This window comes from Echiichthys vipera (genome assembly GCF_963691815.1).
Source record: "Echiichthys vipera genome assembly, chromosome: 17".
Classification (NCBI taxonomy): domain Eukaryota; kingdom Metazoa; phylum Chordata; class Actinopteri; order Perciformes; family Trachinidae; genus Echiichthys; species Echiichthys vipera.
The window spans coordinates 26,096,873-26,168,961 of record NC_139842.1 but is presented as its reverse complement, the minus strand read 5'-3'; the positions used below and the strand labels follow the sequence as shown (position 1 = coordinate 26,168,961).

Genomic DNA, 72,089 nt, shown 5'->3' with positions numbered 1-72,089 from the left:
TATAGTTTATAAAATTATTATTTTTGATTTTAAGTCAGTTCATAAGATTATAATGTGTTTTTAAGTCAGTTTATAAGATTATCATGTGTGTTTTTAAGTCAGTTTATGAGACTATCATGTGTGTTATTGAGTCAGTTTATAAGATAATTATGTGTGTTATTGAGTCAGTTTATAAGATAATTATGTGTTTTTAAGTCAGTTTATAAGATTATCATGTGTTTTTAAATCAGTTTATAAAATTATTATTTTTGATTTTAAGTCAGTTCATAAGATAATAATCTGTTTCTAAGTCAGTTTATGAGATGTTTACATGTGTTTTTAAGTCAGTTTATAAAATTATCATATGTGTTTTTAAGTCAGTTTATAAGATTATTGTGTGTGTTTTTAAGTCATTTTATGAGATTATCATATGTGTTTTAAGTCGGTTCATAAGATTATCATGTATTTTCAAGTCAGTTTATAAAATTATCATATGTGTTTTTTAGTCAGTTTATAAGATGATCATATGTGTTTTTAATTAAGTTTATAAGATTATAATGTGTTTTTAAATAAAGTTTATAAAATAATTTTTTTTGATTTTAAGTCAGTTTATAAGATTGTAATGTTTTTTTAAGTCAGTTTATACGATTATCATGTGTTTTTCATTCAGTTTATAAGATTATCATAAATGATTTAAAGTACATTTATCAGATTATCAGGTGTTTTTAAGTCAGTTTATAAGATTATCATATGAGTTTTAAGTCAGTTTATAAAATTATCATTTGTGTTTTAATCAGTTTATAAAATTAACATATGTTTTTTTAAATTAGTTTATAAGATTAGCAAGTGTTTTAAGTCAGTTTATATGATTATCATGTGTGTTTTAAGTCAGTTTATAAGATTATCATGTGTTTTTAAGTCAGTTCATAAGATTATCACATTTGTTTTTAAATCAGTTTATAAGATTATCATATGTGTTTTTAAGTCAGTTTATAAGATAAACATGTTTTTTTAAGTCAGTTTATAAGATCATCATGTGTTTTAAAAGATAGTTTATAAAACTATTATTTTTGATTTTAAGTCAGTTCATAAGATTATAATGTGTTTTTAAGTCAGTTTATAAGATTATCATGTGTTTTTAAGTCAGTTTATGAGACTATCATGTGTGTTATTGAGTCAGTTTATAAGATAATTATGTGTTTTTATGTCAGTTTATAAGATTATCATGTGTTTTTAAATCAGTTTATAAAATTATTATTTTTGATTTTAAGTCAGTTCATAAGATTATAATGTGTTTTTAAGTCAGTTTATAAGATTATCGTGTCTGTTTTTAAGTCAGTTTATGAGATGTTTACATGTGTTTTTAAGTCAGTTTATAAAATTATTATATGTGTTTAAGTCAGTTTATAAGATTATTGTGTGTGTTTTTAAGTCAGTTTATGAGATTATTACATGTGTTTTAAGTCAGTTTATGAAATTATCATATGTGTTTTTAAATCAGTTGATAAGATTGTCATATGTGTTTTAAGTCGGTTCATAAGATTATCATGTGTTTTTAAATAAAGTTTATAAAATAATTTTTTTTGATTTTAAGTCAGTTTATAAGATTGTAACGTTTTTTTAAGTCAGTTTATACGATTATCATGTGTTTTTCATTCAGTTTATAAGATTATCATAAATGATTTAAAGTACATTTATCAGATTATCAGGTGTTTTTAAGTCAGTTTATAAGATTATCATATGAGTTTTAAGTCAGTTTATAAAATTATCATTTGTGTTTTAATCAGTTTATAAAATTAACATATGTTTTTTTAAATTAGTTTATAAGATTAGCAAGTGTTTTTAAGTCAGTTTATATGATTATCAAGTGTGTTTTAAGTCAGTTTATAAGATTATCATGTGTTTTTAAGTCAGTTCATAAGATTATCACATTTGTTTTTAAATCAGTTTATAAGATTATCATATGTGTTTTTAAGTCAGTTTATAAGATAAACATGTTTTTTTAAGTCAGTTTATAAGATCATCATGTGTTTTAAAATATAGTTTATAAAACTATTATTTTTGATTTTAAGTCAGTTCATAAGATTATAATGTGTTTTTAAGTCAGTTTATAAGATTATCATGTGTTTTTAAGTCAGTTTATGAGACTATCATGTGTGTTATTGAGTCAGTTTATAAGATAATTATGTGTTTTTATGTCAGTTTATAAGATTATCATGTGTTTTTAAATCAGTTTATAAAATTATTATTTTTGATTTTAAGTCAGTTCATAAGATTATAATGTGTTTTTAAGTCAGTTTATAAGATTATCGTGTCTGTTTTTAAGTCAGTTTATGAGATGTTTACATGTGTTTTTAAGTCAGTTTATAAAATTATTATATGTGTTTAAGTCAGTTTATAAGATTATTGTGTGTGTTTTTAAGTCAGTTCATGAGATTATTACATGTGTTTTAAGTCAGTTTATGAAATTATCATATGTGTTTAAAATCAGTTGATAAGATTGTCATATGTGTTTTAAGTCGGTTCATAAGATTATCATGTATTTTCAAGTCAGTTTATAAAATTATCATATCTGTTTTTTAGTCAGTTTATAAGATTGTCATGTGTTTTTAGTCAGTTTATAAGATTATCATGTGTTTTGAAGTCAGTTTATAAGTTTATCATATGAGTTTTAAGTCAGTTTATAAAATTATCATTTGTGTTTTAAGTCAGTTTATGAAATTATCATATGTTTTTTTTAAATTAGTTTATAAAACTAGCATGTGTTTTTAAGTCAGTTCATATGATTATCATGTGTTTTTAGTCAGTTTATGAGATTATCATATGTGTTTTTAAGTCAGTTTATAAGATTATCTTGTTTTTTATGTCAGTTTATAAGATTATCATGTGTTTTCAGTCAGCTCATGAGATTATAATGTGTTTTTTTGTCAGTTAATAAGATTATCATGTGTTTTTTAAGTCAGTTTATAAGATTATCATGTGTTTTTAACTCAATTTATAAGATTATCATGTGTTTTTAAGTCAGTATGAGATTATCATATGTGTTTTAAGGACAGTTTATAAGACTATCATGTGTTTTAAAGTCAGTTTATGAGATTATCATATGTTTTTAAGTCAGTTTATAAGATTATCATATGGGCTTTAAGTCAGTTCATAAGATTATCATGTGCTTTTAAGTCAGTTTATAAGATTATCGTGTGTGTTTTTAAATCAGTTTATTAGATTATTACATGTATTTTTAAGTCAGTTTATAAAATTATCATATGTGTTTTTAAATCAGTTGATTAGATTATCATTTGTGTTTTAAGTCGGTTCATAAGATTATCATGTATCTTCAAGTCAGTTTATAAAATTATCATGTGTTTTGAAGTCAGTTCATAAGTTTATCATATGAGTTTTAAATCAGTTTATAAAATTATCATTTGTATTTTAAGTGAGTTCATGAAATTATCATATATTTTTTTAAATTAGTTTATAAGACTAGCATGTGTTTTTAAGTCAGTTCATATGATTATCATGTGTTTTTTAGTCAGTTTATGAGATTATTAAATGTGTTTTTAAGTCAGTTTATAAGATTATCTTGTGTTTTAAGTCAGTTTATAAGATTATCATGTGTTTTTCAGTCAGTTCATGAGATTATAATGTGTTTTTTTGTCAGTTAATAAGATTATCATGTGTTTTTTAAGTCAGTTTATAAGATTATGATGTGTTTTTAACTCAATTGATAATATTATCATGTGTTTTTAAGTCAGTATGAGATTATCATATGTGTTTTAAGGTCAGTTTATAAGATTATCATGTGTTTTTAAAACAGTTAATGAGATTATCATGTGTTTTAAGTATGTTTATAAAATCATCAAATGTGTTTTTAAGTCAGTTTATAAGATTATCATGTGTTTTTAAGTCAGTTTATAAGATCATCATGTGTTTTTAAATATAGTTTATAAAATTATTATTTTTGATTTTAAGTCAGTTCATAAGATTATAATGTGTTTTTAAGTCAGTTTATAAGATTATCATGTGTGTTTTTATTCAGTTTATGAGATTATTATAATGTATTTTCAAGTCAGTTTATAAGATTACCATATGTGTTTTTTAGTCAGTTTGTAAGATTATCATGTGTTTTTAAGTCAGTTTATGAGACTATCATGTGTGTTATTGAGTCAGTTTATAAGATAATCATGTGTTTTTAAGTCAGTTTATAAGATTATCATGTGTTTTTAAATCAGTTTATAAAATTATTATTTTTGATTTTAAGTCAGTTTATAAGATTATAATGTGTTTTTAAGTCAGTTTATAAGATTATCTTGTGTGTTTTTACGTCAGTTTATGAGATGTTTACATGTGTTTTTAAGTCAGTTTATAAAATTATCATATGTGTTTTTAAGTCAGTTTATAAGATTATCGTGTGTGTTTTTAAGTCAGTTTATGAGATTATTACATGTATTTTTAAGTCAGTTTATAAAATTATCATATGTGTTTTTAAATCAGTTGATTAGATTATCATATGTGTTTTAAGTCGGTTCATAAGATTATCATGTATCTTCAAGTCAGTTTATAAAATTATCATATGTGTTTTTAAATCAGTTTATGAGATTATTATATGTGTTTTTAAGTCAGTTTATAAGATTATAATGTGTTTTTCAGTCAGTTCATGAGATTATAATGTGTTTTTTTGTCAGTTAATAAGATTATCATGTGTTTTTTAAGTCAGTTTATAAGATTATGATGTGTTTTTAACTCAATTTATAATATTATCATGTGTTTTTAAGTCAGTATGAGATTATCATATGAGTTTTAAGGACAGTTTATAAGATTATCATGTGTTTTTAAGTCAGTTTATGAGATTATCATATGTTTTTAAGTCAGTTTATAAGATTATCATATGTGCTTTAAGTCAGTTTATAAAATTATTATTTGTGTTTTAAGTCAGTTTATGAAATTATCGTATTTTTTTTAATAAGTTTATAAGACTAGCATGTGTTTTTAAGTCAGTTCATATATTTATCATGTGTTTTTAGTCAGTTTATAAGATTATCATATGTGTTTTTAAGTCAGTTTATAAGATTATCTTGTGTTTTAAGTCAGTTTATAAGATTATCATGTGTTTTTCAGTCAGTTCATGAGATTATAATGTGTTTTTTTGTCGGTTAATAAGATTATCATGTGTTTTTTAAGTCAGTTTATAAGATTATGATGTGTTTTTAACTCAATTTATAAGATTATCATGTGTTTTTAAGTCAGTATGAGATTATCATATGTGTTTTAAGGACAGTTTATAAGATTATCATGTGTTTTTAAGTCAGTTTATGAGATTATCATATGTGCTTAAGTCAGTTTATAAGATTATCATATGTGCTTTAAGTCAGTTTATAAGATTATCATATGTGTTTTTAAGTCAGTTTATAAGATTATCTTGTGTTTTAAGTCAGTTTATAAGATTATCATGTGTTTTTCAGTCAGTTCATGAGATTATAATGTGTTTTTTTGTCAGTTAATAAGATTATCATGTGTTTTTTAAGTCAGTTTATAAGATTATGATGTGTTTTTAACTCAATTTATAAGATTATCATGTGTTTTTAAGTCAGTATGAGATTATCATATGTGTTTTAAGGACAGTTTATAAGATTATCATGTGTTTTTAAGTCAGTTTATGAGATTATCATATGTGCTTAAGTCAGTTTATAAGATTATCATATGTGCTTTAAGTCAGTTTATAAGATTATAATGTTTTTTTTAATCAGTTTATAAGATTATCATGTGTTTTTAAGTCAGTTAATGAGATTATCATGTGTTTTAAGTATGTTTATAAAATCATCAAATGTGTTTTTAAGTCAGTTTATAAGATTATCATGTGTTTTTAAGTCAGTTCATAAGATTATCATGTGTTTTTAGTCAGTTTATGAGATTATCATATGTGTTTTAAGTCTGTTTATAAGATTATAATGTGTTTTTAGTCAGTTAATAAGATTATCATATGTGTTTTTATGTCAGTTCATAAGATTATCATATGTTTTTTAGTCAGTTTATAAGATTATCATGTGTTTTTAAGTCAGTTTATAAGATTATCATGTGTTTTTAAGTCAGTTCATAAGATTATCACATGTGTTTTTAAATCAGTTTATAAGATTATCATATGTGTTTTTAAGTTAGTTTATAAGATAAACATGTGTTTTTAAGTCAGTTTATAAGATCATCATGTGTTTTTAAATATAGTTTATAAAATTATTATTTTCGATTTTAAGTCAGTTCATAAGATTATAATGTGTTTTTAAGTCAGTTTATAAGGTTATCATGTGTGTTTTTAATTCAGTTAATGAGATTATTATAATGTATTTTCAAGTTAGTTTATAAGATTACCATATGTGTTTTTTAGTCAGTTTATAAGATTATCATGTGTTTTTAAGTCAGTTTATAAGATTATCATGTGTTTTTAAGTCAGTTTATAAGATTACCATATTAGTTTTAAGTCAGTTTATGAAATTATCATTTGTGTTTTAAGTCAGTTCATAATATTATCATTTGTTTTTTTAAATTAGTTTATAAGATTAGCATGTGTTTTTAAGTTAGTTTAAATGATTATCATGTGTGTTTTAAGTCAGTTCATAAGATTATCATGTATTTTTAAGTAAATTTATGAGATTATCATATGTGTTTTTAAATCAGTTTATATGATTATCATGTGTTTTTTAGTCAGTTTATGAGAGTATCATATGTGTTTTTAAGTCACTTTATAAGATTTTCATGTGTTTTTAAGTCAGTTTATAAGATTATCTTGTGTTTTTAAGTCAGTTTATAAGATTATCATGTGTTTTTCAGTCAGTTTATAAGATTATCATATGTGATTTAAGGTACATTTATCAGATTATCAGGTGTTTTTAAGTCAGTTTGTAAGATTATCATGTGTGTTTAAGTCAGTTTGTAAGATTATCATGTTTTTTTAAGTCAGTTTATAAGATTACCATATGAGTTTTAAGTCAGTTTATGAAATTATCATTTGTGTTTTAAGTCGGTTCATAAAATTATCATTTGTTTTTTTAAATTAGTTTATAAGATTAGCATGTGTTTTTAAGTCAGTTTAAAGGATTATCTTGTGTGTTTTAAGTCAGTTCATAAGATTATCATGTATTTTTAGTCAGTTAATGAGATTATCATATGTTTTTTAGTCAGTTTATAAGATTATCATGTGTTTTTAAGTCAGTTTATGAGATTATCATGTGTTTTTAAGACAGTTTATAAGATTATCATATGCGCTTTAAGTCAGTTTATAAGATTATCATGTGTTTGTAAGTCAGTTTATGAGATTATCATGTGTTTTTAATTCAGTATATAAAATTATCATATTTGTTTTTAAGTCAGTTCATAAGATTATCATGTGTTTTTAAGTCAGTTCATAAGATTATCATGTTTTTTTAAATCAGTTTATAAGATCATCATATGTGTTTTAAAATTAGTTCATAAGATTATAATGTGTTTTTAAGTCCGTTCATAAAATGATCATGTGTTTTTAAGTCAGTTTATGAGATTATCATATGTGTTTTAAGTCAGTTTATAACATTATCATGTGTTTTTAGTCAGTTAATAAGATTATCATATGTGTTTTCATGTCAATTCATAAGATTATCATGTTTTTTAAATCAGTTCATAAGATTATCATATGTTTTTAAGTCAGTTTATAAGATTATAATGTTTTTTTTAATCAGTTTATAAGATTATCATGTGTTTTTAAGTCAGTTAATGAGATTATCATGTGTTTTAAGTATGTTTATAAAATCATCAAATGTGTTTTTAAGTCAGTTTATAAGATTATCATGTGTTTTTAAGTCAGTTCATAAGATTATCATGTGTTTTTAGTCAGTTTATGAGATTATCATATGTGTTTTAAGTCTGTTTATGAGATTATAATGTGTTTTTAGTCAGTTAATAAGATTATCATATGTGTTTTAGTCAGTTTATAAGATTATCATGTGTTTTTAAGTCAGTTTATAAGATTATCATGTGTTTTTAAGTCAGTTCATAAGATTATCACATGTGTTTTTAAATCAGTTTATAAGATTATCATATGTGTTTTTAAGTCAGTTTATAAGATAAACATGTGTTTTTAAGTCAGTTTATAAGATCATCATGTGTTTTTAAATATAGTTAATAAAATTATTATTTTCGATTTTAAGTCAGTTCATAAGATTATAATGTGTTTTTAAGTCAGTTTATAAGGTTATCATGTGTGTTTTTAATTCAGTTAATGAGATTATTATAATGTATTTTCAAGTCAGTTTATAAGATTACCATATGTGTTTTTAGTCAGTTTATAAGATTATCATGTGTTTTTAAGTCAGTTTATAAGATTATCATGTGTTTTTAAGTCAGTTTATAAGATTACCATATTAGTTTTAAGTCAGTTTATGAAATTATCATTTGTGTTTTAAGTCAGTTCATAAAATTATCATTTGTTTTTTTAAATTAGTTTATAAGATTAGCATGTGTTTTTAAGTCAGTTTAAATGATTATCATGTGTGTTTTAAGTCAGTTCATAAGATTATCATGTATTTTTAAGTAAATTTATGAGATTATCATATGTTTTTAAATCAGTTTATATGATTATCATGTGTTTTTTAGTCAGTTTATGAGAGTATCATATGTGTTTTTAAGTCACTTTATAAGATTTTCATGTGTTTTTAAGTCAGTTTATAAGATTATCTTGTGTTTTTAAGTCAGTTTATAAGATTATCATGTGTTTTTCAGTCAGTTTATAAGATTATCATATGTGATTTAAGGTACATTTATCAGATTATCAGGTGTTTTTAAGTCAGTTTGTAAGATTATCATGTGTGTTTAAGTCAGTTTATAAGATTATCATGTTTTTTTAAGTCAATTTATAAGATTACCATATGAGTTTTAAGTCAGTTTATGAAATTATCATTTGTGTTTTAAGTCAGTTCATAAAATTATCATTTGTTTTTTTAAATTAGTTTATAAGATTAGCATGTGTTTTTAAGTCAGTTTAAAGGATTATCTTGTGTGTTTTAAGTCAGTTCATAAGATTATCATGTATTTTTAGTCAGTTAATGAGATTATCATATGTTTTTTAGTCAGTTTATAAGATTATCATGTGTTTTTAAGTCAGTTTATGAGATTATCATGTGTTTTTAAGACAGTTTATAAGATTATCATATGCGCTTTAAGTCAGTTTATAAGATTATCATGTGTTTGTAAGTCAGTTTATGAGATTATCATGTGTTTTTAATTCAGTATATAAAATTATCATATTTGTTTTTAAGTCAGTTCATAAGATTATCATGTGTTTTTAAGTCAGTTCATAAGGTTATCATGTTTTTTTAAATCAATTTATAAGATCATCATATGTGTTTTAAAATTAGTTCATAAGATTATAATGTGTTTTTAAGTCCGTTCATAAAATGATCATGTGTTTTTAAGTCAGTTTATGAGATTATCATATGTGTTTTAAGTCAGTTTATAACATTATAATGTGTTTTTAGTCAGTTAATAAGATTATCATATGTGTTTTCATGTCAATTCATAAGATTATCATGTTTTTTAAATCAGTTCATAAGATTATCATATGTTTTTAAGTCAGTTTATAAGATTATCATATGTGTTTTATGTCAGTTTATAAGATTATAATGTGTTTTTAAGTCAGTTTATGATATTATCATATGTGTTTTTAAGTCACTTTATAAGATTATCATGTGTTTTTAAGTCAGTTTATAAGATTATCTTGTGTTTTTAAGTCAGTTCATAAGATTATCATGTGTTTTTCAGTCAGTTTATAAGATTATCATATGTGATTTAAGGTACATTTATCTGATTATCAGGTGTTTTTAAGTCAGTTCGTAAGATTATCATGTGTGTTTAAGTCAGTTTATAAGATTATCATGTGTGTTTAAGTCAGTTTATAAGATTATCATGTTTTTTTTAAGTCAGTTTATAAGATTACCATATGAGTTTTAAGTCAGTTTATGAAATTATCATTTGTGTTTTAAGTCAGTTCATAAAATTATCATTTGTTTTTTTTAAATTAGTTTATAAGATTAGCATGTGTTTTTAAGTCAGTTTAAAGGATTATCTTGTGTGTTTTATGTCAGTTCATAAGATTATCATGTATTTTTAAGTAAATTTATGAGATTATCATATGTGTTTTAAGTATGTTTATAAAATCATCAAATGTGTTTTTAAGTCAGTTTATAAGATTATCATGTGTTTTTAAGTCAGTTCATAAGATTATCATGTGTTTTTAGTCAGTTAATGAGATTATCATATGTTTTTTAGTCAGTTTATAAGATTATCATGTGTTTTTAAGTCAGTTTATAAGATTATCATGTGTTTTTAAGTCAGTTCATAAGATTATCACCTGTGTTTTTAAATCAGTTTATAAGATTATCATATGTGTTTTTAAGTCAGTTCATAAGATAAACATCTGTTTTAAGTCAGTTTATAAGATCATCATGTGTTTTTAAATATAGTTTATGAAATTATTATTTTTGATTTTAAGTCAGTTCATAAGATTATAATGTGTTTTTAAGTCAGTTTATAAGATTATCATGTGTGTTTTTAATTCAGTTAATGAGATTATTATAATGTATTTTCAAGTCAGTTTATAAGATTACCATATGTGTTTTTTAGTCAGTTTATAAGATTATCATGTGTTTTTAAATTAGTTTATAAGATTATCTTTTGTTTTTAAGTCAGTTTATAAGATTATCATGTGTTTTTCAGTTAGTTTATAAGATTATCATATGTGATTTAAGGTACATTTATCAGATTATCAGGTGTTTTTAAGTCAGTTTGTAAGATTATCATGTGGGTTTTTAAGTCAGTGTATAAGATTATCATGATTTTTTAAATCAGTTCACAAGATTATCATGTGTTTTTAAGTCAGTTTATAAGATTATCATGTCTTTTTAAATCAGTTCATGAGATTATAATGTGTTTTTTTGTCAGTTTATAAGATTATCATATGTTTTTTAAGTCAGTTTATAAAATTAATATGTGTTTTTAACTCAATTTATAAGATTATCATGTGTTTTAAGTCAGTTTATGAGATTATCATATGTGTTTTAAGACAGTTAATGAGATTATCATATGTGTTTTTAAGTCAGTTTATGAGATTATCATGTATTTTTAAGACAGTTTATAAGATTATCATATGCGCTTTAAGTCAGTTTATAAGATTATCGTGTGTTTGTAAGTCAGTTTATGAGATTATCATGTGTTTTTAAGTCAGTATATAAAATTATCATATTTGTTTTTAAGTCAGTTCATAAGATTATCATGTGTTTTTAAGTCAGTTCATAAGATTATCATGTTTTTTTAAATCAGTTTATAAGATCATCATATGTGTTTTAAAATTAGTTCATAAGATTATAATGTGTTTTTAAGTCCGTTCATAAAATGATCATGTGTTTTTAAGTCAGTTTATGAGATTATCATATGTGTTTTAAGTCAGTTTATAAGATTATAATGTGTTTTTAGTCAGCTAATAAGATTATCATATGTGTTTTCATGTCAATTCATAAGATTATCATGTTTTTTTAAATCAGTTCATAAGATTATCATATGTTTTTAAGTCAGTTTATAGGATTATCATATGTGTTTTATGTCAGTTTATAAGATTATAATTTTTTTTAAGTCAGTTTATGATATTATCATATGTGTTTTTAAGTCACTTTATAAGATTATCATGTGTTTTTAAGTCACTTTATAAGATTATCATGTATTTTTCAGTCAGTTTATAAGATTATCATATGTGATTTAAGGTACATTTATCAGATTATCAGGTGTTTTTAAGTCAGTTTGTAAGATTATCATGTGTGTTTAAGTCAGTTTATAAGATTATCATGTGTTTTTAAGTCAGTTTATAAGATTACCATGTGAGTTTTAAGTCAGTTTATGAAATTATCATTTGTGTTTTAAGTCAGTTCATAAAATTATCATTTGTTTTTTTAAATTAGTTTATAAGATTAGCATGTGTTTTTTAAGTCAGTTTATAAGATTATCATGTGTTTTTAAGTCAGTTCATAAGATTATCATGTGTTTTTAGTCAGTTAATGAGATTATCATATGTTTTTTAGTCAGTTTATAAGATTATCATGTGTTTCTAAGTCAGTTTATAAGATTATCATGTGTTTTTAAGTCAGTTTATAAGATTATCATGTGTTTTTAAGTCAGTTCATAAGATTATCACCTGTGTTTTTAAATCAGTTCATAAGATTATCATATGTGTTTTTAAGTCAGTTCATAAGATAAACATCTGTTTTAAGTCAGTTTATAAGATCATCATGTGTTTTTAAATACAGTTTATAAAATTATTATTTTTGATTTTAAGTCAGTTCATAAGATTATAATGTGTTTTTAAGTCAGTTTATAAGATTATCATGTGTGTTTTTAATTCAGTTAATGAGATTATTATAATGTATTTTCAAGTCAGTTAATAAGATTACCAAATGTTTTTTTTAGTTAGTTTATAAGATTATCATGTGTTTTTAAATCAGTTTATAAGATTATCTTGTGTTTTTAAGTCAGTTTATAAGATTATCATGTGTTTTTCAGTCAGTTTATAAGATTATCATATGTGATTTAAGGTACATTTATCAGATTATCAGGTGTTTTTAAGTCAGTTTGTAAGATTATCATGTGGGTTTTTAAGTCAGTGTATAAGATTATCATGATTTTTTAAATCAGTTCACAAGATTATCATGTGTTTTTTTGTCAGTTTATAAGGTTATCATGTGTTTTTTAAGTCAGTTTATGAAATTATTATGTGTTTTTAACTCAATTTATAAGATTATCATGTGTTTTAAGTCAGTTTATGAGATTATCATATGTGTTTTAAGACAGTTAATGAGATTATCATATGTGTTTTGAAGTCAGTTTATGAGATTATCATGTGTTTTTAAGACAGTTTATAAGATTATCATATGCGCTTTAAGTCAGTTTATAAGATTATCGTGTGTTTGTAAGTCAGTTTATGAGATTATCATGTGTTTTTAAGTCAGTATATAAAATTATCATATTTGTTTTTAAGTCAGTTCATAAGATTATCATGTGTTTTTAAGTCAGTTCATGAGATTATAATGTATTTTTTTGTCAGTTCATAAAATTATCTTGTGTTTTAAATCAGTGGTTAAGATTATCATGATTTTTTAAATCAGTTCACAAGATTATCATGTGTTTTTAAGTCAGTTTATAAGATTATCATGTCTTTTTAAGTCAGTTCATGAGATTATAATGTGTTTTTCAGTCAGTTTATAAGATTATCATATGTGATTTAAGGTACATTCATCAGATTATCAGGTGTTTTTAAGTCAGTTTGTAAGATTATCATGTGTGTTTAAGTCAGTTTATAAGATTATCATGTGTTTTTAAGTCAGTTTATAAGATTACCATATGAGTTTTAAGTCAGTTTATGAAATTATCATTTGTGTTTTAAGTCAGTTCATAAAATTATCATTTGTTTTTTTAAATTAGTTTATAAGATTAGCATGTGTTTTTAAGTCAGTTTAAAGGATTATCATGTGTGTTTTAAGTCAGTTCATAAGATTATCATGTATTTTTAAGTAAATTTATGAGATTATCATATGTGTTTTTAAATCAGTTTATATGATTATCATGTGTTTTTTAGTTAGTTTATGAGATTATCATATGTGTTTTTAAGTCACTTTATAAGATTATCATGTGTGTTTTTAAATCAGTGTATAAGATAATCATGATTTTTTAAATCAGTTCACAAGATTATCATGTGTTTTTAAGTCAGTTTATAAGATTATCATGTGTTTTTAAATCAGTTCATGAGATTATAATGTGTTTTTTTGTCAGTTTATAAGATTATCATGTGTTTTTAAGTCAGTTTATGAGATTATCATGTGTTTTTAAGTCAGTATATAAGATTATCATATGTGATTTAAGGTACATTTATCAGATTATCAGGTGTTTTTAAGTCAGTTTGTAAGATTATCATGTGTGTTTTAAGTCAGTTTATAAGATTATCATGTGTTTTTAAGTCAGTTCATAAGATTATCACATTTGTTTTTAAATCAGTTTATAAGATTATCATATGTGTTTTTAAGTCAGTTTATAAGATAAACATGTTTTTTTAAGTCAGTTTATAAGATCATCATGTGTTTTAAAATATAGTTTATACAATTATTATTTTTGATTTTAAGTCAGTTCATAAGATTATAATGTTTTTTTAATTCAGTTTATAAGATTATCATGTGTGTTTTTAAGTCAGTTTATGAGACTATCATGTGTGTTATTGAGTCAGTTTATAAGATAATTATGTGTTTTTAAGTCAGTTTATAAGATTATCATGTGTTTTTAAATCAGTTTATAAAATTATTATTTTTGATTTTAAGTCAGTTCATAAGATTATAATGTGTTTTTAAATCAGTTTATAAGATTATCGTGTCTGTTTTTAAGTCAGTTTATGAGATGTTTACATGTGTTTTTAAGTCAGTTTATAAAATTATCATATGTGTTTTTAAGTCAGTTTATAAGATTATTGTGTGTGTTTTTAAGTCAGTTTATGAGATTATTACATGTGTTTTAAGTCAGTTTATAAAATTATCATATGTGTTTTTTAGTCAGTTCATAAGATTATAATGTGTTTTTAAATCAGTTTATAAGATCATCATATGTGTTTTAAAATTAGTTCATAAGATTATAATGTGTTTTTAAGTCCGTTTATAAGATAACCATGTGTGTATTTAAGTCAGTTTATAAGATTATCATGTGTTTTTCAGTCAGTTCATGAGATTATAATGTATTTTTTTGTCAGTTCATAAAATTATCTTGTGTTTTAAATCAGTGGTTAAGATTATCATGATTTTTTAAATCAGTTCACAAGATTATCATGTGTTTTTAAGTCAGTTTATAAGATTATCATGTCTTTTTGAGTCAGTTCATGAGATTATAATGTGTTTTTTTGTCAGTTTATAAGATTATCATGTGTTTTTTAAGTCAGTTTATAAAATTATTATGTGTTTTTAACTCAATTTATAAGATTATCATGTGTTTTAAGTCAGTTTATGAGATTATCATATGTGTTTTAAGACAGTTAATGAGATTATCATATGTGTTTTTAACTCAGTTTATGATATTATCATGTGTTTTTAAGACAGTTTATAAGATTATCATATGCGCTTTAAGTCAGTTCATAAGATTATCATGTGTTTTTAAGTCAGTTCATAAGATTATCATGTTTTTTCAAATCAGTTTATAAGATCATCATATGTGTTTTAAAATTAGTTCATAAGATTATAATGTGTTTTTAAGTCCGTTCATAAGATGATCATGTGTTTTTAAGTCAGTTTATGAGATTATCATATGTGTTTTAAGTCAGTTTATAAGATTATAATGTGTTTTTAGTCAGTTAATAAGATTATCATATGTGTTTTCATGTCAATTCATAAGATTATCATGTTTTTTTAAATCAGTTCATAAGATTATCATATGTTTTTAAGTCATTTTATAAGATTATCATATGTGTTTTAAGACAGTTAATGAGATTATCATATGTGTTTTTAAGTCAGTTTATGAGATTATCATGTGTTTTTAAGACAGTTTATAAGATTATCATATTTGTTTTTAAGTCAGTTCATAAGATTATCATGTGTTTTTAAGTCAGTTCATAAGATGATCATGTTTTTTTAAATCAGTTTATAAGATCATCATATGTGTTTTAAAATTAGTTCATAAGATTATAATGTGTTTTTACGTCCGTTCATAAGATGATCATGTGTTTTTAAGTCAGTTTATGAGATTATCATATGTGTTTTAAGTCAGTTTATAAAATTATAATGTGTTTTTAGTCAGTTAATAAGATTATCATATGTGTTTTCATGTCAATTCATAAGATTATCATGTTTTTTTAAATCAGTTCATAAGATTATCATATGTTTTTAAGTCAGTTTATAAGATTATCATATGTGATTTAGGGTACATTTATCAGATAATCAGGTGTTTTTAAGTCAGTTTGTAAGATTATCATGTGTGTTTAAGTCAGTTTCTAAGATTATCATGTGTTTTTAAGTCAGTTTATAAGATTACCATATGAGTTTTAAGTCAGTTTATGAAATTATCATTTTTGTTTTCAGTCAGTTCATAAAATTATCATTTGTTTTTTTAAATTAGTTTATAAGATTAGCATGTGTTTTTAAGTCAGTTTAAAGGATTATCATGTGTGTTTTAAGTCAGTTCATAAGATTATCATGTATTTTTAAGTAAATTTATGAGATTATCATATGTGTTTTTAAATCAGTTTATATGATTATCGTGTGTTTTTTAGTTAGTTTATGAGATTATCATATGTGTTTTTAAGTCACTTTATAAGATTATCATGTGTGTTTTTAATTCAGTGTATAAGATAATCATGATTTTTTAAATCAGTTCACAAGATTATCATGTGTTTTTAAGTCAGTTTATAAGATTATCATGTGTTTTTAAATCAGTTCATGAGATTATAATGTGTTTTTTTGTCAGTTTATAAGATTATCGTGTGTTTTTAAGTCAGTTTATGAGGTTATCATGTGTTTTTAAAACAGTTAATAAGATTATCATATACGCTTTAAGTCATTTTATAAGATTATCATGTGTTTTTAAGTCAGTTCATAAAATTATCATGTGTTTTTAAGTCAGTTCATGAGATTATCATATGTTTTTAAATCAGTTTATATGATTATCATGTGTTTTTTAGTTAGTTTATGAGATTATCATACGTGTTTTTAAGTCACTTTATAAGATTATTTTGATGTTTTTTTAAGTCAGTGTATGAGATAATCATGATTTTTTAAATCAGTTCACAAGATTATCATGTGTTTTTAAGTCAGTTTGTAAGATTATCATGTGTTTTTAAATCAGTTCATGAGATTATAATGTGTTTCTTTGTCAGTTTATAAGATTATCATGTGTTTTTAAGTCAGTTTATGAGATTATCATGTGTTTTTAAGTCAGTTAATAAGATTATCATATGCGCTTTAAGTCAGTTTATAAGATTATCATGTGTTTTTAAGTCAATTTATAAGATTATCATGTGTTTTTAAGGCAGTTCATAAGATTATCATGTGTTTTTTAAGTCAGTTTATAAAATTAACATATGTTTTTTTAAATTAGTTTATAAGATTAGCAAGTGTTTTTAAGTCAGTTTATATGATTATCATGTGTTTTTAAGTCAGTTTATAAGACTATCATGTGTTTTTAAGTCAGTTCATAAGATTATCACATTTGTTTTTAAATCAGTTTATAAGATTATCATATGTGTTTTTGAGTCAGTTTATAAGATAAACATGTTTTTAAGTCAGTTTATAAGATCATCATGCGTTTTAAAATATAGTTTATAAAATTATTTTTTTTATTTTAAGTCAGTTCATAAGATTATAATGTGTTTTTAAGTCAGTTTATAAGATTATCATGTGTGTTTTTAAGTCAGTTTATGAGACTATCATGTGTGTTATTGAGTCAATTTATAAGATAATTATGTGTTTTTAAGTCAGTTTATAAGATTATCATGTGTTTTTAAATCAGTTTTTAAAATTATTATTTTTGATTTTAATTCAGTTCATAAGATTATAATGTGTTTTTAAGTCAGTTTATAAGATTATCGTGTCTGTTTTTAAGTCAGTTTATGAGATGTTTACATGTGTTTTTAAGTCAGTTTATAAAATTATCATATGTGTTTTTAAGTCAGTTTATAAGATTATCGTGTGTGTTTTTAAGTCAGTTTATGAGATTATTACATGTGTTTTAAGTCAGTTCATAAAATTATCATATGTGTTTTTAAATCAGTTGATAAGATTATCATATGTGTTTTTAGTCAGTTCATAAGATTATCATGTATTTTCAAGTCAGTTTATAAAATGATAATATGTGTTTTTTAGTCAGTTCATAAGATTATAATGTGTTTTTAAATCAGTTTATAAGATCATCATATGTGTTTTAAAATTAGTTCATAAGATTATTATGTGTTTTTAAGTCCGTTTATAAGATAATCATGTGTGTATTTAAGTCAGTTTATAAGATTATCATGTGTTTTTCAGTCAGTTCATGACATTATAATGTATTTTTTTGTCAGTTCATGAAATTATCTTGTGTTTTAAATCAGTGGTTAAGATTATCATGATTTTTTAAATCAGTTCACAAGATTATCATGTGTTTTTAAGTCAGTTTATAAGATTATCATGTCTTTTTAAATCAGTTCATGAGATTATAATGTGTTTTTTTGTCAGTTTATAAGATTATCATGTGTTTTTAAGTCAGTTTATGAGATTATCATATGTGTTTTAAGACAGTTAATGAGATTATCATATGTGTTTTTAAGTCAGTTTATGAGATTATAATGTGTTTTTAAGACAGTTTATAAGATTATCATATGCGCTTTAAGTCAGTTCATAAGATTATCATGTGTTTTTAAGTCAGTTCATAAGATTATCATGTTTTTTTAAATCAGTTTATAAGATCATCATATGTGTTTTAAAATTAGTTCATAAGATTATAATGTGTTTTTAAGTCCGTTCATAAGATGATCATGTGTTTTTAAGTCAGTTTATGAGATTATCATATGTGTTTTAAGTCAGTTTATAAGATTATAATGTGTTTTTAGTCAGTTAATAAGATTATCATATGTGTTTTCATGTCAATTCATAAGATTATAATGTTTTTTTAAATCAGTTCATAAGATTATCATATGTTTTTAAGTCATTTTATAAGATTATCATATGTGTTTTAAGACAGTTAATGAGATTATCATATGTGTTTTTAAGTCAGTTTATGAGATTATAATGTGTTTTTAAGACAGTTTATAAGATTATCATATGCGCTTTAAGTCAGTTCATAAGATTATCATGTGTTTTTAAGTCAGTTCATAAGATTATCATGTTTTTTTAAATCAGTTTATAAGATCATCATATGTGTTTTAAAATTAGTTCATAAGATTATAATGTGTTTTTAAGTCCGTTCATAAGATGATCATGTGTTTTTAAGTCAGTTTATGAGATTATCATATGTGTTTTAAGTCAGTTTATAAGATTATAATGTGTTTTTAGTCAGTTAATAAGATTATCATATGTGTTTTCATGTCAATTCATAAGAATATCATGTTTTTTTAAATCAGTTCATAAGATTATCATATGTTTTTAAGTCAGTTTATAAGATTATCATGTGTGTTTTATGTCAGTTTATAAGATTATAATGTGTTTTTAAGTCAGTTTATGAGATTATCATATGTGTTTTTAAGTCACTTTATAAGATTATCATGTGTTTTTAAGTCAGTTTATAAGATTAACTTGTGTTTTTAAGTCAGTTTATAAGATTATCATGTGTTTTTCAGTCAGTTTATAAGATTATCATATGTGATTTAAGGTACATTTATCAGATTATCAGGTGTTTTTAAATCAGTTTGTAAGATTATCATGTGTGTTTAAGTCAGTTTATAAGATTATCATGTGTTTTTAAGTCAGTTTATAAGATTACCATATGAGTTTTAACTCAGTTTATGAAATTATCATTTGTGTTTTAAGTCAGTTCATAAAATTATCATTTGTTTTTTTAAATTAGTTTATAAGATTAGCATGTGTTTTTAAGTCAGTTTAAAGGATTATCATGTGTGTTTTAAGTCAGTTCATAAGATTATCATGTATTTTTAAGTAAATTTATGAGATTATCATATGTGTTTTTAAATCAGTTTATATGATTAGCTTGTGTTTTTTAGTTAGTTTATGAGATTATCATATGTGTTTTTAAGTCACTTTATAAGATTATCATGTGTGTTTTTAAGTCAGTGTATAAGATAATCATGATTTTTTAAATCAGTTTACAAGATTATCATGTGTTTTTAAGTCAGTTTATAACATTATCATGTGTTTTTAAATCAGTTCATGAGATTATAATGTGTTTTTTTGTCAGTTTATAAGATTATCATGTGTTTTTAAGTCAGTTTATGAGATTATCATGTGTTTTTAAGTCAGTTAATAAGATTATCATATGCGCTTTAAGTCAGTTTATAAGATTATCATGTGTTTTTAAGTCAGTTCATAAGATTATCATGTGTTTTTAAGTCAGTTTATAAGATTATCTTGTGTTTTTAAGTCAGTTTATAAGATTATCATGTGTTTTTCAGTCAGTTTATAAGATTATCATATGTGATTTAAGGTACATTTATCAGATAATCAGGTGTTTTTAAGTCAGTTTGTAAGATTATCATGTGTGTTTAAGTCAGTTTATAAGATTATCATGGGTTTTTAAGTCAGTTTATAAGATTACCATATGAGTTTTAAGTCAGTTTATGAAATTATCATTTGTGTTTTAAGTCAGTTCATAAAATTATCATTTGTTTTTTTTAAATTAGTTTATAAGATTAGCATGTGTTTTTAAGTCAGTTTAAAGGATTATCATGTGTGTTTTAAGTCAGTTCATAAGATTATCATGTATTTTTAAGTAAATTTATGAGATTATCATATGTGTTTTTAAATCAGTTTATATGATTATCATGTGTTTTTTAGTTAGTTTATGAGATTATCATATGTGTTTTTAAGTCACTTTATAAGATTATCATGTGTGTTTTTAAGTCAGTGTATAAGATAATCATGATTTTTTAAATCAGTTCACAAGATTATCATGTGTTTTTAAGTCAGTTTATAAGATTATCATGTGTTTTTAAATCAGTTCATGAGATTATAATGTGTTTTTTGTCAGTTTATAAGATTATCATGTGTTTTTAAGTCAGTTTATGAGATTATCATGTGTTTTTAAGTCAGTTAATAAGATTATCATATGCGCTTTAAGTCAGTTTATAAGATTATCATATGTGTTGTAAAATTAGTTCATAAGATTATAATGTGTTTTTAAGTCCGTTTATAAGATAATCATGTGTGTTTTTAAGTCAGTTCATAAGATTATCACATTTGTTTTTAAATCAGTTTATAAGATTATCATATGTGTTTTTAAGTCAGTTTATAAGATAAACATGTGTTTTTAAGTCAGTTCATAAGATCATGTGTTTTTAAATATAGTTCATAAAATTATTATTTTTGATTTTAAGTCAGTTCATAAGATTATAATGTGTTTTTAAGTCAGTTTATAAGATTATCATGTGTGTTTTTAATTCAGTTCATGAGATTATTATAATGTATTTTCAAGTCAGTTTATAAGACTACCATATGTGTTTTTTAGTCAGTTTATAAGATTATCGTGTGTTTTTAAGTCAATTTATAAGATTATCATGTGTTTTTAAATCAGTTTATAAGATTACCATATGAGTTTTAAGTCAGTTTATGAAATTATCATTTGTGTTTTAAGTCAGTTCATAAGATTATCATGTATTTTTAAGTAAATTTATGAGATTATCATATGTGTTTTTAAATCAGATTATATGATTATCATGTGTTTTTTAGTCAGTTTATGAGATTATCATATGTGTTTTTAAGTCACTTTATTAGATTATCATGTGTTTTTAAGTCAGTTTATAAGATTATCTTGTGTTTTTAAGTCAGTTTATAAGATTATCATGTGTTTTTCAGTCAGTTTATAAGATTATCATATGTGATTTAAGGTACATTTATCAGATTATCAGGTGTTTTTAAGTCAGTTTGTAAGATTATCATGTGTTTTTTTAAGTCAGTGTATAAAATTATCATGATTTTTTAAATCAGTTCACAAGATTATCATGTGTTTTTAAGTCAGTTTATAAGATTATCATGTCTTTTTAAATCAGTTCATGAGATTATATGTTTTAATGTCAGTTTATAAGATTATCATGTGTTTTTTAAGTCAGTTTATAAAATTATTATGTGTTTTTAACTCAATTTATAAGATTATCATGTGTTTTAAGTCAGTTTATGAGATTATCATGTATTTTTAAGTAAATTTATGAGATTATCATATGTGTTTTTAAATCAGTTTATATGATTATCATGTGTTTTTTAGTTAGTTTATGAGATTATCATATGTGTTTTTAAGTCACTTTATAAGATTATCATGTGTGTTTTTAAGTCAGTGTATAAGATAATCATGATTTTTTAAATCAGTTCACAAGATTATCATGTGTTTTTAAGTCAGTTTATAAGATTATCATGTGTTTTTAAATCAGTTCATGAGATTATAATGTGGGTTTTTTTCAGTTTATAAGATTATCATATGTGATTTAAGGTACATTTATCAGATTATCAGGTGTTTTAAAGTCAGTTTATAAGATTATCATATGCGCTTTAAGTCGGTTTATAAGTTTATCATGTGTTTTTAAGTAGTTTATAAGATTATCATGTGTTTTTAAGTCAGTTTATGAGTTTATCATGTGTTTTTAAATCAGTTTATAAAATCATCATATGTGTTTTAAAATTAGTTCATAAGATTAGAATTAGAATAGAATTTAAAATCCTTCTCCTTACGTACAAAGCTCTTATTGGTCAGGCTCCGTTGTATCTTAAAGAGCTCATAGTACCACATCACCCAACTAGATCTCTGCGCTCTGAGAATGCAGGGCTACTCGTCGTTCAAAGAGTCTCCAAAAGTAGAAGTGGAGGCAGAGCCTTCAGCTACCAAGCTCCTCTCTTGTGGAACAAACTCCCAAATGTTATTCGGGAGGCAGACACTGTCCCCTTATTTAAAAGTAAACTTAAAACTTTCCTTTTTGATAAAGCTTACAGCTAGGGCTTAAGATAAGACTTTATTCTGCTTAATTATGCTGCTATAGGCCTAGTCTGCCGTGGGATAATACTTTTCCTGATACTCTGAGCTTCTCTCCTCTCTGTCTGTACCATTCATGTCTCATCAATGCATGTTACTAATTCAGCTTCTTCCCCGGAGCTGTTTGTGCTTTGTCGTCTCCCAGGTCTCTGCTGATCGTGGTGGTGTCGCTGCCATGGTCCTACATGACGCTTCCTGCTGCTATTACCACTGTTACTCATATATACTATCACTAGTTTAATAAACTATAAAAATTTTAGCTGTGTCGTAGCTGCTATTGCCACTACTCATTATTGATCATGTTTGCCAGCATAATTATTATCATTTTCATATTCTGTCACCTTAGCTGTGCTTGTTTCTACTATTCTGTTGTATTAACTGTCTTAACATATACGTTATATTCACATTACTATAAATATTACTATAGTTACTGTTAGGCTTTGCTTGCATCTCTGGAAGTGTGTCTGTCTGTCTCTCTCTTTCGATCTGTGCGTCTTTTCTCTCTTTCTCTCTCCTTTTCTTCCTCCCCAACCGGTGCAGACAGATGTCCGTCCTCCACAGAGCTGGGTCTGTCTGACGTTCCTGCCTGTTATAGAGAAGGGTTTCGTTGCCACCGTACTCTACGGGGGGATTGTTGGGTCTATGTAAATCATAAATAAGTCATTGAGTGTGGTCTTTACCTACTCTGTAAAGTGTCCTGAGATAACTTTTGTTATGATTCGACACTATAAATAAAATTGAATTGAATTGAATTGAATTGATTATAATGTGTTTTTAAGTCCATTTATAAGATAATCATGTGTGTATTTAAGTCAGTTCATAAGATAATCATGTGTTTTTAAGTCAGTTTATAAGTTTATCATATGTGTTTTAAGTCAGTTTATAAGATTATAATGTGTTTTTAGTCAGTTAATAAGATTATCATATTTGTTTTTATGTCAATTATTAAGATTATCATGTTTTTTTAAATCAGTTCATAAGATTATAATGTGTTTTTAAGTCAGTTTATAAGATTATGATGTGTTTTTAAGTCAGTTTATAAGATTATCATGTGTTTTTAAGTCAGTTTATGAGATTTTCATGTGTTTTTAAGTCAGTTTATAAGATTATCATGTGTTTTAAAGTCAGTGTATGAGATTATCATATGCGCTTTAAGTCAGTTCATAAGATTATCATGTGTTTTTAAGTCAGTTTATAAGATGATCAGATGTTTTTAAGTCAGTTTATGAGATTATCATGTGTTTTTAAGTCAGTTTATAAAATTATCATATTTGTTTTTAAGTCAGTTTATAAGATTATCATGTGTTTTTAAGTCAGTTCATAAGATTATCATGTGTTTTTAAATCAGTTTATAAGATTATCATATGTGTTTTAAAATTAGTTCATTAGATTATAATGTGCTTTTAAGTCCGTTTATAAGATAATCATGTGTGTATTTAAGTCAGTTCATAAGATAATCATGTGTTTTTAAGTCAGTTTATAAGATGATCATGTGTTTTTAAGTCAGTTTATGAGATTTTCATGTGTTTTTAAGTCAGTTTATAAGATTATCATGTGTTTTAAAGTCAGTGTATGAGATTATCATATGCGCTTTAAGTCAGTTCATAAGATTATCATGTGTTTTTAAGTCAGTTTATAAGATGATCATGTGTTTTTAAGTCAGTTTATGAGATTATCATGTGTTTTCAAGTCAGTTTATAAAATTATGTGTTTTTAAGTCAGTTCATAAGATTATCATGTGTTTTTAAATCAGTTTATAAGATTATCATATGTGTTTAAAAATTAGTTCATAAGATTATAATGTGCTTTTAAGTCCGTTTATAAGATAATCATGTGTGTATTTAAGTCAGTTCATAAGATAATCATGTGTTTTTAAGTCAGTTTATAAGATTATCATATGTGATTTAAGTCAGTTTATAAGATTATAATGTTTTTATAAGTTAGTTAATAAGATTATCATATGTGTTTTTATGTCAGTTTATAAGATTATCATGTTTTTTTAAATCAGTTCATAAGATTATCATATGTTTTTAGTCAGTTTATAAGATTATCATGTTTTTTTAAGTCAGTTTATAAGATTATCATGTGTTTTTAAGTCAGTTTATAAGATTATCATGTTTTTTTAATTAGTTTATAAGATTATCATATGTTTTTTAGTCAGTTTATAAGATTATCATGTATTTTTAAGTCGGTTTATAAGATTAACATATGTGTTTTTTATTCAGTTTATAAGATTATCATGTGTTTTTAAATCAGTTTATAAGATTATCATGTGTTTTAAGTCAGTTTATAAGATTATCATATGTGTTTTTATGTCAGTTTATAAGATTATTATGTTTTTTTTAATTAGTTGATAAGATTATCATATGTTTTTTAGTCAGTTTATAAGATTATCATGTATTTTTAAGTCAGTTTATAAGATTATCATATGTCTTTTTTAGTCAGTTTATAAGATTATCATGTGTTTTTAAATCAGTTTATAAGATTATCATGTGTTTTTAAGTCAGTTTATAAGATTATCATGTTTTTTAAATCAGTTTATAAGATTATCATATGTGTTTTTTAGTCAGTTTATAAGATTATCATGTGTTTTTAAATCAGTTTATAATATTATCATGTGTTTTTAAGTCAGTTTATCAGATTAGCATATATTTTTAAGTCAGCACTTTTGGCTGCTATAATGGAAACAGAACATGACAGAAAGTAATTGTCAAACCTGTCAAATTAAAATAGAAATGTTTCGATTCAGACTACTTTTTTATGGAAAATAAAAGCAAAACTTTCATTCTGTACCCCTTGAAACGCCCTGCAGATGTATTATGGATTTTAAATAATATAGCTTTTCATAAAGATTCTACATATTCAACCTTTAATATATTTAGTGACTCTATTGATAAGTAGGCCTTCCACCTTATCCAAAGACAGAACTAATAAGTCACCATCACTGTATCACATAGTTGTCAATGACATCTAACAGAGAAAGACAAAAGAGGAGGATCTGTTTTATGTTTATTTGTCAGTCATGCAGAATTAGTATGAACATAGTTGAACTGTTAAACTACTGTATATACACCTTGCTCCGCTCATCCCACAGTGAAAAGATGAGAGCTCATACAAAAGCACGGCAGCACCATCCTGTGGTTAGAAAATGCACCTACATTAGCAGTTACCACAACTTCTATGGAAGTAAATCGGTCATCGCATTCTGAAATTAAAAGGCCTTTGGATTCCTGGCTTTGAATAATTATGCATTGAAATTATGTAAATGCATTTTTTTGCCTCTGAACTTAGCACTTAAATTTTCAGAAACTTAAATTCAACTAATATATCTTTAACTTGCTCAAATTCAGCAGGCCAAATCCAGCTGCAAAATTCAATGTATGAAATTCAGTGTTAACATCTGGAAACCCAGGGAAAAACAACCGGCTCCAGATACTACATCAGGTGTTTGGTGGAGCAACAAGAGCTGTGACAAGAGTGGCTGCTGGTTGGCTAATTCCACACATAATACGTAATAATCTATGATCCACCATGCTTTTGTGCTACACTGCTTAGTTTCTGATACAAAGTGAAGTTTAAAGTCACAGTCAGTCAAAGTGAACTCTGTCGGTGTTGGCTGCTTGGCTCCCAGAGTTAACACTTCACACTTAACTTTGAACCAGAAGTCTTTATGTCAAGATACTCATGGAAGCACCACCACTTAGAGTTGTCAGTGTCACCCATAATTCCACATAGCATCTCATTACAAGGACGATCTAGAATCAATTGCTTTTACTTGGGTTCCAAGATGTTATCACATTTTATACATTGAATTTTGCAGCTTAATTTGGTAAATTGAATTTTTTTTTTCTTTTTTTTTTGATTCTGAATTTTTGAACATGATCTTGAAATTTTTAATTTGGCCTATTGAAGTTGAAAATATATCAGTTATATTTTAGGTTTTGAAAATTTGAAGAGCTAAATTCTGAGGCAAAAAATTCAGATACATCATTTCATTGCATAAATATCCAGTGCTCAATATGCAATGGCTTTTCAACTTAAAAATCCAATGAAATATTTACTTCCATAAACTTCACTGATTCTTCAGCCGACATTTTCTTGTGGACAGCATGTTTCTGAGTATACTCTGTAAATCATCCCCACACATCTTTTATTAACACTTAAAAGGTCTGAATTGTCACATGTGACAGAAAAGTACACAGTTTTTATGATTAACCGCTTAAAGGAGCATTTTGGATTGTATGGCTGGAGGATTTGAATGTGCATCATACTGGAGAAGAAAAACTATGTTACTGTGACATAAAACGTAAAGGTTGTAAAAGTCTCATAACGTGTCTGTAATTTTTGCTTGTCCATGTGGGAGAGCATCTTTGACAAAGCGATAAACTCACAGGCACACACTTCCATACTCACACATGGCACCATTAGATAATCTGAGCTACATCAACCTGGCTGCATCAAGAGATTAAGATTAAAAGGGATAAAGATTTGGTAGTCAGCATCAAACAAATATCACAATGTGAACCTTAATCACAGCATGCAGGATCCAGCCCCCAGTGCTTTTGTGACTGCACGTTAGGACTTGTCCCAGGGACAGCAGTGTACAGTAGCTGCCCATGTATTTTAACCAAATTTTACTGAAAGAGAATTAAGAACATAAAGAGAGCACATGCAACAAGCCGGGGGTGCAACATGGGTTTTTTGTTACATGTTATCATGTGTCAATCATTTTCTAGTAACACATGAGATTAAAAGGATTTACTTAACTTGTGTCCTCAAGTTAAGTAAACCTAATGTCATGAAACTCATTTGCAAATGAATACTCAATGTTGAAGAAATATGATGGTTCAAAATTTAAGTATACATGAATTCCACTGCTTCATGCAAATGTTTGAATCTGACGACCAGCTGAAGTAGCTGGGACTTAAAGTATAATTCTGGCGTAAAATCATCCCACTGACATATATCAAATAAACCGTTTTTTTCGTGCATAAACTATTAACCGAGAAATCCCAGAGAGTCGCTAACAGCCCGGACGTGGCTAACGCTGATTAGCTCGAGGCAGTACGGTGAGGGCATTAAAACGTCTTTTTTAACCACTAATACTGCTCCAAATAACACCAAACCTCTGCACTAGCATGAGAAGAGTCTCTACACAGAAAGCAAAGCACCAATAACGTAGTTAGTGAACCCAGAGTTTATTAAAAGAGTGTTTTAAAGACTTACCTACTGGCCCCTGTACCAGCTCCTCTCATAGTAAAATCCATTCAAGTGGATTACCAAAGTCAATCCCAGAGGAAGTAGCCCATTGGTGCTTTGTTTTCTGTGTAGGGACTAGGTTTGCTGTTATTTTCAGCAGTATTAGTGGTTAAAAAAGACGTTTGATTCGTTCACCGTGCTGCCCTGAGCTAATCAGTGTTAGCCACGTCCGGCTGTTAGCAACTGTTATTTCTCCGTCTCGATGGCTTATTTGATGTATACGTGCCAAAAAAAACGACCATGGGATGATTTTGCGCCAAAATTACACTTTAACATCTATTAAGCGCCAATGTGTTAAACAATTTATTTCAGGAAAACATAACTGATGTGCAACTGCAAGGGTTGAACTGCTTGTAGCCGGTCAGCTTTGCCGAATGCGTTGTGAGGAAACTTTGATAGGGAATTTGCCCTAGCACCCAGGCACAGCCCGTTCAGGACCTACAGAGAGGATGAGAATGCATAATACGAGAGTGGAAGAGGAGGAGTTGGTTTTATTTATGGGAAAAAGAGACAGACATGGTTAAGTGTGGTCCTGCTCCTGGAAATCTGCTAGGTAGCTTCAATAATCACATCAAGTCCCAGTGATCATGGGCAACAGGAGCTTGCGTTGCATCCTGCACACATTCATGCACTGAATTATCATAATTCATGCATGAGTTAAGCACATGGTTGGTGCTCATATTATAAACTGTTGCAGAAATTTCTATATTTCTTTGTTTTGTCACACTTTATATCAGTGTATTAGTCTATTAATTTGTGTTACTGACTTGGACCATAAGCTACTTGATGTTCTTGGTATCGTGATATCTTTATCTTGCAGACAGTTCGGTAATATGGTAATCATACTATCTTCAGAAAATGTTGTTCTGGGTTTCTCCTCTATTGTGTAGCCTTGTAACAAAGAGGACTTCGTTCCCAGGAGCCTGAGATGGGTAATATGGTGCAATACAATGCACTTTAACCAGGATACATGCACTTTTAATAACTGCACAGGCACTTTTGTAAAGCAGTTGCACTTATTGGATTTGCACAGTTTTCACATGGCCTATTTGTACACTTAAATATAAGTTTCATATTTATTGCTTGTTGATATATGTATTGTCCTATTAAATCGTATCTGTGCTGGTAGGTTCTGTGATGGCCACATGGTTCCACCTGGTTCCACCTAATGTGCATTTGTGTGGTAAATGAAAGTTATGACGACATGATGTGACTAATCTAATAAATGTTGTGCAATGGTGTGTGTGTTAGTGTATTTGGAACGGTAAAGTGTGTGTGAAATGTAGTCAGCGTTCTCTTTTATCTCCAGAAAACAGGCACCATATTTATAGTTCCGGGGGCATCCAAGTGGTGGTTAGTGGGCTGTTGAAAGATGGGGTATTTTATTATTGTAATGTATTTATTATTGGGGATGAGGTTGTGTTTTAAATAAATGTGTGTATATAGAAGGGGGATTATGGGGATGATGAAAAAAGAAAAGAAGTGTTTGTCAAAAGAAGAACACCCTATATAAGGTGTCATTTTGTGATCAGTGGGTTGTTGCTTCATGATGTGGAGTTTTTGCCAGGTTGCTGAATATGATACAATAACTGACTTGTCTGTGACACTGGATACCCTGCCTGGGTATTCTTTTGCTTTACTGTCCAGCCCTAATTGTGTCCTTCCTAACAAGTTTAATTAATAGGGATGCACTGGTACCGGTATCGGATATCGGCCCAACGCTGACTTAAATAGCAGGCATGCAATCATTTATTATTACTCATTATTTTAATAAAAAGTAACAACTCAATTCATTTAGGAGTTATCGATGTATTTATTTGTTACAACTTATTTTACAGAGTGAGGAAAGAAAAGTTTCAGTCAAACCTGATGTAGTCACTCAGTGAAGCATACGGCTTAGGCCAGTGATAAGATAGTGCCTCGTTTGCATATTTAATTAAAAAATGCAATGTTTAAATTATTTAAACATTCCATTTCAGTTAATCTGTAATACAAAAACACAAATGTCTTCTTGTTAGTTTTCAGTAGTTGTAGTAGCTGTGGTTAAATACCTTTAGTGTCTCCCCTTGAAAGCTATTAATAATAACATTATGTATTACCCAAAACGTATGTGGCTGCACCCTTTCCAAAAGTTTTCAGCACTTTTGTGCAAAAAGACCCCTGAAGCTGGCCCATGATCACGGTGGACGCCTATAAAGTTCGTTTTTCACCCATCCTAGTCATCCTTAGACTAGGCTATACAGTATATTTAGGAAATGGATCTTTTATTTATTTATTTGTATTTGTTTATCAAGGAATTAGATCAGACAATTGATAGCGGAGGCAAAGACGTCAGACATTTATATACTGAATGTATTTATTTTTTAAAAACATGTATATTTACGTTCTGCTGTGGTCCAACCAGAGAAGGATGGGGGGGAGAGAGAGAGAGAGAGAGTCGGAGGAGGGTGGGGAGGGGAGGGGAGGGAAAAGCGGAACCCGGATGCTGATGCTGACCAACGAAGAGAAGGATGCCGGAGAGAGGGAGGAGGAGGAGTGTGAGAAGGGGGGGGGGGGGGTAGAGAAACGGGAGGGTTGCGGGCAGCAGACAGCGGCGGAGTGGGGCAGGTCATCCTGATGGGTCCTGAGGGTGTGGGCAACTTCTGACAACCTGGAAGATTCTTTTCTCCAAGGCTCATTTTATTCTATTTATTAATTTATTTTTGTCATTTGTGCGAGCACCGGCTGACGGAGGAGATGCGGTGATATCATGAGCAGAGCCGGTGAGGGAGAGAGACAGAGAGGAAGCGAGAGAGAGAGAGAGAGAGAGAGAGAGAGGGAGCACGGGGAGGAGAGGCGGGGAGTCGGCTACCACCAGGCCAGCTGAGGATGCTTGTTGTTTCTAGAAACAGGATTAATCACCGGGCCGAGAGCTGATCCTCCTTCGGCACATCGAGCGCACCTCTCACCGCTGCAGTTGTCCCGACCGCGGGCACATATACCGCCTCTCTGGCCCGGTCTGCCCGAGGCTCTTTGCCTTTTGGATGATCTCCCCCCTCTTCCTCTGTTTCCTGATGCAGGGCCGGGGAGGGGTGAGCCAAAGTGTGCACCGGATATTGGAAAACCCATTCTTCTTGCTGATGCTGTTGTGATAATAGATTATTATCTGGACCAACGCCGCATCTGCACAGCAGAGCCGACCCTGAGCAAACGAGGCCTGGCTTGAGGAGAAAAGGGAATGTAGGCTGTGAGCTTGGGAGGATTATGGGGACATTTTTTGGACGGTAGCAGCAGCAGCAGCAGCAGCGAGAAGGGGGCTCCCTGATATCGATCAGAGAATGGATTCAATTAGGGCATTCTGACTTGGGATATTTGAGACTCTGCTCTTACAGAAATCAATTCTTCGGCAAATGTAGTCTTTCTGTCCATGTCTGAATTAGATATTTCTTTTCCGCTCCACTTTGGGACAGCTGCGTAAGCTTTAAACTACTGTTATTTATAGCAGGGGTGGGTTTGATGTGACTACAGCCTCTCATCCCTCACACTCAAGTCCTCTTCTTTCTGATCTTTTCTACCCTTCCCTCTGAATGATGCTGCTTTCTGTGCTGTAGTGAAAGAGACGCACGGCGAGACTGGGGGACACGTTATTCTAGGCCTTACAGAGCGGAAGCCGGGCCGGTTCTCATTTCCAGCACGGACCTGGCCGCATGACAAACAAGTGCATGGGAGTAGCCTGCAGGGCCCGGCTTTAGATCACGAGCAGTCCTCCGCGCCTCTCCTCTCCGCTCCTCCGCCGCCCAGCCGCCTGTGATGTGCGTTACGGCATTACGCACGGAGCAGCAGCGACCGCTATCTTGAGCTGCCTCATTTCAGGAATATAGTTTCACCTCGGGAAAGGATGAGCAGCAAGGAGCTGGCGGTGGGCCAGTCCAGCCAGTATGTGGGGCCTTACCGGCTGGAGAAGACCCTCGGGAAGGGACAGACAGGTAGGACGCTCCTAAACTAAACCTCCGGTCTTGTAGCAAAGCAAACAGGACGTGTGCACGGCGCATCAGCTGATTTCAGCATTACGAATCCCTTTAACACATATTCAAGGCTTATGGTTTAATCCTGATGTAAGTCTTCTTAATTCACATGCTTTTATTCTGTTACAACCTTCTTAAAGGATCTCATTACATTCATGACAGGATACAGTGTTTTTAGAAGACCTATCACTCATTTCTGAGCTGAGTTTGGTCAATGTTCGTGACAATGTCAGTAAAGCTTTTTGAATTATTTATGACATCCCTCCCTTCCTGTTTTCACACAGCATGATGATTTGTGATATTCAGACAGTTTCTCCCTCTCTGTGTGTCTCAGGACTGGTGAAGTTGGGTGTCCACTGCATAACAGGACAGAAGGTGGCCATAAAGATTGTAAACAGAGAGAAACTCTCCGAATCAGTTCTGATGAAGGTATGGTACTTATCATGGGCAGTGGTGGAAAAGATGTTCAGATCAGAAGTCAAAATACCACTGTATAAGTACTCTGTTAGGAGTAAAAGTCATGCTGGGAAATCTTACTTAAAGTGAAATTCTGTTGTAAAATCCTCCCAAGGTCTTTTTAGGCAAATTGGGTCATCAAATAAGCCATCGAGAAGATTTTTTCGTGTATGAACTTTTAATGTAGATTTTCTGGAGAGGCGCTAACAGCCTGCCGTGGCTAACACTGATTAGCTTAGGGCGGCAAGTTGAACGCATTCAAGCGTCTTTTTTAACCACTAATACTGCTCCAAATAACACAAAACCTCTGCAGCAGCATGAGAAGAGTCTCTTCACATAAAACAAAGCACCAACAACATAGTTAGTGAACCCAGAGTTTATTAAAAGAGTGTTTTAAAGACTTACCTACTGGCCCCTGTACCAGCTCCTCTCATAGTAAAGTCCATTCAAATCAATTACCAAACTCAATCCAAAGGGAAGGAGCCCATTGGTGATTTATTCCAGCAAAACACGTAAACGTTGTGGTTTGCTGCAGACACGGTAATCCCTCTGCGGAAGCGCCTCGGTTGGCGTCTTAATGTCCAGATTCAAAACAATAAGCCACTGGTTTATCAGAGCACAGTCATCGAACCACAATGGCAGCCTATGAAAAGTTTATGGGTCTTAATCTTTCATTTTTGTTTCGCAGCCGGGAAAGATACAAACACGAACCATTCTGTCTCTCTTCACTTCAAGTTGCAGGCGAGTCGGCTTTCCCTGTGCGTCTTCGGGCAACACACGCCCCCTGACCCCTGACCCCTCTGATCTGCGTAAGGTTTTGGTGCTGCAGGGAAAGATGTGTGGGACTTTTCCAAACCTTTTACATCTATTATTAACTTATATTTCACCAAACTTCCACAAACCACAACGTTTGCGTTTTTTTGTTGGAATAAATCATCAATGGACTCCTTCCCTATGGGATTGACTTTGGTAATCCACTTGAATGTACTTTACTATGAGAGGAGCCGGTACAGGGGCCAGTAGGTAAGTCTTTAAAACACTCTTTTAATAAACTCTGGGTTCACTAACTACGTTGTTGGTGCTTTGTTTTTATATGTAGGGACTCTTCTCATGCTACTGCAGAGGTTTGGTGTTATTTGGATCTGTATTAGTGGTTAAAGACGTTTTCATGCATCCAACTTGCCGCCCCGAGCTAATCAATGTTAGACACTGCAGGCTGTTAGCGTCTTTCCAGAAAATCTATGTTCATAGTTCATACAAGGAAAAAATCGTCTCGATGGCTTATTTGATGACCTAATTTGCCTACACCGGAATTCACTTCAAGCAAAAGTACAAAAAATATACTGTATTTTAAGCACCAAAAGTAAAAGTACTTTTTTACACAGGATGATGCATTTCAGAATAATATACATTATTGGATTATAATTATTCATGCATTAATGTGTTTATTACTTTAATATTGCAGCAGGTAATGGTGGCGCTCATTTTAATTTATTATATGTACATTATATATTACTTGATTACTATGATTTATTAATTATTTGTAGTGTTAATCTAAGTCTGCAAAGTAACAAATAAGTTTAGTTGCCACAAAAATGAAGTGCACTAAAAAGTGCATTATTAGCCTTGTATGCAGAAAAGAAAAGAGTAGAGGTACAAGTACCTCAGATTTGTACTTAAAGGTTGAATATTGAGAATGAGCAGAACACCTCCTAGTGTCTCAAGATCGTAATCGCAACAAGCAGTCGGGTTGCCAGGTCTGGAGACAGACCCGGCCCAGTAGCTACAGGAGACCAGAGTCTGTTTGAACCCATCCCCTCCAGAAAATCACACCATAAAAACAAGGATTAGAGGGTTTTGACTGACAGTTACCGTTAGCGTTAGCGTTAGCCGTTAGCGTTAGCCGTTCCAGCTAAGTAAAGATGTAAGTGATGTTATCGATCAAGGAGAAACGTAGCCATTTGGGTGTGCGTTTTAATGGCGTTTCTCTCCTTTCTCTCAGTCCATGGAGTGAATGCTTGGCCTATATTGACTCGTGGTTTTTGCCCGTCTCCGCTCACTCAGCTGCTGGGACAAATAACGTCCCCTTCACTGAGGCTCCAAAGCAGCTGCAGGATTGGAAAACTCCATTTCACCCAGTGCCAGACTACAGTAGCTGCACCCAACAACAGACAACCCTGGCAACCAGCAATGCCCAAAACACTATTGCCGCTACCATTTCAACAGAACGGGACAGAAAGTCATTGTCAAACTCGTCAAAAAAAATTCAAAATATTAATTCAGGCTAAATATAAATTTTTATGGAAAAGCAGTACTTTCATTCTGTACCCCTCAAAACGCCCTTTGAGTGTATTATTTTAAATATATATATATATATATATATATATATATATATATATATATATATATATATATATATATTTATATATAGCTTTTAATAAAGATTCTACATATTCAACCTTTAAGTACTGTACTTATGTGACTGATAATGGACCTCATCCATCTGTCTGTCTATCTAGTATCTTCTCTGTGTCTATAATCACTATGATTGTCATTATGGTTGCCACACAGCTCAAATAATGTCAGCTTACACTCTGCAGCCTGCAGAAATAGCAACAGCATTGGAGTCTTTATTTTAGTCAAGAAAAGCCCATCTGTGTTGTAACTTGGAGCTCTCCGACGTGTGGACACTCTTTCTATACACTGAACAATAGAGATGGTGTCGTTCTGCCAATGAAGCCCTCCTTTGAAAGCTACTGTAGGTGAAACAAACTGGAATGAAATCAAATGGATTACAGATACGTTATTAAAGCTCCCGCATGCTTACGTACAGGCTGCCTGACACAACACTGTTAAACATACTCTACTGTTCATGCAGGAGCTGCCGGTGGAAAATGTTTTTGTCAAAAAGGAGAAAAGTGGACACGGAGTGTTGACATTCCAAGAAAAATGGAGCAGTTCCTATTACGTCACAGAAGTAAATGGGAATCCAAATGTGTGGTTGGTGCATTCACTGCACCTTTCAGCGCTCAAGGAATATAATATTCAGCGTCACTATCAGACTCATCATGACGAAAATACGCGAAAATGCAAAAATGGCAAGACAGTGGAGAACCTAGAAGATAAATTAATTGCTGGCAGGTTTGGGGAAACAGCAGAATATCAGCACGAAAGCCATTCTCAGAGGGTGAGTTTGTAAAGACATGCTGAAGGCTGCAGAAACCATAAGCTCCAACAAGCCACAGACTTTTTCCAACACCAGGCTGATGAGAAACTCCGTGTCAGATAGGATCTCAGATCTTACTGGAGTGGTTTTACTGGTCTGGCCCACTTGAGATCAAATTGGGCTGTATGTGGCTCATAAACCTAAATGAGTTGGACACCGTAATGTGTGTTTTTGATCAGATTTATTTTGTTAGCCAGATGACAAATGCAGGTTACAAGAGTGGAAATGAATGTCTTTTGCACCAAAGACAAGACAGTATTGCACATTTGTATTGCTTTGGACAGTTGCCCATTACCTACTCTGGGTGCTAACTGCCAGTAACCGCATTATTGGGCTGCTGTCTGCTGGCTTTAGCAGGGAAGGTCAGCTATAGCATGTTTAACTACAAGTAGCTGACACTGATGTAGCGTTTAGCAAATGGCAAAACATAACAAGTTTGTAACCATGTTTCTGGCAGTTATTGACACTTTATTAGGTACAGTTAAATGCAATCCAATACAACTGTGCTGCCATAAGTCTACTTTTATAATGCCTTATTTATTTTTTTTCTGTCATAAAGACAATTATATGTTTGTTACACGCACACAAAAGCGAGATAACAAGATGCCGTTTGACCCCAGGTCTCTTGTTGATGACTCACCAGGGGTTATCAGGAGTGTACCTATGTTCCTCGGGTCATATGTTCCCCGCTTTGTATGCGACCCTGACCCTAACAAAATGCTGAATTAAATCAGCAAAGGCAGAGGCTTATGAGACCGGGGAACATAGGCCCCTTTTGGGGAAAAACAGGGATGACCCTTGGTCATCCATGACCATGCCATAGTACAGATATGCCCATTCTGGGGAAAACAAACTGACTTTGACTGGTGGTAAATACAATTCCTGCCGTAATCTGTCCTGATTTCACCTATTTTAGGTTAACCGGTCTGGAAACCTCCTGCAGTGGCTAACGTGAGTCAGGCAGACAGATATATTACGTTGTTGCAGAGCGATGATCTGCGTTATATGGAAAGAATCAAAGAGTTAGAGAATGTTTTTCCAGTTTACCAGAGGAGAAGTGGGTAAAGGGGCCACTCAGTGTCCAGAGGTGACATCCCCACACATTTATTCTACCTCACTGAATCAGCAGGTAATGCAGAACGATGACAACGATCCCTTTCTCTGTCCTTAATATGCTGTGGTTTTAGTTTAGCTCAGTGAAAGAAAACAAACAGCCAAGGCTTTGTCCACCTGAGGTTAAATGATCTTTCTCTCTCTGACACACACACTCACTGCCATCTTTCTGTCATCTTTCTGCCATCATTCTATCAACAAATATGGAAATATTACTTGTATTTCCTCAAATATAATCCGATTTATTTTTATAATCTCAGTACTCACTCCTGTTTTTCCTATTAGTGCCTATGGAACACTGAGGTCTTCTCCTTTGTTTTCACCGGAGAGGGGGCGTGGCCTTTTAAGTGACGTAGGGTTGCTCTCTTCTATTGGCACATACAGTAGCTGCCAAATTCACCAATGAAGGGATTCATCAAAACATTTAAGCGTGTTTCAGAGTCCTTAAATCACAATGAAAATGACTATACCATAAATTTACCATCTGGTAATAAATCCATGTGGAGAGCAGAGCAATATGCTGCCTCACTGTGTACCACGTGTGAGATTGTTTTAGGTCATACTATAAACAGCTGCTAGTGTTGAATGGGAGCTGATAAACTAAACATACATAATCAACAAATAAAATAAAACCCATTTTAAAGGAGAGGCTTGGATACTCTTAAGTCTATATTGATACAACATTCAAATGTCCTTATGTAGGTTAAAGGATAATTGGTCACTGCGATCTTACGTCCTCTACAAAGAGAGATGCTTGCTGAACTGATCAAATAATAATGTCCAGCTGTCATAACTTTGAACCTGCATTAATGGATAGTTGGCTACTGCGATTTAGCACACCGAGCTGTAAACACAACAGTGACATAATTTTCTTTTAAATTTGTAATGGTCTATACGGATGCACCGATCCAACTTTTTCAGCCTCTATACCGAGACCTGGGCTTTGCATATCGGTCAATACCCAATGCCAATCCGATACCATTGTTGAATTATTTAAGTGTACACCCCACCATGTGGAAGAGACTAAAGGCATCAGGCTTGACTAAAACATTACTTTCCTAACTTTGTGAAACAAAATGTAACAAATGAACACATAGATACAAATGTACTGAGTTGTTATTTTTTTATTAATTTGTTATTAAAATAAACAACTGTGCACCGGCTTGAACGTCTCTAAAACTTCTTCTAAAATTAAAATAAAATGTAAGAGGTGCACCTGAGAATTAGGTAACTTAAATTTCAAACAGTAATGACACTTATTTGTAAATATTTAGTTCAAACAGGAAAATAAAATATAGCAGCTGAACCCGATAACATAGTAACTTAAATAACAAAGTTGAAGGTGCAGCGCTGTTTGTCCACTCAGACTTGCCGTAGTTGATGTGCTGTTGCGCTGTTTAGGCAAAGTTGGGGTTTTTCCTTGTGCTATTACTTTTCTCAGCTGTACCTTAAGAACACGTGTCTATAAGTAACCAGCTAGATTTGATATGAATATTTAACATTTAAACTGGTATAAAGTAATTAAACTGTTGTTGGTTCATGTGGGAAAATGTTTAATATTATGATGCTAATTGCACTAGCCTGTCTATGGCATTTTCAATGTTAAGTTAGCATCATGTCATGAACAGGAATTCAAATTAAGATACAGCAGCTGAACCTGAAAACATAGTAACCTAAACAACAGTGTTGAAAGTGTAATCCCTCCATACAGCTCAGTCCCTGCTCGCTCCATGTTGTTGCTGGTTTTGGCTGTGAGTCAGCTGACATGCTGCACAGCGCCGCTTGCCACCATTTAATAGATCAGTCCATGAGTTGGTTAATAAACCCATACCCGATCCAGTTTATTTGTCAATATCCAGATCAAACTCCGATCCTAATCCCGGATTGGTGCATCCCTAATGGTTTAGTAACATAGCAACTAAGCTAAGTATTAGCAAACAGTTGCCTATTACACCATCTTGGATCAGGGCAGCTGCTTCTCTTGTAGGCTCTATGTAGGCAGGAGGCCTATCCACTATTAAAATCATCATTTCTCTCTGAATTTGATGATTCATTAATTAATTCATTCATTCATATGTTTTATACTTTTACAAACACACTTCACCATAGTAAATCCTATTTGTTTATCTCAACCCGCCCTGTCTCGAACAGTAACTCCTTCTACTTCAGCGACTTCTCTCCACCTTCAAATGAACACGAAAGGATTTGACAATAACATTTGACATAAATCTGCCGTTATACTCCCGCTCTCTCTGCCTTGCCTCATATTCACCTTCCTCTTCCTTCTGACATCATTTTTAACCTCACTCCTACTGCTTTCTGTCTCCCTCTTCCTCTGTCTTTCCAGGTGGAGAGAGAAATAGCTATCCTTAAACTAATAGAGCACCCTCATGTTCTGAAGCTGCATGATGTCTATGAAAATAACAAATACCTGTGAGTATGTCTTAATCGCTCTCCTTTCCACTGACTTTTTAATCTTCCCTCTGGATCTCCACCAGAGCAGAAACAACCTTGAATCTGAAAGGGGAAAAGCTCCTGTTAGATAAAAACAGACAACGATAAATAACCACATGACATGGGATATAAACTGCTGTGAGTGTGTGTGTAGAAGCATCCATGACTCTGAATTTTGATGGTAGTTGTTGTTTATTAATTTTTTTTTGTTTTTTACATGTTTCTGTTACCAAATGCCCTTTCCTTTGCTCACCTGTTTTCATCTACCTGACCTGGTTGCCCTCCTGGCTCTCAGGTACCTGGTTTTGGAGCATGTGTCCGGTGGAGAGTTATTTGACTACCTGGTGAAGAAGGGCAGGCTGACCCCCAAAGAAGCCAGGAAGTTCTTCAGACAAATCATCTCCGCCCTTGACTTCTGCCACAGTCACTCTATATGGTTTGTGAGAGGCCATGGCCCTTTTTGATTGTTCCATTTCCAGTTTGTCTCTTAACATCTTGTCACTATTTCCAGTGTTGTGTCAGGCTCACCTTAAAATGAACCAAAATGTGTTGTTATCCCCTACCAGTCAATTTATTTAGATGCTTTACCTCAACCTAAAGCCTACCCTAACCCCAACCAGCTGTCTCTGCATTGCAGAACCAAACATCGTTTTCTCATACAACTACTTAGCATCATCAGTAGATTAGTGTGCTATTTGAAACAAATAGCAGAACTGAGTATTGCATCATTCACATGATTGTACATGTGCATGGGACAAACCTTGACCTTTAACCTTTAACTTACCAGTAGCATGATGCATGTTATCAAGCTTTTGCATTTGTCATAAATGATCACTGAACTAATGATTTTATAATATGAAAGCTGATTTATAAGCATGAATTAAACCACAGACTTTTAGAAGCCAAACGGTGCAACTCACAGTCATTTATCTATCTGTATCTGTGTCACATGTGCGTCGTCACGGCCACGCCCCTTTAGGAGACTAGCAGCAGGTCCCGACTGTATTGATTTCAATGGGGGAAGTGAAGGTGAAGATTGTGACCGATCCCAGAGCACTTCCTTGTTGCTGAAACTTTCCTTGTGTCTGTACTTTGTTCTATACTTTTATGATTTAATTTTGTTTCTTTAATTATTTGTCAGTATTTTCACACGGTTGTGAATACTGTGCAGCAAAGAGCTTAGTCATAAAACCAACCTGTTCATAACCTCATGTCAAAATGTCACAATCAACAAGTTAATTGCATTTCTCAGTCCACTGAGGCTATTATTGATATTGATCGATTATTGACTCACTTTAATATAGATACTGGTGTGCATGTTATTCTTGCCATCATCATCAAAGCATGGGCAATTGAAAAAACTTTAATCACTCTGCAATATAATCCGCCCCAGATGTGCTGACATAAAGCATGTAAGCCTACATGTTGTAGCTATGAATGAGTCGTGTTCTTCTCCATTTTGAACCACACCAAGTGCATAAACTTTCATTGAACGTATGTGTGTGTTTGTGTGTACGTTTGTGTCCAGTCACAGAGACCTGAAGCCAGAGAATCTTCTCCTAGATGAGAAGAATAACATCAGAATAGCAGACTTTGGCATGGCCTCGCTACAAGTCGGGGACAGCCTGTTGGAGACCAGCTGTGGGTGAGTACTTGGTTAGATCACTTAAAATTAGCTTGTTTATATACGTTCAACTTTTCAATGCTCTTTGGTCATCCATTATATAATCTATAGTCATATAATGATCTTCTTTTTATTACTGTTCTGCATTAATATTAAAGGTTCAATATGGAGAATGAGCAGTACACCGCCATCGAGTGTCTCAAGATCCTAGTCGCAACAACAAAAAATAATTCCAGCAGTCAGGTTGCCAGGTCTGGAGACAGACCCGGCCCAGTAGCCTTCAGGAGACCGGAGTCTGTTTGAGCCTGTTTGAACCCGTGCATGCGTTTGAATGGCGTTTCTCTCCTTTCTCTCAGTCCATGAAGTGAATGCTTGGCCTATATTGACTCTGGTTTTTGCCCGTCCCCGCTCACTCAGCTGCTGGGTCATATAACGTCCCCTTCACTGAGGTTCCGAAGCAGCTGTAGGATAGGCAAACTCCATTTCACCCAGTGCCAGCCTACAGTAGCTGCACCAAACAACAGACAACCCTGGCAACCAGCAACGGCCAACGCTATTGGCTGCTACCATGGAAACAGAACAGGACAGAAAGTCATTGTCGAACTCGTCAAAATTAAAAAAATATATCGATTTATACTTAAAAAAAATATTTTTAATGGAAAAGCAATACTTTCATTCTGTTCCCCTCAAAACACCCCGTGGTTAAATATAGCTTTTGATAAAGATTCTAAATATTCAACCTTTATATTAATATATTAAATTAAATACAAAAATAATACATATATGTGGCAATCATATCATTTTATTTTACAACTCCATGAGATAGCTGTGTTCATCTTTATCTTACCATGTGTGTCAGCCACAGATGAAAAATAACATCAAAGTGACTGAGAGTGCTAATATTAGTATTCAATCAATATATGACTTAATGAGATTTAAACAATCGATAACATGGAGATAATACACAAAGTGTGTAGAACATTAGGAATGTCCACTCAGGCAACATCATGTTTTTGTTCCCATCTGGAGCAGATGAAACAGATAAAATAAGTAAGGGGTTGTTTAGTGTATTCCATTAATAAAACAGCATTCTCAGTGTTCTCAGTCTTGAACACATAAATAAGCACCTGCTTCCTTTATCTGTGTGCAGGGCTGTATGTGGTTAAATCATGCAATAATGGCCTCTTCTTTCTTAACAGATCCCCGCATTATGCGTGTCCAGAGGTCATAAGGGTAAGTTACTTCCATGTCAGTGTGTGTGTGTGTGTGTGTGTGTGTGTGTGTGTGTGTGTGTGTGTGTGTGTGTGTGTGTGTGTGTGTGTGTGTGTGTGTGTGTGTGTGTGTGTGTGTGTGTGTGTGTGTGTGTGTGTGTGTGTGTGTGTGTGTGTGTGTGTGTGTGTGTGTGTGTGTGTGTGTGTGTGTGTGTGTGTGTGTCTAATGACACCCTGTCCACGTCCTTGTTTTTCAGGGTGAGAAGTACGATGGTCGCAGAGCAGATGTTTGGAGTTGTGGAGTCATCCTCTTTGCTCTTCTTGTGGTAATAAGATCGTTCTTATTTTTTATTCCAGTTGTAATTCCAGTATTTAGTTGCTTTTTTTTCTGATATTTGCCTTCCACTATTAAGAAGGGCAACAATGCCAGTGAACCTCATATGTCTTCTCTCAAGCCAGATGATTTAATAATATAACAGTTTAGTAAAATGATGATTTAATAATATAACAGTTTAGTAAAATGATGATTTACTAATATAACAGTTTAGTAAAATGATGATTTACTAATATAACAGTTCAGTAAAATGATGATTTACTAATATAACAGTTCAGTAAAATGATGATTTACTAATATAACAGTTCAGTAAAATGATGATATACTAATACAACAGTTAAATTGACGATTTACCTATATAACAGTTAAAATTATGATTTACTAATATAACAGTTTAGTAAAATGATGATTTACTAATACAACAGTTCAGTAAAATGATGATTTACTAATATAACAGTTCAGTAAAATGATGATTTACTAATATAACAGTTCAGTAAATTATGATTTACTAATATAACAGTTCAGTCAAATGATTATTTACTAATATAACAGTTCAGTAAAATTATGATTTACTATTATAACAGTTAAAATAATGATTTACTAATATAACAGTTCAGTAAAATGATGATTTACTAATATAACAGTTTAATAAATGATGATTTACCAATATAACAGTTCAGTAAATTATGAATTACCAATATAACAGTTCAAATAATGATTTACTAATACAACAGTTCAGTAAAATGATGATTTACTAATACAACAGTTAAAATGATGATTTACCTATATAACAGTTAAAATGATGATTTACTATTATAACAGTTTAGTAAAATGATGATTTACTAATACAACAGTTAAAATGATGATTTACTAATACAACAGTTAAAATGATGATTTACTAATATAACAGTTCAGTAAGATTATTTACTTACTATTCAGCTCTTTGTATCTCTACCATTTCTATTTCTCATCCTGTTTTCTTTTCTTTCTGATTCCTTCCATCTACTCCCATCCCTTCTCAGGGTGCCTTGCCCTTCGACCATGATAACCTGCGGCAGCTTCTTGAGAAAGTGAAGAGCGGGGTATTCCACATGCCCCACTTCATACCTCCTGACTGCCAAGCTTTGCTAAAAGGAATGATAGAAGTCAATCCTGACAAGAGACTCACGGTGAGCAGGGAGGGACCATGGGGCTTATACAGGGAGAGAACAAGCACAATAACTGCTAAAAACACTAGCTAATGGTGATGTATTTTGAATTACAGCTATTGTAGCGATTATGTAATTAGCAGGCGTTGGCAAATATCAATTCAAACCAATGTTTTCCAAACATTGAGGCCATTGTGTCAGCCCATGTCAGTCACTGGGAGGAGAGGAAAAGGTGGGACATAGCAACTTTAACACTATAAACATGACTAAGCATCTAGCCTTAGTCTTTTAGAAGATGTATGCATGTGTGTAGAAGCATGTATGTAGCCACCAAGTTCCCCTGAAATCAATAAAAGTCACCAGAACCAACTCATGGAACTAGGTCGTCAACGTTCCGCCTGTTAAAAGGATGGTTTTAGTTGCCACTGTGGGCACAAGATTGCTGGATTAATATATAGATGGTGCAACTTGCTGCTGCTCATGGTGGAATTGTTGGATCCCTGTAAATCATGAATAAGTCCGTGTGGTCTCAACCTACTCTAAATGTAAAGTAACAGAATGTTTGTTATGATTTAGCACCATAAATAAAATGAAAACTGAACTGAACTGAAAAAATATAATTTAACTAATGTTAGCTTAGTTAGCTAGCTACAGCTGTTGAAATAAAAAATCATTTTAGTTTGCAAAATCATTGGTTACCAGATATTTGGATTTTAGACTTGTGATTTGACTTGAGACACAATGACTCATAAGTTCTTGAATACATCAGTCATCTGATGCACCTGAATACATCATCAGTGATGTTACCTGAGATCATCAGATGTTTCGGGTCTTTCAAACATCAGACATCCTACTCAGCCACGGGTGATCAGACCTGGCTTGTGTTCAAGTGGCATTCACCTTTCCCCATGGTTCTCCTCTCCGAATCCAGAGCCATCTCGAGGCTTTCTCAGCTGCTTCGGTGATGTTCTTGATGGCTCTGCTCCTTGCTGTTCCTGTGATGCCCAGGGCACTTAGGGCTTTGTGGAGCGAGTGCCCCACAAATCCTCTACTGCCAACTTCGATGGGCATACACCGAGCCTACCAGCCCTGTGCACGACAGTCGATGACCAGATTATCGTACTTGGTTCTCTTCCTTTCATGGTCCTCCCCCAAGCGATCTTCCCATGGCACCATCAGCTCCATGATCACGATGTTCTTTGTGCTCTCTGAGACCAGAAGGATATCTGGCCTCAGGGCAGAGCGGACAATGTGCTGAGGAAACCGCAACTGCTTCTCCAGGTCTACAGAGAGCTGCCAGTCTTGTGCTGATGCCAGGATGGTGGCTTTTAACGGCCTGCCTTTGGCTGGTCTCCTGCTTTGACAAAAGCGATTGCGCAGGTGGTGTTGCGCACTCGGCCAGAGCTGCTGATCCTTTTGCTGATGGCTTCTGCATCAGCTTCAGAACCTGGTTGTGGCGCCAGGTGTAGCGGCCCTGGCTGAGCACTTTTGGGCAGCAGCTCAGGATGTGTTCTAGAGTGCCTCTTGTGGAACACAATTGGCAGTTTGGGGTCTCCACTTTCCCCAAGTGGAGAGGTACGCCGGACTAGGGAGGACATCATCATCAGGAAGCTGATGCGGTGTGGCTCATACTGCCATAGGTCCGTCCAGGTGACTTTGCGGTCCATGGCGTGCTCCCATCTGGTCCAGGCCCCCTGCTGCCCAAGACCAGCTGCTCTGCTTGTCCTTCCTTCCTCCACTGCAGTCCTGACCTGATCCTGTATCTGCCTGCGCTTCTCCTTCCCCTTGCACTCCCTGAGCTGTGGTGGTGTTGGGAACATCCCCAGGCCTGCTCTGCCATGGGCCACCACTCCCACCAGCTCTCTGTGGCGCAGTCGTGATTCTGCATCCAGCACAGCGGACTGGGCACTCCACTTCCTTCCCACCTCCACCACCACCCGTGAGTCTCTGTACATCAGCACCTCTCGTGTCCGTGTCACCTTGAACTCCTCTTCCAAAGACTTCAGGGGCAACCGGAGCTTTGTATTGTTCCCATAGAGGGCGATGTTACTGAGGCTTCTGGGGAACCCCAACCATCTCCTGAGACAGGTACTGACCTTCCTCTCCAGGGTCTCCACCTTGGAGATAGGGACCTCGTACACAAGTAGTGGCCAGAGTATCCTTGGCAATATACCATGCTGGTATATCCACGCTTTAAACTTGCCCGGGAGGCCAGATCTGTCCAGTGCTTTGAGCCAGCTGTCCAGTTCCTGGCAGGTTGACTGGACCGATGAGGAGTCTTTGAGGCTGCTATCAAAGACTTTGCCCAGGCTCTTCACAGGCGTCTCTGAGACTGATGGTATCATTGACCCGTCAATGCTGAAACGAAACCTGCCTGTGACCTTCCCCTTCTTCACCACTAGAGATCTGGACTTGGCTGGTTTAAATCCCATCCGAGCCCAGCGGATGAGTCTTTCCAGCCCTTGGAGGATCCACCTGCATCCTGCCACAGACTCTGTGGAGACTGTCAGGTCGTCCATGAAAGCCTAGATTGGGGGCTGGCTCATCCCTGATTGAGTCCATGGGCCCCGGCCCCGTGGCTCCGCAGACTTCACAATCATGTTCTTCGCCAGCGTGAACAAGGTTACGGAGATGGTACAGCCTGTGATTATCCCAACTTCCAACTTGCGCCACTCTGATTTCTCAACATTGACATTATAAGTTTGTGTGTGTAATGTTACCCAGTGTCTGTGAGGGTTCTTAGCTAATGTTAGCCAGATACAATCTGATCCCTCCCAACTCCAGAGTGTTAGCCTGCTAACAATTGATATCACTAATAAACCCAATCACCAAAGTGAAACGTTGGCATTTTGATTAGGAAGAAAATAAGAAATAAATAAGCTGAAGATATTTGTTTGATTATGTTGTAGTCTGTCAGTATTGTGTATTTAGTATACGATTACATTATTTTGGAACAGGTTGGATAATCATATTATTAGAGAAGTACTTATACCTTGTCTTTTCTCTTTATAAAGACCAGATACTGCAGGTAAGTGACTTAACTTGCCCAAGAAAGATGACTCAGGACTTACTTGAGACTTGGACCAAATGACTTGAGTCACATGTCTGTCGGTTACTGTCTATAAATGAGAGTCCTTTTGGACTACCTCGGCCTCTGCCTCTTAAGCAGTGTCCTCATTTAGGATCTAAGTGGCCTGAGGGTCAATTGTTGCCGCTCACATTGCACCACATCAGTTTCCACAGCACATGACGCATGAATCAGACTTTTAGGAGGGAGGGAGGAAAGGAAAGTCACAGCCTCAGGCAGACAGAAATGGAGCCTGGGAGGAGACCTTACAGAGGGAAGAGGAGGGAGTCGAGGAAGGTGGAGAGAAGAGGGCAGAGGAAAGGGCCTTAAAGGAGTCAGCCATGACAGGACAGAGTTTTATTTCTGTCCTTAAAGCCAAGGTAGCAGTTTATTCTGAGATTTATGGAAACCAAGATGAAGAAAGGAAAACAGGCATCTAGATATGCATGTTTGTAGAATATGAATGAATTGATGGAACAAGTGGCTTAATCGGTGGCTGTTAAAAAGGATGGAGGCACTGAGGGTGAAAAAGTCAAGAGCTATTTCCCTATCACAGAAGTAGTGCACTATATATGTGTTTGTGCCATTTGTTGTGGTGTTCAGAATCTCTGTGGTTAATTTCATTCACTATATAGTCCACTATAAAATACCCACAATGCACAGCTAATCTGAGTGTACATACCATGTACACTACATTGTACTCCTGTATACCACAATGCAATGCAGTGGTGTTTTAACTGGAGGAGAGGAGAAGAAGCAGAAGAGGTACTAACGGTAACCAGAGAGATAACGGCAGTTACGATTAACCGTTACTCATGAGCTGACTACTGTTACTCGCTCCTGAAATCAAATAAATTAAATTAAATTCATTCAGTTTCAACAATTTATTTGGGATTTAACATTTAAATTGACATCAACATCCATACAACCTTTTACCCTCTTACTGAGTGCAGGGTTGTTTCATAAACAGACTGTAAAATGGGTTCACAACTCTGTTTGTTTACATGATAATGGACGCAGCGGCTTCTGTCACACATATATCCGCCGCATCTACTGACACAACGATTTGTTAGAAAATTCCAGTGTAGTGTCCGAAATCTCGTTTGGTCATTCACTATATAGTGCACTATTGAATAAACACTGTATAGGGAATAGTGAGTGTGCAGTGATCTCTCTCTCTCTCTCTCTCTCTCTCTCTCTCTCTCTCTCTCTCTCTCTCTCTCTCTCTCTCTCTCTCTCTCTCTCTCTCTCTCTCTCTCTCTCTCTCTCTCTCTCTCTCTCTCTCTCTCTCTCTCTCTCTCTCTCTCTCTCTCTCTCTCTCTCTCTCTCTCTCTCTCTCTCTCTCTCTCTCTCTCTCTCTCTCTCTCACTCTCTCTCTCTCTCTCTCTCTCTCTCTCTCTCTCTCTCTCTCTCTCTCTCTCTCTCTCTCTCTCTCTCTCTCTCTCTCTCTCTCTCTCTCTCTCTCTCTCTCTCTCTCTCCCCCCCCCCCCCCCCAAGAAGACAGATTTCCATCCAGTTCAAAAGTATATATGTAGATAGCAATCAGACTAGTAGGAAATGAACCCACACAATTTTTCATCACATTCACATCAATTAGGAAACAGGAAGTGGCTCATCTGTGCTGCATACGGAACTTTATAAGCAAATGCAAAGATCGCACTGCATACAGCTGCATTCTGGTTTCCTCTCTACAGTGGTCATAGCAGACCCAATTTTGACTTTGCGCATACTTGTGCAGAACTGCAGCTGTTCTATCACTCCAAACCGAAGAGACATTGGCCCTCATTTATCAAACGAACGTACGGCAGAAAAACGTGCGTACGACCATTTCCTGGCAAACGTCGGCATTTATCAATTGATTGTACTCATGCGCGTCTGAAGGCACCATCCATGAATGATTACGCATTCATCAATCGCAAAAACTACCACTCGATAAATGTACAGGTGATTTGTGATGCCAAGCTATCGCTTTTAAACGTGGCGGTCAGGTGACCGGGGGGGGGGACACACGATTCTTTTATATTTCAAAACAGCTCGGCTCCAGCCCCCCGCGACCCGGACATTGAATGAATGAATGAATGTGTTGGCGCGTGGCCGCAGCAAGACGCACTGCAGAGCCAAAGTCATCTCCTCGGTTAGTGGCTACCCTTGATAAATTGCATTAAATCAAACAAGGTATCAGACGATTAACATCTTGGTATGGTTCTTCTAGATGACAAAGGTATTCTCTTACGGAATACCTAATAACCCCGCTGGCAAACCCCGCTACAGAGCAAGAGCGCCGTATTCAGCACCCCTGCCGTGAAATGCACCCCCTCGCATTATAGGTGATATTCTGGATCAGAAGGCTGTTGCTTCCACCTAAAGGAGTAGTTTATATACAGCTAACCCACAACGGTCAGAACATTGGTTACTTACAGTCTTTAAACTGTTTTAAAATCACAAACTTGGATAATAGCGAACACAAAACAACACCTTTTTTTATGTTCTGTGGAAATATACTGCAGCCATCATTACAAAATGAATGAAATGGATCTTTTGAGCAAGTTGAATGTATTTGACTCAGCATTTCCTAAATATAATCCCAGCTTTTCTTGCAATTCAAATGTTCAAAGGTGTGTGCTTTTAATTGGGTTACACCTGTCCAACAGTGCGCACAGGCGCACTAGGGTCACAGTGGAGCGCTGCCGTCATTATTTTCCATACAGCGTTTTTATGGGCCCCTTTTATTCCACTCTTAAAACTGCCAAAAGCACATCTTTATTTTGCACCATCTCGGATGTCAGGATGCCAATCTGTGTGTCGGAAAAGTTACATTTCTAACCTGCGTTCTTCCTCTCCATGTTTGACCTCAGTGGGCGAGGCCTCCGAACCAGGATTATTTAGGGGCGTAACGTGTTAAAGACGATCGAATTCAGCCGCAGCATTTATCAAGGCCCGCTCATTAGTGGTGGGCGATACCGCAAAAATTGCTATCGATCCGATACCGATCCGATACCAGTCAGTATTGCCGATATCGATACCGATACTTACGGCGCTGCTTTCAGTCAAAATATTATTACACTTAAAGCAAATCACATGACAAAATACTAGCCATTTAACCCAAATTTATTATGTGCAATACATAATAAAACAAAAAGTAAAATAAATAATATAAATATATATGAAAATAAATTAAACATGAACAAAAAACATGTACATTTGCACTTTCCTCACTTTGAGTCAAAACATTTTTACACTTAAACCAAATCACATGTCAAAATACTGGCCATTTTGCCCAATGTATTATGTGCAATAGTATAATAAAACAAAAAGTAAAATAAATAATATAAACATAAATTAAAATAAATTAAACATGAACAAAAACATGTACATTTGCACTTTCCTCACTTTGAGTCAAAACATTTTTACACTTAAAGCAAATCACATGTCAAAATACTGGCCATTTTGCCCAATGTATTATGTGCAATAGTATAATAAAACAAAAAGTAAAATAAATAATATAAACATAAATTAAAATAAATTAAACATGAACAAAAACATGTACATTTGCACTTTCCTCACTTTGAGTCAAAACATTTTTACACTTAAAGCAAATCACATGTCAAAATACTGGCCATTTTGCCCAATGTATTATGTGCAATAGTATAATAAAACAAAATGTAAAATAAATAATATAAACATAAATTAAACATGAACAAAAACATGTACATTTGCACTTATCCTCACTTAGTAAAAAAAAACAAAAACGCTGCAGCAATGACTAAGCCTCAGTACATGGGTACCCATACTTTACTCAAGTTTTAGATTGGTGTTAAGGAAAAGTATCATATTAACATTTTCAGCTTTAAGCCGATTACGCTTCTGGCTGATTGTTTCTTCAGCCTTGGAAAAGAGTCTCTCTGCTGGAACAGAGGTTGCAACAGTTCCAAGGTATCTTTTTGCTACTTTGCTCAGCAGTGGAAATGTGCTTTCATTTGTTTTCCACCAAAGCAAAGGGTCCTCACTCCTTGGGATCACTTTTTCTTCCATGTATCTTCGCATTTCGATATATGCATCTGTGTTTGCTGTGCGATTGCTCTGAAAAGCCACAACCCGATTATCAAACTCCTGCCATAATCCCTTGGACGTTGAACACTGTGTGTCACTCCTCTCAGTGTTTGCAGCAGGTGGCCCTTGTGTCACTGACAAGGCTGTTCTCATAGAGTCAGTTGATGGAGAAGCAGAGGCTTCACGGCTGGTTGCCGGTCTTTCAGGGCAGGCCAGGGCTTGCATCTCAGTGATGATCCGTGATTTAATTGTTTCCACATTGCCAGGATCACAGAAGACAATGTTTTTGAACCTCATGTCCAAAAAGGTGCTGACTGCAAGAGTGTGGTTGTGCTCAATGTTTTGAAAACGTCGCTTGCATTGTGCTGCAAGCTGTGAAGCCAGAGTGTTGTTCCTCTGCCCAGCAGATTAGGTTACTTGTTGAAGAAGAGAGACCAGAGGTATGACTTTGGAAATAGTTATGTACTGCTCTGCTGAAACCTCCTTAGTGGCCTCTTCAAAAGGCCTGAGGACTTCAGTGGCCTGGCGAATGTGGGACCATTCTCCATCATTTAGGCACATGTTGTTTCTCCCAAGAAGACAAAGTGCTGTTGTGACAGCTTGTTGTTGCTCATTCAGTCTGTCAAGCATGTACAATGCTGAGTTCCATCGAGTATCCACTGCTTGGATTAGTCTGTGCTGTGGCAAGTGCAACTGGCTTTGTACTTCTTTTAGTTTGTCAGTTGCTCTGGTGCTGTGGTGGAAGAACCGAACAATAGCACCGCATTTCTCCAGGATGGACTCAAGACTTGTGTCTGCCTTAATGGAATCTTTCACAATGAGGTTCAGTGTGTGAGAAAAACAAGGAATATGTTTCCAGCAAGTTTTACGCACAGCAGAGACCATATTGGCTCCATTGTCAGTAATAACTGCATGAACCTTACTGGTGATGCCCCATTCATCAGTTATTTTTGTGAGGAGTTCAGATATATTGTCTGCTGTGTGCTGCACAGCTACATGGATTGTTGCAAGATTGCAAGACTGCATCTGCCAGTCCTTGTCAATAAAATGTCCTGACAGAGTCAAATAAGCTTCAGTGGTTCTTGCAGTCCACATATCGCTTGTTAAAACCAGACTGCTTGCTGACTGTATGGAGTCTTTCAGTGTTTTTTGTGCTTCCTCATACAGTTTGGGAATTTCACCTGTGATCATGGATTTCCGACTAGGGATCTGGTATTGGGGATCCACCACCTTCATAAAATGACGGAAACCTTGATCCTCTACCATTGAAATGGGTTGCAAGTCTTTCACGATCATTTGGGCTAGGCTCCTTGTGATCTCTCTGGCTCTTTGAGACTCATCTGAAAAGGATACAGTTTTCACATCACAATAGGGAAGATTAAATGTATTTTCTATATACAATATTAAGGATTTGATTAGATATTAGGGCTTTACAATAAACTGTAAAATAATCATTAATAATAATATATAACCATAATAAAATAAGGATTATATACCTGGCTTAATCAGGTGTTCAGACTTATGAAAATATATGCATGTTCACTCATAGGCTATACATTTTGCATAATTACTTAATCAACAACTGTTTACTGTATATAATTATCCTCTTCACCTGAAGTGTGTTCTGTAAAAATTAGATTGTGATCATAATATTTAAGGATTCGGGAACAGACAACACAAGCATTGTCTTTATCACTACGCTGGCAACGGTAACAGTGCTGTATGTACCTGGATAAACTTTGCCTTTTTGCAAACTCTCTCGCAGGGTCTTTTGCCGGAGAGCGGGTGGTGCAGGAGACTGGACATTCTCTGCAGCTTGTCTTTTCTCAAGCTCACTGTGGCTCTCAGGATGTGTGGTCTTCAAATGTTTGAATAAGTTAGTAGTATTGCTGCTGTGTGAAACTTTTTTGTCACACACTAGGCACCTTGCCGTAACTTTGTCAACTGCCGAAAAATAACACCACACCGCGCTTCGTTTTCTGTCTGCCATAGCCGACGCTTCTCATTTTGTTTCCCCGAGCCCCGTATTCATGCTGGCTGATGGCTGTGTGACAAACAGTGTGTGTGTGTGTGTGTGTGTGTGTGCGTCGGCCGGGCTGGCTGCTCATAGAGCTTCCTTGTCATGTGACACGGGCCAGCTCAATGCACCGCCAGGTACGGGGGTGCCCAGTTCGTAGTAATTTAAGTAAGCTATCCAAAACAGTTGAAATTGATGCATGCACCCCCAATTCTTATTTGTTATTTGATATCGATATTTGTTTAAGGAGATCGATGCCAAATGAGTAGCGTGTGAGTATCGATATATCGATACCACAGGATCGATACGCCCATCCCTACCGCTCATTCGTACACTGAGATTGGTCAAATACGAATGTTTCATAAATCACACGTGGGTCCTTTCCTACGACCAATTCTGCGCTCAGATCTGCGCCCGTTTTCACGCAAGATTGATAAATGAGGCCCATTGTGCACTGTATGCAGTCCTACTACAGAGGGGGGACTTCTACAGAGTATAATGTAGGCGGGGATTTTGGACTTTAGTGCAGGAGCAAGAGTCTACAACCATGCTAGAGGAGCCTTCATGCATAAATATGCATGAAACATTTCTGTATAATGCATCATATTATCAATGCGTGCGTGTGGATTCAAGAGGGGGACATATAGGTGACGGATTGGAAGTAGAGAGTTGGATGTGTATTAATAAAGTTTACAAAAGAAAAAATAAATAGTCAGCACGCATAGTGACCGTGACAAGATGGAGGCTCTGAAAGAACAGGCTGACCTGCAGTTACATTTTACCGCCACAGAGGCCGCTAGAAATTTCCTCTGTTTTCTCATGATAAGGAGATAATTGATTTGATAGTTAATGAATGAAACGTGATAGTCCTGAGATTTCCATCACTCCTGACATGTCATGCCTTGTAAAGACTTCTCATATCTTGAAGAACACGATAGACAACACTGATGGTTTCAGTTGGTTATGATGTACTGTTATGAAATTAAACTGTACTCTGTATATTTATGTGCACATTGTAAAACTCCTCCCTGTAGTGGTATTTATGTTGTTGTAATGTGATATTGTTGTGGATAAAGTTTGTTAAACTAACCAACTATATAGTTAATGAGGTCATCAGGTCACTCACTCCTCTGATAAAGCTGAAGCCTTACTAACCCTCTTCTTACATGCACACGCACACTAATGTGAACATTATCTGTAATAAAAAGGCAAAAGTTATTTCAGCCTGTGTCAGGCCTTGATTGAAGAGAGATGTGATGCTGATCCATATTCTCCTGCTCCTCTGACATTGATACACTGATTCTCCAGATCTCAAAATAATTATCTCGTTATCACAAGAAAATGGAGGAAATAAAATGTATGTTATGTATGACCGTTTAGGTCTTCCGTAGGGCACAACTTTAAGGAGGGTTTTTTTTTTTACAAAGAAACCCACTGTTCAGTTGGACAGCAGTTGCTTCATCTTGTGATGTATAATTGTGGGGGCTACATCAACTGTTAAAATGAGAAAATATGGTTTTAACAGTGCTGTAATACTGTTTTCTATTTGTGTTTATTACAGTTAGAAGCAATACAGAAACACCCCTGGTACCAGTAAGTACCACATTCTTAATTCTTACTTCCTTCTCCACCCAACAGTTTCAAAAAAAGAGTATATTCTTCCTCTTGTATGCAGTCTATGGGTCAACCATGTGAAATGAACATACACAGTTTACACCAGACTATGGTTAACATTCATTTAATCATAGCATACAACGTCTAATCATGAGGATGTTGTTTATTGGACATATTGTTACTAAATACATCCGTATTCTACCCATGATCCATGTAAAGAAAACCTACTAAAGTTTACTGAAATGTTATGTTTAGATATGCAAATTAATGTAATATGCTCTAATTTTCATACATTTCCGAAAGAGAAATGTGAACATTGGATAAAGTCAGGTTCAAAGTTTTTACAGATATCTCTTTGTATCACTTCTGTGCACATATTGACTGTAGAATAAAACCACACATGTCATTTTTAGTCTTTTGCTTGGATTTAGCATTAGCAATTTGCACTAGTGCCCTTATATATACAGTATATATATACACTTGAGATTTCAAAATGTGTCTCCTCTTACAATGTTTAAAGTGGACACTTTTCAACAGTTTTTGGACTTTAAAACAGGGTGGAGTCCAATTCTTCTTCTTCCCCTGTGTCCCCTCCATAACTTACACCCTTGCTATGACATCTATTTTAGACTTTACACTTTCAGTCTACTCCAGGCATTGACAGAAACAGTAGCTCCAAGCCAAGACATGGATTGTGCAAAGCATAATTTTGCCTAGTGTTAAATTTTGATTGATGGTTCATATTGTCCTGGGTTAATCAATAATCCTACCTGCATTGCTTTGTGAAATCACAACCTGTCTGCCCAAAGTAGTTTCCATCCCAGTTTAAATGCTGTGGGGTTTTAAAAGCCAATGCTTAAAACAAACGTTGGGCTAATTTGGCCATGTTCATGTTAAAAATGATGAGTTCAAAAATGTTCCCTGGAAAAATGCATTCAATCTTCCAATGAAATCTAGATGATAAAAGTCCACAAAGAAAAGTGCATGAAGTAGTGTAAGGTACTCTACTGCACCACGGCTCAAATCAGCCTGATATACTGTCAAATCAACATCTGTTATACTGTACCATAGAAATCATCAGACCCAATTAACAGTGCTTGCTAACATCAGTGCTTGCTTTAATCTTTGAGATGTTAATAACGTTTGTAAATAAACACACTAACTACATACACTGACTTTTTTCAGGGGTGGTCGTAATGAGCCTTGCCCAGAGCAGCCGCCCCCTCGTCGGGTGTGTGTGAAGAGGATCCTGTCCTTAACAGACCTGGACCCTGATGTCCTGGAAAGCATGTACTCCTTAGGGTGCTTCAGAGACCGGGTCAAGCTTACACAGGACCTTACAAGTGAGGAGTGAGTAAATATAACCCATCAAACATTTCCACTTTGAAAAGATGGCAATTACATCAACATGCACCACTGTTGAGAATGTGTGACATGAAGACCATTGATTAAACTGTTTTGTAAATCTGCTTTATTTCCAACTGTATAATATTGTTAAACGTGCAGTCGGAAGCATTTGTTTGATCATATTCACTGAAGCCGACACTATGCTTTGATGTCATCCGGTTTTAGAAAAAATAGCGCGCTCTATGTGCACCTAGAGCCTGTTGTTCAGTATGCAAAAGTCCACCGCGCCCGTATCATCCTGTCCAATCAGTGCAGTTCACAGTTCGAGCATGTGTTATGTTAAAATGCCCAACTTTACAGCAGAAATAATCATGTTTTGACAATTTTAGTCTCTTTAGATAATTCCCCCATTCATGACAAGTGTATGTGGGTTAAATTGTTTTCTAACTCACCTGTAAATATATATTCCTCATTCACTTGATTGGGAAAGCGTGTCCAAACCTTTGACTGATATATGGTTATATACAATATCTTAGCCTTTACTTTGTTGCCAGGGATTTTTCAGAGATTCTCTATGGGGTTTAGATCTGGACTCTGGGCATTTCATTGTTTAAATATTCTGAGCTTCAAAGAACTGCTTAATCGGTTTGGCAGTGTGACAGGGGACATGCAGCTGATTGGAGACGATTACAGTGGAGGTATTGCATGTTGCTGAAGGAGGTTCACATAAACATTTGCATTCACCCTGCCATGTAGCTGTACAAGAGGCCCAACTCCTGCTGCAGAAAACATTCCCCTAACCACCCACTTCCTCCTCCAAATTGAACTCACTTCTTTACACACTTTGGGTTCAGTCTTTCCTCAGTCCTATGCCCAACATAATGTTTCCATCAGACCCAAATAAACTGAACGTCCTCTCATCACTGAAGTCATTCGGGACCAGTTCTCCTCTGTCCACACAACATGCTCCTCAGCAAAGGCAAGTGTAGCCTTTTGATTCTTTCTGATGAGAGGTTTGGTCACTGCAGAGTGGGCTTTCACTCCAAAAAGTCTTAAACGTTGAGACACTTTGCAGAGACAGATCCTTGTCCTGTTCAGCAATGAACTGGAGACCAACTCCAGCTGCAGTGTTGAACTGATTCCCCATTGAGAGTCTTCTCATAATCCCATAATCCTGTCCTCTTGTGCACTTGTTTTACGAGGACGACCGGCCTTTTTGAGGGACTTAAATTAATCTGTGTCCTTGTAAAGTTTCAATCTTCTTGAAATCACAGACTGTGAACTAGTGTTGTTTTTGGCGGCCTGTTTTACTTTTAGTTTTAGTCTAGTCTTTGTGTCAAGCTGTCATTTTAGTCTTTATTAGTTTTATTCACGGTTATATTATTTTTAGTTTAGTCAAGTTTTATTCGACTAAAAGTCTGAGCATTTTAGTCAAGTTTTAGTCGACTAAAAGTCTGAGCATTTTAGTCAAGTTTTAGTCGACTAAAAGTCTGAGCATTTTAGTCTAGTTTCAGTCGACTAAAAGTCTGAGCATTTTAGTCTAGTTTCAGTCGACTAAAAGTCTGAGCATTTTAGTCTAGTTTTAGTCGACGAAAATTGTAAATTAGTCTCTTTTTAGTAATGCAATTGTATTTAATAAATATAATAAAAGTAGAATAGAATAGAATAGAATAGAATTACTTTAATGATCCCAGACTGGGAAATTATTTTGTAACAGCAGTAGTGGGTCAGCAAATAAAACACTTTGTACATAACATACATAGAATCCAATATATACATACATAGAATCCAATATATACATAGTGTATATAATCACCTAGTACCTAGTAGTATTGACGAAACCAACATTTTCTTTTAGCCAAACCCATGCAGATATCTTTAGTTTACATGCATGTACAGGTCTAGAATAAGTAATCCAATTTATGCTGATGCCAAATTCAGTTCAGTGTTGTTTGCTCTGTGAAATACAAAACTAGTGAAAGTATTTGGCCAACAAGGGGAACTAAAAACACACACACACACACACACACACACACACACACACACACACACACACACACACACGCTAGTCTCACACACAGACAAACACACACACGCTAGTCCCACACACACACACACACACACACACCCACACACACACACACACACGTTCTCAGCTCCAGTGGCTAACGCTAAAGCTAGCGTTAAAACCCGACACATTAACCGTAGCATCGTGTCGCATGAGCTTAATAAAACGGAAAGTATCGTTACGTTAATGTCTTGACTTACCTAAATGTCATTATGGGATGTCCTGAGATGTCTCTTAAGATTCATGGTGTTATTTCCTGTGATTTTGTGGTCGCATTTCTCCCTTTCTTTTTCCACAACACATTACGTTTTCTGTTCCACGTCTATATAATGAAAGTGTTTCTTCTTTTCCTCCCAAAGACGACTCCCGGCTGGTGTCACACTTTGCTCTCATTTTTCTTTAGTTGTCGTTAACCCCAACTCTAACGTTAACACTGACCCACAGCAGCGGCAGCTTCAGAATCTATATACAGTATGTGTGGGGATCGAGGAAGTGACGTCGCCCAGACGCGAGACTGGGAAAAAACACCATAATAATAATAATAACGTGACCAAACGAGACGAAACAACGCATACTTTGTTAACAATGCCGTCATCTCCACACATCGGACCTCTAACCCCAGCGGCGTCACATAACAACAACAGCGCTGCTGCGTGGAAAGAGACACGGACCCACAGACTCCCTTTTCCCTGATGCTCTGAATAAGACGCTAAATTGGTCGCTAGTAGCTTTTTATTAATAAAGTTGCATAGAAGGTCTCAAAAAGTACCGAGACAGTGCCCGCCTGTGAGTGCTTTAGGATGGGGAAGGGGCTCCCAGCAGCACCCTCTGCTCGTTGAGGACACTAACTGCAGAGTGATTGGTGCATCAGAGTCCAAAACAGCACAAAAGTCTCCACTAACACCAGAAACAGTGACACATTTCTCTCTAGGATGGAGGAGGATTTGGGAAGTCTCCAGATTTGGAGAGAAACTCTCCGGTGTTTGTATTATGATTCTACATAACAGCGGAGCTCCGTCTCTTCTTTCAGCTGGTTTCACTGGTTTCGTGTGGGCGCAGATATTTCTTGAGCCGAGTCCGTGTGGAAGGAAAACTGTTCAAGAACGGAGGGGAAAAAAAGGTCTTTTTCAATCGTGTGGACGTACATATATTTTATTAATCATTCACCTGTGAACTTCCAGCTTTAGTTGTCAGGAGATCTGTCTTTTCCTGTATTCTACGATTCTGTCAGCAGAAAGCTCTCTGTCTGTCTCCTCTCTGACCTTGGAGTACCTGTGTACTCTGCACCTTCTTCTGCAGGGAGAACCAGGAGAAGATGATCTACTACCTCCTGTTGGATAGAAAGGAGCGATACCCCAGCTGTGAAGATGAAGATCTGCCGCCCAGAAACGACCTTGGTGAGAACACTTGCTCTTTTACCTTTTGGCAGTCTAACCAAGAGCAACAGGATAAAATCTTGAATATGACAATGAATGTTATTTCCTCTGAACTGTGCTTTTACCACAAAAAAATGTCACCACAATTTCCAAATATAATTACATTTTTTAAAGATTATATTATTTAACATTATTGTCCCCCAAGACCCACCCAGGAAGCGTGTGGACTCCCCCATGCTTACGCGTCATGGTCGCTGTCGTCCAGAGAGGAAGAGCCTGGAGGTCCTCAGTGTCACAGAACAGGGGTCGCCAACCCCACCTCGCAGGGCCCTGGACACTAATGCACACAGCCAGAGGTAAGAACCACCACTGACATATCATGACAGTTTTTTTATTGTGGAAAATGATGGATGACCAAGTTAGAGTTGAAGCTGGTAACTTTCTTTAAAAAATATTTATTTTGTTTTTTTCATATTTTCTGAAAATGACATGCCTATATTCTGACCGCACGATGTTGCAGGCAATCTGTGAAAAACTGATGTATCCATAACTCTCTGTCTGCATCTAATGTCATCAGCTAGATCCACTGCACCTGACTGACAACCAATCAGAGCCGAGGAATGTCTCACGTGTGTCAATAACTGCTCTGTTACTGTGTTGCAGTAACAGAATCTGTAACAGTAACTAAATCATTTTTCTGAAAACACTTCGAGTATGTGAATGTGAAATGCAGAAAGTTGATTCATATTTGATTCGTGCTGTCGAGTTTCACAGTTTGATCAGACTTCATTGAATTATTGACACTTGTCAGATACTCCTCTGCTCTGATGGGTTATTTTTCTTTGGGCGCAGTGGAAACTAGCAGATGCCATTGGGAGCAGACAGGACCAGCAGGTGGAGGTAAAGATCCATGACTTTTTCACAGGTCGTCTGTTTCTTTGAGCTGTCAGGACATATTGACAGTTTCAGAAAATATGAACAGAATATCTTTGCTGTTGCACCTGGACTTGGTTATTTGTCTAGGAAGACGTTTCACCTCTCATCCAAGAGGCTTAACTGTCTTCCTAGACAAACAACCAAGTCCAGTTGCTTTTGAGTTAAAATTCTTTGGGGATAACGATGACCTGGACAAATGAGAATATTCATAGGCACCTCAAAGTCCCATTCACATTGATGACTCTTGGTGTTTGCTGCTGTCTTCAAAAGGTCTCGTTCAGTCAGTGGCGCGTCTACAGGTCTGTCCTCCAGTCCTCTCAGTAGTCCCAGGGTAAGAACGTCCTTCTATTCTACTCTCTTTAACTGTGACACAGAACGTTTCATTGCCTCCGGCTGACAGTAGCTGTCTGGAAACACATTCAGCTTTTTAGACTCCAAATCAAATTGAAAGACAACCTACGTATATGCTTACAGCTACAACACCAGGTACCTGCTTTCTCCCAAATAGTCTCACTCATTTTAATCTCCTTATGCCTATAATCATCCTGTGGTCTGTAGAATATGGTGTTCTGTACTTAACATGACTTAATCTGACTCAATTATTAATCTCATGAGAGTGGGGGATTGACACTGAAAGCTGCATTAATGTGCAGTTTAATTTGCAGTTCACTCATTTTTAACATCTGTTGATTAAAATGACACCAAATATTGAATTTAAAGTATCTCTACATATACTGTACTGTATGGTGATTAGGGCTTCAACTAACCATTAGTTTTATCGTCCATTAATCTGTCAGTTATTCTCTCCAGTAATCGATTTGTTGTTTGGTCAATAAAATGGTGAAAAATGTGGATCAGTGTTTCCAAAAGCCCAAGATGATGTCCTTAAATGTCTTGTTTTGTCCACAATACAAAGAGATTCAGTTTACTGTTACAGAGGAGGAAATAACCCAGAAAATATTCACATTTAAGAAGCTGCAGTCAGAGAATTATGACTATTTTTTTTCAAAAATAGTTGCTGATTAATTTATTAGTTGATGAATAATTGATTATTCAACTAATCATTGCAGCTCTCATAGTGATCTCTTTGCATTCAATATCACACATTTTCATGAACAAAGAGAAAACAGTATTATTGCTATTGTTTACAAGTAGTAAAGGCAAGGCAAGTTTATTTGTATATCACAACTCAACAACAAGGTAATTAAAAGTGCTGGATATAAAACATTAAAAGCATTGGGAACAGACACATAAAACATATAAAGGATTTGAAACACATAAAAGGTCATTTAAAACATATAAACAGTTACAGAAGTTACAATGCAGTTTACTGAAAAGCAGCGGCAAACAGAAAAGTCTTCAGTCTTGAAGGTAAAGGATCCGTTGGCTGAGAGTGAGATGAAAAGATCAATGCCACTGTCATGTCTGTACAGTGAAAATGAAGCTACCACCAGCAGCTGGTTAGCTTAGCTTAGCACAAAGACTGGAAACAGGGGAAACTAACTCTGCCCAAAGGCAACAAAATTGCGCAACCATCACTGTAAAAGTCATTTATTTACTCATTTATATCTGTTTTGTTCAATTCCTAAAAAAAATTTTTTGATATCAACTACTACTGTAAAGTTCCATGACTGCATCTTGCACAGCTATCAGGCCAGGGTTGTGAAAATTAACAGTGTAAGAAAGTGTAAGAGTTGAGTTTGGTCTTTCCCTTCTGATTGTTTACAGTAAGAAAATAGAGAATAATCCCAGCCTAATTCTTCAGTTTGTAATCTAGGAAGCAGCAGGAAGTTTATCAATGGCAGTCAATCAGTCTTCGTTTGCTCTCTGTAGTGTTGTGGACTAAAAACTGTTTTAGATGTCATTTAATGTAAGAATGTTTTGCCCATTGAACATACACATAGTGAACATATATGTATGATCAGCAGCTTCAATATATAAATATCAGTTTTTGCCATCAAAAACAGCAAACTAAATTTCCTGTGATGTTGTTTTTTCTCTGATAACTCTTGCTCAGACCTTCACTGCTAGCTGTGCCTTTCCATCATACTGTCACATTCTCAGTCATACACATTCTCATTTCACACCATGCTGCCTCATGTAGAAATCTGTGTGCACGTGCTGTCCCAAAAAGGGACTAAAACACCCAGAACTATCCATCGTCCCTTGGGTGCATCTGATGGAGGCTGGTTAAATAATTGTTTCCATGAACCATAATTCATGACCATTGCTTTCTCTCATCTGTCCATCCCTCTTTCCCTCCTTCTCCCCATCTCTCTGTCTGCCCATCAGAGCCCGGTCTTCACTTTCAGCCAATCAGAAGTCACCTCCGCTCCTTCCTCAAAAGACCCCAAACCAGGAAGTGAAACCAACTCCCGGCCTACCCGCCCAGCACCTGACCCAAAAACACAGACCCTGCCCTCAAAGGGCCCCACTGACCGGCCCCAACTCCACTCCATGAAGTCCCTCCCTCTCCAGACTCCACGCTCCCCTTCCCCATCCCCCTCTCCACTCCTCTCCCCCATCCCACGCTTCTTTAACTTCCCTTCTCCATCTGTCTTCAAGTCCAAGAACATCAACTCGTCCTCTAACTCCTCTGCCACCCCTCCTCCTGTGTCGCAGGTCACGCCGCAGGGCTCGCCGCTGCCCACTCCACTGGGCACTCCTGTGCACCAAATCCAACACCCTTCCTCCACCACCCCTCCCTCCTCTTCCTCCTCGTCTTCTTCTTCCAGAGCAGACGGAGCTGGCGGGGCCTCGCTGTCGCTGACACCGCCCTCAAGCCCGGGTGGCAGTGGGGGTCTGGCTGCCTCTAGCTCCGCCCACTGGAGAACAAGACTCAACTCCTTCAAAAACAACCTTCTTGGCTCGCCACGCTTCCATCGACGCAAACTGCAAGGTGAGTGAAGTTGAATGATGAAGGTGTGAATCCTCTCCACTGACTGGTTGAGATTTTACATTTTAATCAAAAGAAATCAAATCAAACTTTATTTATATAGCACTTTTTATACACATAGGCAACACAAAGGGCTTCAGAGAATAAAAAACAAAAAGAAAACAAACAATTGAAATTGATGCTTTTCCCACGATCTTAGCAATCAGAGTTTTCCTACAGTGCTCTGCATTCACATTCAAGATAGAATCTATGATCACAAAGAAACCACCACACACCTCAGCCTGAATCTATGATCACAAAGAAACCACCACACACCCCAGCCTGTGGCTGTGGTGACTTAAGTCTGTGATAATCTGTAATTAGGGCAATTCAATTAGGGCCTCTAATCAACATTGACTGCCCTTTTCCTTTCTTCTTCTTCTTCTTCTTCTTTCCTTCTTTCTCCCTCTGTTTTTCTTTTTTTAGTCCCCACATCAGAGGACATGTCCAGTTTGACTCCAGAGTCCAGTCCAGAGTAAGTCCACATATGTCTCAGTTTTTCAACATTTGGTAACACTTTATATTAATGTCCTTGTAATAAGCGTTAGTTAATAGGTCATGAGAGCCTTATATATAAGATAGATAATCTTTATAAGATGCTCATTTGCATTATTATGTGTTAAAAGAACATATCAAATTTGAAACTGAGTAATGTCATTGTTTTTCTGAAATGATATGCCCATTTTGAATTTGATGCCAGCAACACATTTCAAAAGAGTTGTGACAGTGACAACAAAAAGAAAACACCTGGTGGAAGATTAACTGGCAACAGGGATATAACATGAACAGGAAATGGAAAAAACATTCCACTTACACTTAAACTCCAATTACAGCAACTGGTCTCCTCAGTTCCCAAATGCTTACAGCATGTTGTTTAAATAAAAGATAATGCAAAAGAGTGGTAAACATGACCCTGTCCAACTGTCTCTAAATGAGGATATAACTTTCAAAAACAATTACATTTTTCTGTTTCAACATTTGAAATGTTGTTGTTGTGCTACTTTTGTTTACATAAGGGGTTTCAGTGATTTGCAAATCATTGAATTCTGCTTTAATATATATTTTACACAAACTATTTGGGATATAGGGTTGCACATTGTGACGCCTTATTTACATTCAATGTACAAAAAAAATCCAGTGTGATTCAATTTATTTTCAATTAGAATTTAAAGATACAATCCGTAAGATTTTCATCTATTGTATGGTCTTTTAACTTCCTCTAAACAATAATGATAAACCATATGAGCCACTAATGAAAGCACTTGTTGCCTTTTTGCTGAGTATTCACATCTGTGTGTCTGAGAGAGACATTCCCTCCCTAAATGTAAATGTGCTGAAATTAGAAAATGGTCGGCAGGCCACCCAGCACCCTATCGCGGGCCAGATTTGGCCTACAGGCAGTAAGTTCAGCATCACTGGAATATTTGTTTCACATATCAAACACTTGTTTTTGTGCAGACTGGCTAAGAAGTCCTGGTTCGGTAACTTCATCAGCCTGGAGAAAGAGGAGCAGATCTTTGTTATGATTCGAGACAAACCGCTCAGCTCGATCAAGGCTGACATTGTCCATGCCTTTCTCTCAGTGAGTGTGATAGAGTTTAGATAAGCCTTAACAACGTCCAACATTACTATATAATACCAGTTGTGGCGTTAAAGGCACAAAATGAAAATGTGATGTGTTTCTTTTGTCTCTCCAGATCCCATCCCTCAGCCACAGTGTGGTGTCTCAGAACAGTTTCCGGGCAGAATACAAGTCCTCCGGCGGCCCCTCTGTCTTCCAGAAGCCTGTCAAGTTCCAAGTATTATTGCTATTATTATTACATTTTTTTTTTTTTTACCTCTTCAGCCCTGACACCCAACACTCCCAACTCCATCTTTACAATTCTAGTCAATATCTCAGTGCTCCCTATTTAGAGTTGTTGTGTTTCCATGCACATACATGAAGATTCAATAACGCAGATATAAATGCACTTCTAAATCTAAAATTTAAGCAGAACTTGTGTATGTTTGATGTATTATGGTTGTACATATAATAGAACAAGTATACATCCATGTAGTCAAATGCTTTACGCTTAAAGCCATTGTGTGGGATTTGAAAATGTCCAATTGTGGTGCCCCCCAGGGACTCTGAGATGAAAGGATGGAAAGAAACACACAAATTTATAATTATAGTCACATGGAGGCTCAAATTAGAAAATCCACCATAGGAGTGCCTGTTACTTCAACAATCTTTGCTCTTTGTGTGTGAGCATCGTGAGCTCATGGATGCATGGTCCTTCTCTCCTGTAGGTGGACATTGCTTTCTCCGAGGGAGAGAGGGAGCGTGAGAGAGAACGAGCAGAGAGGGAAGGGAGACGAGAGATGGGCATCTACAGCGTCACCTTCACTCTAATGACAGGTAGGAGGATGTGTTTATGGTGAAGAAAGACAGAGAGCAAGATATAAGACATTCAGTAGATGGAATTGGATACAAGTATATGGATGTTATGGGAGAGGCCTTACTTTTTATTGTCTTCAAATGCAAACTCTTTTTTGCGAACAATTGGCAAGATGTTGCTAAATGGGTAAGGTAGATGTATTAGCCCGTCTTGGCCCAAGAATATACTTAGATTTTAAGAAAACTTAGCAGAAGCCCTGAACGGCAAGGTGATAAAAACAAATTCACCTAAGTTTAATAGGAGATATTATTTAAGGACTAATTAGGCTGTTTTGATTGCCATAAGTGTCCTTGTTGAATGAAGCTTGGTGCATGATATGGGCACTGTTTAACAGTGTAGATATAAGTAGTGATGTCCAAATGAACGATTTCCTTTGTTTTCCAGTCCAATAGATGGAGCTCTCTGTTCAACAAAGGGCTGAAAACACACTGAATCAACATTCATTGAGCCCTTTTCTTTAAACCAAGAGCTCCATCTAGTGGACTCAACAAATACAACTAATGCTTCATGAAGCTTCATTTGGACATCACTACATTCAAGCATGTTAAAGATATAATCCATAAGATTTTCATCGAGTTAATTGTCTGCTAAGTTATCAAAGAGTGTGTTAAAACAATTGTGAGGAGACTGATGGGCTGCTCTCTCAACCAGTGGTCCACATGGCTACTTAATATTCATGATCATGTCCGGCTACCGTGATCATGGTGTCTGCAGGCAGCGTAAACTAAAGGGGGTTAACTTAGCTAACGAGTATGTGATGTACCATGACAAAGGATACAGTTCACTGATCACACACCAGGAAAGGCGACCTCTGCAACCCACACATGCAGACATACACACATGCACACACGACAGCTAATGTTATAGAAATATAAACCTTAACCCCACTAATGTTTTTACATGCGATTAACGCGAGTAGTGAAGTGAGCTGCAACCAGCCAGCTACCTGCTCCCAGCTCCATGCGCAAATATGCGCGGACAGAGATGGTGTTTAGTTAATACCCAGTGCCAAGAACAATCCCTGTGCAATAACTCACACTTACTGTCACACCAAACATCCATCCCCCTTCAACTTACTGTATATTTCATAGTTTAAATACTCACTGTTCTTTGACAAGTATTGCTGCATACACCAACAACTGTAGCCTACAGTCACATCCACCTACTTCATATATACAAAGCAACCTGCAACATAAATTAATTAATATTTAAATCCACACCCTTTGCGTTCTGCACTATTGGTCAGTATTCCAATTTCATTGTCCTGTGTTTATATATATATATACACTATGTATTACTATACTATACTATTTCTATGCATACAGGCTATATTGAGAGCGAAAAAAGCCAAAGTCAAATTCATTGTATGTGTTACACTTACTTGGCCATTACAGCTGATTCTAAATCTGATGTTCAACTGTGTACTTTTATTGCTGTTTGTTATTTATGTGTTTTTGTAATTGTAAAGTGCATTGATACCATGTCTATTGGTGATTTTAGTCACTATGGTTTTAATGCACTGAGGCACTGATATGTCTTTGGCTGTACCTGGAAAGAGACCATAATCATAATAACATTATAAAATACAGCAACATACAGCGACACCTGCTGGGCAGTTTTCATAATAAAAGTTTTAATAATACATTTTTTGACTCATGCAGGGTTAAGCATAATTCGTTTTCAGATGGACCACACATCATGAGGGGCGCAATGTCCGCACTACACACACATAAATACACAGACACATACACACAAACACGCAGACACACACTGGATAGCGAACAGCACCATAGCCTCAGTGCAATAAAACCATCGTGAGTAAATCACCATAGACATGTTATCAATGCGCTTTACAATTATGTGTTATGGTCGAGTAAGGGCGCACTCACACTTGTCCCAGATGAGTGCCGTGCTTTAGCGTAATTGTTCTCCCTCCCTCTTCCACTGCAGCCAAGGCCTGCTTACACTACATTACTTAAAATGATCTGGGCCTCTGCTCGATTTCTTCTTGCTTATACGTCATCACTCTTTAGAGATTTAGTTTTGTCTAACTGACTGTCTGACCAAATCTGCTGTAAACACTCCCTCTCTGCATCAAACAATCGCAAACCATTCAGCTGCATTTTTTTAAATGTCCGTCACAGGGAAGAGTCATATGTATAAATAGACATCAGGACCGCCATTAATAGTCGGCGCTCGTACACATGCGCATGCTCGTGCTCATACATGTGCATCAGTGCTTTACAAAAGCCCTCCTCTTTCAAGCGTGCCGAGCCTGGGCGCGGAACATTTTTACTAGCTGGTCAAACAAACTAGATTTAAGCTGTGATGTGTGCATGGGCACGGTACGAATAGACAGTGTGAGCTAGTGATGTCCAACCATCCATCCATCCATCCATCTTCAACCACTTGTCTCTAACGGGGTCACGGGGGGGCTGGAGCCGATCCCAGCTGACATTGGGCGTGAGGCGGGGTACACCCTGGACAGGACACCAGTCTATCACAGGGCACATAGAGACAAAAAGACACAGACAACCATTCACACTCACATTCACACCTACAGGGAATTTAGAGTCATCAATTAACTTTACACCTGCATGTCTTTGGACTGTGGGAGGAAGCCGGAGAACCCGGAGAAAACCCACATTTCCTTTATTTTCCAGTCCACTAGATGGAGCTCTCTGTTCAACAATCCTGAAAATATGTGGTGTGCCAGTTCCAGTTTAATGGCACTTTTTAAAGACAGAAACACTGCTGTGCCATGGGTTCACCAGTATTCCCTATTGCGGCAAATCTATACATGGCGGAGGTAGAGGACAAGGCTTTAAACTCCTTCAAAGGAGTAACTCCATTGATTCAGATATGTGATCGACACATGGGTTAAAATCAAATCCAAAGAGGTGCAAACTTTTACTGAACATATAAACTCTGTGGACAGAAACATCAAGTTCACCAGAGAAGAAGTCAAGGACAATAGTTTGCCTTTCTTAGACTCTGACGTCCATATGGAGAATGACAGGAGCCTCCACATTTGGGTATACAGAAAACCCACTCACACAGATCAGTATCTAATGTTTGACTCTCACCACCCCCTGGAACACAAGCTTGGAGTTATCAGAACACTGCAACACAGAGCTGATAACGTACCCACCAGCTCACAGGCCCAAGGGGAAGAACGTAAGCACCTGAGAGGCACCCTCATAACTTGTGGCCCCCCCAGCTGGACCTTTGTGAAAAAAGCAGCTGCTTCCAGAAAGAAAACCAAAGTGGTTGAGAGAGAAAAAGAAAATGAGAGGAACAACATAGTCATTCTGTATGTGGCTGGGGTATCAGAGAAACTCAGGAGGATCTTCAACAAACACTGCATCCCTGTGTATTTCAAACCCAGTAACACACTCAGACAGAGACTAGTACATCCGATGGACAGAACACCACACCACCACAAAAGCAACCTGGTTTATGCTGTCCAATGCAACGAGGAATGCAAAGATCTTTACATTGGAGAAACAAAACAACCACTGCATAAACGCATGGCCCAACACAGGAGAGCTCACTCCTAAGGCCTGGACTCTGCTCTCCACTTACACCTCAAGGAGAAAGCCCACTCCTTTGATGACAGCAATGTCCAAATCTTGGACAGAGAGGACAGATGGTTTGAAAGAGGAGTAAAAGAAGCCATCTATGCAAAAGTGGAGAAACCATCACTAAACAGAGGAAGAGGTCTGAGACACCACTTATCTCCAATTTACAATACTGCCCTTTCATCCCTTCCCAGGAGATTCAACAATCTAACCTCAAAGAACAACTGTTCATAAATGGCCTCCTGTAACTCCAACGACTGTCGTTAAGACTCAATAGAGCGCTAATGAAGTCCAAACCTACTTCCCACCAACGACTGCCACTCTAGCGACAGTCGTTGGCACTTGGAGCACAAAGGGTTCCAGTGACATCATCGGCCTTGTGAGAGGTTAAATACCTGGATCTCCACACCAGTTAGTGAGACCAGTCCCAGCCTGGTCAGATGCTTACATGACGTGATGAAGCCTCTTGGATGAGAGGTGAAACATCTTCCTAGACAAATAACCAAGTTCAGTTGCTTTTGACTGAAATTGCTTCGGGGATAACGATGACCTGTACAAATGAGAACATTCACAGGCTCTGTTCAACAAAGGGTTGAAAACACACTGAATCAACATTCATTGAGCCCTTTCCTACCAAGAGCTCCATCTAGTGGACTCAACAAATACAACAAATGCTTCATGAAGCTTCATTTGGACATCACTACCCACATTAATCGCATGTTAAAAACATTACTGGGGTTAAGGTTTAATTGCACTTTTAGGCTCTCACTCTCACTTCACCGCTGTGTGTGTATGTGTGTGTGTGTGTGTGTGTGTGTGTGTGTGTGTGTGTGTGTGTGTGTGTGTGTGTGTGTGTGTGTGTGTGTGTGTGTGTGTGTGTGTGTGTGTGTGTGTGTGTGTGTGTGTCTGCATGTGTGGGGTGCAGACGTCGCCTTTCCTGGTATGTGATCAGTGAACTGTATGCTTTTGTCTATATAGACACAAACTGAAGACATTTTGACAGTCCAGGTACATCACATACTCGTTAGCTAAGTTAACCACCTTTAGTTTACGCTGCCTGCAGACACCATGATCACGGTCACCGGGCATGATCATGAATATTAAGTAGCCATGTGGACCACTGGTTGAGAGAGCAGCCCATCAGTCTCCTCACAATATGATTCCATCACTGACTCCCCATTATTTTATACAGACATGTGTAGTTAATTAATAAGTTAAAGCATGATGTTTAAAACCTAAGTTTATCTTGTATGTAGGAGATAAACTTGAGTTTTGTCCAGCAATGCCCGAAAAAAAAGGAATCGTGTCTCAATTCAAAACAAACATGCATTTAAGCATGTTAAAGATGTACTCCGTAAGATGTTCATCTAGTTAATTCTCTATTAAGTCCCTATCTATCACAGAGTGAGTTAAAACAATGGTAATTGATCACGTGACCCTCTAACAAAACACCTTGTTGCCTTTTTGCTGAGTATTCAAAGCTGTGTGTCTGTGGAGACATTCTCTCACTAGATGGAAATAAGCTGACATGTTAGTGACGCTACTGACAGTGGTTGGTCTGCCAGTGGAGCTCATTATTTTCGTTTTTTGCTGCCTTTCATTGTAGTTGGAAAAACAGGAACTTCTAACTTCTGAGTCAGGCTTGTAGTAAGGGAAGAAGTGTAATAGGAACATGTGTGTATGAATTTAAGAGGGTGACATATAAGGGACGGACCAGAAGAGAGGTAAATGTGTGCCAATAAAGTTTACAAAAGAGCAAAACAAAAAGTCAGCACACATGGGGACCACAAATTTGACAAGATGGAGGGCTCTGAAAGAACAGTCCGCTAGAAACAACAAATCTTACGGATCATGACTTTACATTTATTAATATGAGAATATTTTATTTGCATTTATAAATATGGGATTAGGATTATTTTATTTACTTTTAAGATCTCGGTGGCCGGAATTTTAAGTGTTTTATGTTACAGAATATTATCAGATATTATATACATATATCAGCTGTTGTAGTAAATGATATATATGACATGGTCATTATTCAAAATCAACGTGTATTGTGATATGCATCGTATTGGAGTAAAAAAAAAACATATAAAGAATGCTCTCTCAACCAGGGCAACCACAATGATCCTCTTTCCTCTCAGGTCCCAGTCGTAGATTCAAGAGAGTGGTGGAAACAATTCAGGCTCAGCTCCTGAGTACTCATGATCAGCCTTCTGTGCAGGCACTGGCTGGTAAGACGCACACACACACATGCACACACACACACAAACTATATATACCACTAGTTTAGTTGTTTGTTTCACGTCTTCTCTCCCTGATTTTACCCCTGGCCCCTCAGATGAGAAGAACGGTCAGCTTACCCGCCAGCCCAGCACTCCTTCACGTCAGAACTCCCGGCGTTCCGAAAGCGGATCTGAGCGGGAGCGGGGAGAGAAGGAGCGTGCGGCAGATGGGGGGAGCGGAAGCGGGAGCGGAAGCTGCAGTGGGAGCGGGACCGCCTTACAAAGGCGAGGGTCGGGGAAAGACAAGACCAGACTCCTATCGTCGTCCAATGGGACGCAGTCTCATCCCTGAGAAGAATGTTGTGGAAGAGAGCCGAGGCTCATCTGCCTGGCCTTTTTCTCTTCCTTCCCTCAACCTTTCCCACATTCTTTCCTCCCCTATTTCCTAACTTCCTGCCTTGCTTCCTGGAGAATTCCCCAGGCTGATTTTAGCAGAAATTTAGGGGTAGTGAAGGCAGTTTGAGCTGATCTCTAATCAGCCTTCAATTCACTCCAGAGGGACGAGTCCGAAGACAGGATGTCCAAAAAGTCCCACCTCACCAGAGAAATACAGAAAAAGCTCACAGCCATGGAAACACGTTGTTAATACGTTCCAATGAATCAAGAAAGCACATGACCTCATCACTGGCCAATCACATGGTTCAAATCCAACAGGAAACCTCCATAAGTCAGTCAAAATGGCAAAAGAAGATACTGGCCAATGACAGAGCCCCTTTAGTCATTCTCTTTATCATTTTCTGCCCAGCCAACGGTCACCTGGCTCATCAAGTCTCCTCAACACCACCTGACCGAACATATTGAGTCACATGGTAGGAAACCCGCTCTACTCTCATCTCCTCACTTTTTAATTAAAGACACATCTTCTCAAGTCAAGT

At 34.8% G+C, this 72,089-nt stretch overlaps 1 protein-coding gene across 1 annotated transcript; it reads left to right on the top strand.

The window, feature by feature from the left end:
- Positions 1-31,783: 31,783 nt before the first annotated feature.
- Positions 31,784-71,506, top strand: brsk1b (BR serine/threonine kinase 1b; the record flags this gene model as incomplete). The annotated part of the gene is made up of 20 exons (XM_083932073.1): positions 31,784-31,895; positions 32,269-32,363; positions 39,077-39,162; positions 39,479-39,619; positions 40,712-40,828; positions 42,007-42,040; positions 42,276-42,344; positions 43,375-43,521; positions 54,196-54,227; positions 55,434-55,598; positions 58,963-59,060; positions 59,245-59,395; positions 60,246-60,306; positions 62,598-62,874; positions 63,337-63,385; positions 64,369-64,492; positions 64,608-64,709; positions 65,200-65,308; positions 71,074-71,163; positions 71,271-71,506. The coding sequence occupies exons 1-20, from the start codon at positions 31,808-31,810 to the stop codon at positions 71,504-71,506; spliced, it is 2,271 nt and encodes a 756-aa protein (XP_083788199.1). The 5' UTR covers positions 31,784-31,807.
- Positions 71,507-72,089: the final 583 nt, after the last annotated feature.